At 41.1% G+C, this 63,348-nt stretch overlaps 1 protein-coding gene across 1 annotated transcript; it reads right to left on the bottom strand.

The window, feature by feature from the left end:
• Nucleotides 1-4,247: 4,247 nt before the first annotated feature.
• Nucleotides 4,248-57,030, bottom strand: MAP3K21 (mitogen-activated protein kinase kinase kinase 21). The gene is given in 11 exon segments (XM_070733969.1): nt 4,248-4,855; nt 6,483-7,238; nt 7,966-8,060; nt 10,586-10,652; nt 10,655-10,735; nt 18,657-18,779; nt 19,824-20,064; nt 21,503-21,678; nt 29,266-29,414; nt 33,945-34,122; nt 56,132-57,030. Coding segments are annotated over 11 exon segments (3,066 nt in total). The 5' UTR covers nt 56,937-57,030; the 3' UTR covers nt 4,248-4,460.
• Between the last annotated feature and the right edge of the window lie 6,318 nt (nt 57,031-63,348).

Here is a 63,348-nt window from a genome sequence, read left to right as displayed (position 1 = left end):
TTTATGACCACTGCAGGGTCACATGACTCCATTTTGTGACCTTCTGACAAGCAAGGTCAATGGGAAAACCAGTTTCCCTTAACAACCAGGTTACTAACTTAACAACTGCAATGATTCACTTAGCAACTGTGGCAAGGGAGATCATAAAATGGACCAAAATTCACTTAACAAGTGTCTCACTTAGCATAATAAATTTTGGGCTCCACTGTGCCCATGTCAAGTTACATTTATCATATTAGTGGAACAGGAACATGAAAGCTATTACTGAAATAATTCCATAATCCAGGATCATCTAAGTTTAAGGAACCAAACTTGACAATACAGTAGTACCTCTAGATACGAGTTTAATTCGTTCCAGAACTGAGCTCGTATGTCGATCAACTCGCATCTCGAACGAATGCCTTTAGACTTTGTTTTTCCCTGCCGAGATAACCAGAAGCAAGGATTCTTGCGCCACCTAGTGGAAGCTCGGCTCGTATATCGAATTTGAGCACGGGTGTCGAACAGATATTTCCCTCCCGTCGTGGCTCATAACTTGGAATACTCGCATGTGGAGCAGCTCGTATCTAGAGGTACAGTACTACTGTAGTTGTTTCTTGCTCTTCTACCACACTTTTTTTTGAATTGTTAAATCCATTTCAGATCATTATATGGATGATCTGAAATGAATGTAACAATTATAAACAATTGTATTTATTATTGTCACTGTTATTGTAATTTTATATTGTTGTGAGCCGCCCTGAATCCTTCAGGATTGGGCGGCATAGAAGTCAAATAAAATAAATAAATAAATGATGTGGTAATTACCTCATCACTTTGGAAGATCAGACAACATTTCAGTGTCTCACTGCAACTAAAAGGCTCATTGTAAAAACCAGTGTCTATATACCCTGCTCAGAGCCGGATTCCTATTACCGCTGTTACCGGTGTGCTACGTACGCAGCTTCGGTTAACTTGCATGCGTGCATACACGTCCCAATGTATTTTTGCTTCTGCACGTGCGCAGGAAGCAAAATTGTGCAAGGGGATGCATGCAGACTCAAGATTATGGCGATCTTTTTGGTTCGGTGTATGTGCAGAAGCAAAAAATTTTTGCCAAAATTATGCACGCGCACATCCGCTCATGAGATTTTGCTTCTTGCACATGGACAGAAGTAAAAACATGCTGGGACACACGTGCACACATGCAAGATAACTGAAGCTGCACATGCAGTCAGTGGTCGCTACCGGTGTGGCGTCCTTTACCGTACTGGTAGGCACCCACTACTGTTCCTGCTCACCTCAAAGGCGCATTTCCTTGTCTCCTTCTTGACTATTGCTCTGTGCCAGAAGAGTGGCTCTTGTTGCAATACTTAGCTCGGGGGTATCAAACTCACGTCATCATGGCGGCATCATGTGACAGATTGGAACTTTCTCTGTCTTTGCTAAACATGGGCATGGCCAGCGCATGATGCATCTGGGCCAGGGGCCGTGAGTTTGATAGAAGTAAAAACACACTGGGGATGTGCACACGCAAGTTCACAGTTCACTATCAGTGCGCCATCCTCTACTACAGTGATTTTCAACCTTTTTTGAGCCGCGGCACATTTTTTACATTTACAAAACCATGGGGCACATTGAGGGGGGGCGGCTAAAAAAAGTTTAGACAAAAAAATTCTCTCTCTTCCTCCCTTTCGCTCTATTTCTCTCTCCCTCTTTCTCTCCCTCTTTTTTCTCTCTCTCCATCCCTCTTTCTTTCTCTCTTCCTTCTTTCCTCTTTTTTGCTCTCTTTCTCTCTCCCTCCCTACTTCCCTCTATGTCTTTCTCTCTCCCACCTTCCCTCCCTCTCTTTCTTTCTCTTGCTTTCTCTCTCTTGTTCTCTTTCTCTCTCTCTTGCTTGCTTTCTCTTGCTTGCTTTCTCTCTTGTTTTCTTTCTCTCTCTCTTGCTTGCTTTCTCTCTCTCTTGCTCTTTCTTTCTTTCTCTCTTTCTCTCTCTTTCTTTCTCTCTCTGAGCTTCGTGGCACACCTGACCATGTCTCGCGGCACACTAGTGTGCCACGGCACACTGGTTGAAAAACACTGCTCTACTATACCGGTAGCAACCCACTACTATCACCAACCTCCTATTATTTATATTATATTATTTTATATTATTTTATTTTTATTTATTTATTTTATTTATTTTATTTATTTTATTTATTTTATTTATTTTATTTATTTTATTTTATTTATTTTATTTTCTTACTCACTCACTCACTTACTCATTCATTAATTCATTAATTCATTCGTTCATTCTACTTCTATGCCGCCCAATCCCGAAGGATTTAGGGTGGCTTACAACAATAATAAAAATACAATATAAATAGATACAAAGCAATAAAAAGAAGTCAAATATTATCTAAAACTAAAACCCTATGAAAAAGTTATTTAAAAAGGGCATACCTTTCCTTCAGGCCAGCACCACTCCAGCTCTGGGCATCTAGAGCAAACATTCCCTATATGCCAGCAGCAGGCATGATTTTCTAAACTCTGTCCCCCCAATCTGGCACCTGAAGCAGCTGCTTCATCTTCTCTCTCATCTCATTTCCTGATCTTCTCCCCCTTCCTCCCCAAACAGGAAGAAAGAGATTGATGCCTACTACACAGGATGTTATTTGTGACGGTTGTGGTTTGCAGCTGCCCCGCGTGTGCATTTATTATTGTTGTTCCTGGTTGCTTTTTACTGAGTTTTTATTCTGTGTTAAGACGTTTCATTTTATGTTAGACATTAAAATTTCATGTTAAATGGTTTCTGTAATGTAGGCAAATCCATCGGAATGGCATAAAAGAGCGATGTGTCACTCAAGAGTATATTTGAATAATGCTTCCTGTCTTAAAGTGCATTCCAGAACTCATCTAAAATGAATGCAGTAGCACGTAATTGAGCAAACTAAAATTTAAATCAAAATGTCTATGTAATCACTTCCACATGAACTTCTATCAATGAAGAAATTAAAATTTTATTATAATAGTTCTATTTTGACACAGGACAAAAAGCCAGCTTTATAAGACTTTTTAAAGCCCATAGACCAGGAGTGGGTTTCTCCAGGTTCGGACCAGATTGCCCGAACTGTTAGCGACCCACTGGTGATGTGGCGATGGCGCCACGGATCCAGTTCAGTTGGCACCGGTCTGTAGGTGCCGTCATCTTTTTTTGTGTGTGAATCTTTTTGTGATTTTTTTGGTTTTGTTTTGAAGTTTTTCCGTTTGGCTGCTTGCAAAAGAGCCCTCCTGCCCACTCCTGGGTTTAAACTGACTTTCATGCCTTCTCCTGAAGCACAGCTTATCAGCTCTTCAGCTATGTTTTGGGCTGATTCCAGCTACTGAGCTTGTGCTGAAGCCAAATTGCATGAAGGGACATGCTCGCACATATGTGGAGCATGCACGCATGCGCAAAATGGCGAGATGCGAACCAGTGGCGAAGGTAAGTGGAACCCCCCTCTGCATAGACAGAATAGGAAAAGCCAGCTATAGTAAACATGCTTTCCCTAGAAGTCTTTTTAATAACGAAAATCCTTTTAAACAGCTTTTTGTTATATTAAATCAGCCATCTCAAATTGATGTCCTCCAAGGTCCATCACACTGCCTGGAAATTGTGAGAGTTGAAATTTGACATGTCTGGAGAACTCAGTTTAGCTACCCCATAACTATTGACAGGAGTACTTCACAGACTATGATTCAGTTTCTACACCCTTCACTATAAAAATATGCAAATCAGACAAACTGAAGCATTCTTCAGTCATAGATAATAGGAATTTACTTGAAAAATCTTAAATATTTTTAATCAAACTACTGTCTTGGAAAATATATTGCTCAAAAAAATAAAGGGAACACTCAAATAACACATCCTAGATCTGAATGAATGAAATATTTTCATTGAATACTTGGAGTTATAGTCTGTTGTTTAAGTGTTCCCTTTATTTTTTGAGTAGTGTATATTTCAGTTATAAAAATTATTGCTTTCATATGATTTCAAAATTAGCATAACATTCATTTGACAAATCATCCTAAACTTGAAGTGTGCTGTTTCCAATGAATATTGGCCAAACGTAATTGGCAACTGTTGTAGTATTAAAGATAATACAATTTTACAAGTGCGTCTCAGGAAAACCACAGTTCAGGATGGAATTCTCTCTGTAGAAAAACATATTTTCAATGCCGTGGGATTTTAATGTATTGCAGTTCAAATGGTTGGAAGCTGGACATTTGGCAAAAAAAAGAATGAAAAATCAAAATTGTGAAAAACTTTATTTACGTCCACATATGTGTATTCATTCAAGACAGTGATGGTAGAATCAATTAAACTACCTATGGGTTTACAGTTGATCGTTACCTGTAATATTTCACCTATCTAGCATGATATCAATCTCTACTAATCACAACATTTAGAAAAGAGCAGCATAAAAATGTATTCTTAAACCAGGCTAAAAATTCCAAGGCACTTAAGACAAGAATTCTCTCTCCAGTTCATATATTGATGGCCGACCTGCTTTACTCTTCATCCTACACAAAGGTACCGTACAGTCACTATTCTGGCCTTCCACGTCCATATCCAATAAAGAAGGCATGTGGAATTTAGTTCTCTCCTTGGTATCAGTCAGTGACATAGCTTTTGAATCTCCGTCGGCCTCTAAATTTCCCATTTCAAAAGGGTTTGGCTTTATATTTTGAGAAATAGCCAGCCAGGGATCCAATCTGCTTCTTAAAGAAGAAGGTCGAGGTCTTGGTATAATATTGACAATTTCTTGCTTCCCTGGTGAAAGGTCGTTTTGAAAGTTTGTTTGTGGCGTAGGAGATGTGTGCAGGTTCCCAAGAGTTTCATTAGAAATTCCATTAGCTGAGTGGAAGAGAAAGACATTGAAATATAAAGCAGAGTTACAGAGCTGCTACAGTAGAAAAATAACATACGGTATATATTACCTACCACTAACATTTAATTCTACGGCAAGTAGCATGATACTGAATCATTTTAAGAGCTCCATCTCTTTGCCTCACACTGTATGGGGGGAATTGGTTCCTCTGGAACAAACTGCCCCCAGAGATTAGAATTGCCCCCACCCTCCTTGCCTTTCGTAAGCTGTTTAAAACCCACCTCTGCCGCCAGGCATGGGGGAATTGAGATACTCTTTCCCCCTAGGCCTTTACAATTTTATGCATGGTATATCTGTATGTATGTTTGGTTTTTAAAATAATGGGTTTTTAACTGTTTTTAGTATTGGATTATTATCATATGCTGTTTTATTACTGTTGTTAGCCGCCCCGAGTCTGCGGAGAGGGGCGGCATACAAATCCAATTAATAATAATAATAATAATAATAATAATAATAATAATAATAATAATAATAGTATGCTTTTTCGCTCAACTTGTCTTCTGAGAGACAACACACATTGAGAGACTGAAGCCTTTCTAATCAACTGCTAGGAACACCAATAGTACTTACACTTTTATACCACTTCACAGTGCTTTACAGCCCTCTCTAAGCACTTCGGAGTCAGTATATTGTCCCCAATAATCTGAGTCCTCGTTTTATTGACCTTGGAAGGATGGAAGTCAACCTGAATCAATCTTCAGCCAGTGAGAATCAAATTGCTGAACCATCAGCAGCCGGCAGTCAGCAAAATTAGTCTGCAATACTGCATTCTAACTATTGCACCACCACGGCTCTTAAGTTTCTACCCTGAAATACTGAAATCAAAAGAAGAATCTTGGCCCAGCTAAGCCAGACCTATGCAGATAAAATATAATAAACCACTGGTCAACTCCTTGTTGTCGTGATGTAAAGATTTATAGAGCCTCAGTGGTGCAGTGGTTAGAGTGCAGTACTGCAAGCTACTTCTGCTGATCACCAGCTGCCAGCAGTTTGGCAGATCGAATCTCAATAGGCTCAAGGCTGATTCAGCCTTCCATCCTTCCAAAGTTGGTAAAATGAGGAGACAGATTGTTGGCAGCAATATGCAGCTTACTCTCTGTAAACCGCTTAGAGAGGGCTATAAAGCACTGTGAAGTGGTATACAAGTCTAAATTGCTAGTGCTATTTATTCCTGCTACAAACCAGTGCTCAGTCCACACCGAAGCATAATAGGATAAAGCTCGATTAAAACAGCCTGCCCGGCTCTATGCTGTCTGCCAGCTGCTGTGATGTCTCTGCCATTGCCAGGAAGCTGGATCGCAAGCTTCCATCGCCTTACAGTCATTCTCCCTCCCGTCCCGTGCTCTGTGTGCTTTGCGCCCTCTGCTTTTCCTGCTCCCTCCAGGTATGTGTGTCAAGCCCTGGGTTGATGCTTGAATGAGTATGTCAGCCATGAGACAGCTATTTTTCAGTCCCAGTAATTTCCACTGTTTCTTTTCTGCCTGATGCTTATGAACTACAATATTGCTTGACTTATTCATCATTACGGAACCATCTCTTTCTCTCTCTTTCACACAAACACAAACACACACACAACCATACCATTTTACTCACTTATGGAAAGACATGCATTTCCATCTGACCTGGTCCGCCTATGACCCCACACTTTGACTTTCGGAGAAATGGCAGCGGCTGCTCCTTGAGGGCCTTGCTTCGAAGGAAGACTAGGAGATGGCAAATCAGGACGGACAGTCCGATCAACTTTGTCCAGTTGTTCTTGTTTGCCTGCCTGACTTCCAGGCAAAAAAGGTTGAAGGGGAACGTCTCCATTGCCAGGAGCTGTGCTTGTAGTTCCATCCTCATTGTCAGACTGAAGGAGGCATTTCGTAGAAATGGAAGAAATGGACAGGAGGTTCACCGTACTTGCACTCGGGGATGGTGAAGCGACAGATGCCTCTTCTCTCTTAGGCTGCAATGTCACAGGGCTTGCACTTCTCCGAAACTTCGATGCACGCTGAAACAGACTGTCGCGTTTCTTCTTTTCCTCTTTAGGCAACATCTCATCCCCACTTTGCAGTCTGTTTGGCTCCCTAATATCTAGGCCTATAGCTATAGAGGCTAGAAGGACAGCGCAACCATACAGCACAGTGTCCGTTTTCTTTTTCTGTAACGTTCTGCTGATACTATTTGTCGGAGTCATTTGTGGAGTGCTATTAGCAGAATTTGAAGAATTTCCTTCAAAGCTGTCCTGTTCTGCAGAATGTAGCTCTTGGTCATCCTTCCAAAGAGGTAGATCGATATAAGCCTGATTTGGCAATTTTAACTGCTTTGGTCGCTTAGGATCAAGGCCTTCAGGGGAAAATTTCTGTTCTGCACAAATACAAAATGTATGGATATGTATATACTATTATATTCAGAAGTTAAAAGTATTTTGAAATGAGCAAAGTGAAATTATAGATACATTGGTACCTCTACTTATGAACTTAATTCGTTCCGTGACCAGGTTCTTAAGTAGAAAAGTTTGTAAGAAGAAGCAATTTTTCCCATAGAAATCAATATAAACGCAAATAATGTGTGTGATTGGGGAAACCACTGGGAAGTTGGAGGTTTTGTTTCCTCACAGGAGATTCCTAGAGAGGCCCCATGGAGGCTTCTCCCTGCCTTTTCCGGCCCTGTTTTCTTCCAGGAGATTCCTAGAGAGGCATCACGGAGGCTTCTCCCTGCCTTTTCCAGCCCTGTTTCCTCCCAGGAGATTCCTAGAGAGGCCCCATGGAGGCTTCTCCCCGCCTTTTCTGGTCCTGTTTTCTCCCAGGAGATTCCTAGAGAGGCCCTATGGAGGCTTCCTGCCTTTTCCGGTTACAGTTTCAAAGGCTCGGGTTTGTAAGTGGAAAATGGTTTTTGAGAAGAGGCAAAAAAATCTTGAACATCTTTACATATATTTGCTGCCAAATTTTAGTACTGGATAGGAATTTTGGTAGCTCACTAAAAAAATCATGCCAATGGTATTTAGAAGTTACGATTTACAACTTATGGCCCCCTAAACATTTAAGTGCTCTTCTCTTCTAGGGCCTGAAAATAACTGTATTTCAACACCTACCTTGGTCCATGAACAAGGAAGCTAATGGGACACCTTTATGACTCTTCATCAAAAGTGCTGACCAAGGACTACCACCATCTGAGAGAGGTCTTATTCTGAAATCAGAGAAACTCCTAATTATAACAAGCATTACTCTTTTTCACACAAATATGATTCTAAAGACATAATAAATAAAATGAAGAACGTAAATGTCTTTTTCCTGCACAACAGAATATATTGAACTTTTGCTACAATATCGGACTAATTATATAAAACATTAGCTGACTATAAGCCCACCATATCTGAAGGAACACACTTTCTCCAGTATGTTTTATTTTGTGAAGTTATTTCTTTTTCCACTGCAAATTTTGTTTTGATATTCCTATCAGTTTGTATTATTTGAAGCTTGAACATATTTTTTTCCTAACTTGTAAGAAAATATAATTAGGATAAGCTTATTTCTTTTTTCAGAATCATAGTTAGTAGCTAAGCTGCAGGTCTGTAATGTAATTGATAGTTCTCAACTTCTTCTGACAATAACTTTATCCAGAAAAAGCAAACTACCGTGGGACAGCCTTAGATAATTAACTCTTCTCATCCTGTAATTTTGTGCTAGTAATTCATGTTTGCATTTAGTAACAAGTAGGGGTGGGTTTTTAAAAAAAAACAAAACCACCAGGTCTCTATCCCTACCTTCAATTTTTCCGATGTAAATTGCAATAACACAGCCATTGCTTTTTATGTCTATTATTCCCATGGAAAAAGGCAGAGGTTGCCACTAGCTTGCTTTGTTACTGAATATGGTGGTGCAAAATACCATATTTTTCTGAGTATAAGACACATCTTTTTCCTCTCTAAAAGAGGCTGAAAAATTTGGTGTGTCTTATACTCTGAATGCAGCTTTTTTGGGGGGGGGGAAGCTTTTTTCCCCATCCCTAACTAGGTGCTAACGATGTTCCCAGCTCTTACCGGCTTGCAAGCGCTTTCACTGTTACTCTCTCTGAAGAATGTTGTTCCAGCCCTAAGTCTTTGCAGGGTTTTTTTTCCATTGCTCTACTCACTCCAAATATATTTTTCTAGCCCTAATGATGTTTCCAGCTCTTACCGGCTTGCAGGCTCTTTCATTATTACTATCTCTGAATAAGGTTTTTTTTAAAAGCCCTAGTGTGCTGAAGTTGACCAGACTAAGGACACTAGCCAGATGAATACCTGTTAGGCAGATTTTGTTGTGGGTTAGTTCTGCCCTAGCTCCTGCCCCAAGGACTGAGGAGGTGGATGCGGGGGAAACATCAACATGTCATAGGCCTGTTTTGCTGCCGACAGAGTCAGACGGTGAATTGTCCTCTGCAGAAGGAAGTGACGGTGAGATGGAGGAGGGGGGCTTGGAAGATAGCCCAGGAAGAAGTCAATCATCCTTATCTTCCTTAGATTCAGATGAGGAAATAATGATAGACCCACGCATGCGTAGAGCTATGCATAGGAGTGAACAGCTTCAAAAGTATTATAGGAGATAATTGAGTCCACCTGTGGTTGGGTGGGGTTCAAGTAATTAGGGCTGCTGTTAAATTGGCAGCGTGCTGGCCTTGCAGTGTGGAGATTATCTGGTCGTACTAGTTTGGACCGTGAATTGCTGTTTCAGGACTCTGTTGATTTTTCAAGACTTGGAAACCAAGGCAGAGCAAAGTGTGTGTGTTTCAACTCGTGGAAGAAGGAGGGCTGTGACCTTTCTTCACAGCTGGTAGCTAAGTACTTAAGGACTGCTTAAGGGATTTTTACAGCCTACAAGTTTGTTTTGGGAATAGTGCTCTTTGCCATACAAAAAGGGTGCTTTGTTTCTTTTGAATTTTGTGATAAAAAACATTGTTTTTGAACTTTCAAGTGTGTGTGTGTCTGAATTTTTTTACCTTTGAATTTTCGGGAGGCTCATACCATAGAGCCTGGCTGAACAGATCCCCCCCTATTTTCCTCCCCAAAAACTAAGGTGTGTCTTATACTCTGAAAAATAAGGTGACATGCTCCCAGAACACTTCTATAAATGAGGAACTCTGCACATTCCTTTTCTCTACTAACAAAATTTCAATTCTGTTGCCCATGCCCTGAAATCACATGTAAAGAGATCCCCTAGCAATGGGAACTGGATAGTCTGTGAACAAGCAGAGGCTTGTGCAAGCTCACAGTAGACTCTGAACGTCGAGATGTAAATTGTCATGCTATCTCTAGCCAAGATTCTCTCTTCCAAACGAACAAGGAAGCAGAGGAGTTTGATATACTCTCCCCAAATCTCTGCCACATCTGTTTTGCTCCATTTTGTAGGGGATGTTCTTACGTATTTTGGATACAAGGCTGAGATAGAGATTAGGTTTAAATCTTAAATCCTCAGATTTTCAATTCAATACTTTCCCTTATTGAATCTGCATATTTTCACACAAAGAACTCATGAATATTCAGTCCAGTATATGCAATTGTACTTTTAACTTGTCCCTTCATGTAGATCCATTTCAGTGTCTTCACAGTTGTGAGACTTTTTTTTATTGTCTTCCATCCAATCCACCTACCATTAAACTTCCTAAGAAGCACAGTGTCTAGTAATTTTTCATGGATACACTGTATTGTCTGTTCTCAGGGTGCCCATCAACCATACCTCTCTTTGCAGTCTGCACGCTCTTTTGTTTGAACCGAGTTTGGTCCCCAGGTACAACCTTTCTTTTAAAGCTTCTTTTCACCTCTTCAAATTCCTCCTGGTGATAAGCTGTGCTTCTTCCCCATGTTCGGTTGCTCTCATCTGAGGTTACTGGAAAAAAGAGAAAAGATCTCAAGAAGAATTCGGCCTCTAGATTTGCACGACAGAACCACCGTAGAGACAATTACCCCTTCCAAAGAGCAAGCAAGAAGATGATCAAATGAAGCAGGCAAAGAATGAATTTACCAAGGCGAGAGAGTAAGAAAAGAAAGTCAATCAACATAGTGTTTTTTTCATGCTTTTAATTTTTCATTATTTTTAGATAAATTCAGATAACCTATTATTTCTGAATACTTTCATTAGATATAACTGAAATGATGTCTCCTACTTTATGAGAAAAGTCAAGACTCGATAGGCAAACATAATATTTCTGTTAATCTGAAATCGCTGCGATGGATATCCAAGTAAGTATTCAGCTTATCATTTTATACAAATTTATCTAAGAAATCCAACCAACCAACACCTTGTATTAGTGAACATAGGCTTGCCTTTTGTCTGAACTCCACAGGGAAGTTCATATTCATTTGTGATATCTACATCTTGCTGGTACACATATATACTGTTTCTTTGCTCGTTAGCTGTACTTGAGTCAGTTTTGGAAACCACTGAAGAAACAATTAGAGAATATGCATGAATCCACCTGGTGGTACTTTGGCTTGTTAGTAAATCAACACCAGCTTCAATTTTTTTCCTTAAATAGCTGAGTCTTAAAGTCCAATGATTGCAAGCTAAGAATGGCTCAACAAAGCCTGGCAGAAAACATCATATGAACGATTACAGGCAGCCCTTGAATTATAACCATCATTGAGTCAAAAAATTTCCATTGCTAAGCAAGACAGCTGATAAATGAGTTTTGCCCCATTTTATGATCTTCTTTGGCCACAGGGAATCAACTGCAGTTGTTAAGTGAATCATGCATTTATTAAGTGAATCTAGCTTTCCCCATTGACTTAATTTGTCAGAAGCCAGCTGGGAAGGTTACAAATGGTGATCACATGACCCCAGGGCAGTGCAACTATTATAAATACAGGCCAGATGCCAAATGTCCGAATTTTGATCAAGTGACTACCAAGATGCTGCAATGATCTCAGTCAAGTCCCTTTTTTCCAGTGCCATTGTAACTTTGAATAGTGGTTGTTAATCGAGGACTACCTCTATACAGTATTATTATGCAGGTCTAGAACTGAGGGGATTGAGGGTCTAGTCCAGCGATGGTGAATCTATAGCACAAGTGCCACAGGTGGCATGTAGAGCCATATCTGAGGGCACATGAGGCGTTGCCCTAGGCCACCTGATTTTTGCCCTTCTTATTGGCCGTTTTTCACTCTCCTCAGGGAAAGTCTCCTGAACCCTGAGGAGAACGAAAAACAGCCCAATGGGCCTACCGGAAGTCCAGAGTCTTCAGCAAGGCCTGTGTGCATGCGTGGGGGTAGTGCAGGATTGTGCGCAGTGCTGGGCTCCTATGGGTATGGTCAGATATTCAGTACCAGTAGCAAAATTTTGGTCCGGTACACAGTATCGGTAGCAAAATTTTGATTTTTTTTTTCTTTTTTTCCCTTCTGGGATCTGGGTATGTTTTTCCTATCACAGTAAATGAGGTTGAATGTGTATAATTTTAGAAGAGCTGTGCGTACATGTGTGTACTTACACTTTATATAGTAGATAATCAGGGGTGGGCTACTGCCCGCGCCGGGGGGGGGGGACAGGACACAGTGAGGTAGCAAAAATGGAGCTTCGCCCCAATTTGCACTGAAACATGTTGAAACAAAATGCATAAGTCACGCCCACAGTGTGGTAGTAAAAACTTTGGTAGCCCATCACTGATTGTGCCCCTGTGCATTGCATTATGAGTGTGGGTACATATGCGTGTACACTACGTGTGCCCTTTTGCAAAAAAAGCTTCACCACCACTGGTCTAGTCTTTCCTAAGACCTAAAAATGCACTGGGTGATTATGACCAATCATCCTGTTTAAGCCATCCTATTCCACAAGTTGTAGTAAAAAAAGTGAAAGATGGAGTACACTCTATGCTGCCTTCAAGCTCCTGGACTAAAGGCAGGGGTGAAATCCAGCAGGTTCTGACAGGTTCTGGAGAACTGGCAGCGGAAATTTTGAATAGTTTGGAGAACTAGTAGCAGAAAGTTTGAGTAGTTCGAAGTACCGGCAAATACCACCTCTGGCTGGCCCCAGATTGGAGTGGGAATGGAGATTTTGCAGTATCCTTCCCCTGGAGTGGGGTGGGAATGGAGATTTTGCAGCATCCTTCCCCTGCCACGCCCACCAAGCCACACCCACCAAGCCACACCCACAGAACCGGTAGTAAAAAAAAGTTTGGATTTCACTACTGACTAAAAAAGGCCAGATATAGCTAGTACAAATAAATGAATATATACATTTTTGGGGAACCATCAATCTTACAATTTTTAATACTTCCCTGAACACTTTGTTATTGAGTTATACAGTACTTCTCTCCATAGTTTAATTGCTATTTAATAGTTGAAATCCCCAGTGATGATTTTGGGCAGCATGTCTTAGGCATTTATTTGAGTTTAACATGTATTAAAAAAAATTCGGCATTGCTATTCAACTCCTATTATATTGCACAGAAAGGAAAACAGTTCTGAAGACAGCAAGAAGATAACAATGTATGGGTTGTCATTGTTATCTTGTTGCTGTCTTCAGAACTGTGAGAATGGCAAATTAATATATTACTGAATTTTTCTAAATATTCTGGATTATATCTTTATATCTGTAAGTACAGAGAGCACGCAATAATGAACTTATATTTCCCGTACACCAGTAGAGGGTTCTAAAACCCTTTACCACTAGGGCTTGCACATGAGCCACACGTCCAAGGCAGGTGAGCAGAGCCGGTTCTTAGAACCAGGCTGAACCAGGAACAACCCACCACTGCTACACACTCCTGAAAACAGTAAAGTTTTTACGACACTCTAGAATGGTCTAGAATGGACCATGGTAAATGGGGATATTGCCGCCCCCCCCCTCCAAAAAGTCAATGGAAGTACTTTGTGAATAGAAAGTTCCTCTTACTCTAAGAAATCTCTGTGGTTTATGCCCCTGGTTCTGATGGTTCCCTCAATTGTCGGGCATGACTTTTTCAATAAGTGTGATATAGCTAGAAAAAGTGCTATCATCATTGCCTGGGGCATCTAATAGTACTTGCTATTCATCTGCAATTATCAATGTTGAGTCCCAGTGACTAAGACACAAAGACTCCTTCCACAGGAAGCAAATGAAGAAGGGGAAAACCCTTCTCTGTGGCAGCCCCGGCCCTCTGGAACCAACTCCCCACAGAGATTAGAACTGCCCCCACCCTCCTTGCCTTTCGTAAACAACTTAAAACCCACCTCTGCCACCAGGCATGGGGGAATTGAGATCCTCTTTCCCCCTAGGCCTTTACAATTCTATGCATGGTATGTATGTATGTATGTTTGGTTTTTATATTAATGGATTTTTAATCATTTCTAATACCAAATTACTATTGTACACTGTTTTATTGTCGCTGTTAGCCGCCCCGAGTCTCCGGAGAGGGGCGGCATACAAATTCAATCAATCAATCAATAAATAAATATATATATATGACGGTGTATCCTAAAATCTTCTCAAGTTTGTAAATTCTAAAAGTCCCAGCAACAATCGAAATGCAGACAATGGTTTGAGTTAACCTAAGGGCATGTGCATTTCTGAGACTTTCAAGCAATTCTGATAAGTAGTTTCTCTTTTGAATTGAATCTGATTGGGATGAGAGTGAAACCTGCATTCTTTATTTGCCTGCTAAAAGAATTATAAACTCAGTAATTTTTTTTGCCAGCTGAATCGTTTCTGAAAGAAGGAAACCGAGGGCCCAATCTAATTTTCAAAAAATAAACATTTAATATTGATATTGACTATTTATTACACTTTTAAATTGAAATATAAGAAATCAACTGAAGCTACTTCATAGAAATTGCAAATGGACTTGGATAAAGATCAGAATTTTGAGAGAAGAAGCAAAAATCTATAGAAGAAAACAGGAGTTAGAATTTTATTCATGGTTTCGCTATAGAAGAAACCCAGGAGGAAAAAGGAGAAAAAAAATATGAAACCAGTTTATTTAATTTTGATTAAATAACAAGTTGCTTTTTCTGGCAACGCTTAATGTCTGTTTAGATTGTTTTTCTTTTGGAAATGTTTAACAGTGTAATGCCAAAGTTTATAATATATTTATTATTGTTTTTCATGACTAAGGGATTATTTCTGGTAATGTTTAATAGTTTTAAATTCTTTTTTTTCATCGTTTAATTGTTAATAATAATAATAATAATAATAAATAAATAAATAAATAAATAAATTAGATTTGTATGCCACCCCTCTCCAATAAGGAGAGACAAAAGAGGGAGACTTAAGACTAAATGGAAAAGGAGAATACATACCTTAATAGCTATTTTTGTTATTTTTTTCTGGATCTTTGCTGATTAATAAAGAGAACTTTATTTCAACTGTTTAGAGATTTAAAGATGAGTTTATAGAAAATAGGGTGAGGTAAAATTTATATTGCTCGGGATGAAACAAGTTTATTAGAATTTCTTTTTTCTTCTTCATCTTTTAGCTCCTAAATTATTTTTTCTTTTTTAAAATGTATTTTTGAACTCAGTTTTCAAATCTGCTTTACATAACCCTTAATAAAAATATGGAACTATTATGAAATATTAATTAATTTTTCATTTTTTAAAATTATTTTGCTAAAGATGAATGTGAGCCCCTTGAAATTTCCATCTATATAAAAAGTCTTGCTAAGGATTTTTTTTTAAAAAAAGATACCTATAGTTGTGTATCAACTATTTAAATCGTGTAATTGCAGTATAACTCAAAGTGGGGAAGATATGCTGCATGAATACGTTTTATCCAAATGAGTACACAGGTTTTAATGTTGGGAAGAGCTCTCCTTCAACTTTATCTATCCACTCTGAAGGAATAGAAGATAATGGGAACAAAGGATTAAGAAAATGGTGTTCAAAGTGAAGAAAATAATATTTTGTTTGCAAGACATCCAGGTTGAAAAACTGACAGACAATACCCTCTTTCAGTGCTGGGAAACAGGAGTGATAATTTATTATCCTCAAACAGAACATACTGAATAATTAACCAGCATTAATGATTGAATGCAATGGGAAAACACTGACATTTAAAGCTGAATGTAACACTCCCTTCTTGTCCTGGAAAGGACAAGTTCCATACACTGTTCACATATTGTTTCCCCAGCTGTTTTGAAGGCAAATGTAGAATTTTTAAAAACTTAAACATTAACATGTAAGCAGCATTTCAAATTCTCCAGATGTAATTCAGTTATGCTTACAAGTAATAATTTCACTTTGTTCAGTGCACATCTGGCACCGTTACTTATAGAAACTGGAAAGTGTGCTCTTCTCTTTTGTGAATAGTCAAATCCAGTCAATTAGCTTTTCATAATTAAAATAACACAGAAAGTCCACATTTGGAATCAATACAGTTCAAAGTTCAAGATGCTAAGAATGGTCAACAGAGAAGACTTTTGACAATTATATAACCTCTGGAGAGGTTGAATGTTGCATGAGCAAAAGTCTATTCGCATAACAGTATTTCTTCCTCTTCTTGCTCCCTTTAACCTGCTCTGCCTCCATTATCTGTTCTGGGGATTGAGCAATCTTCTTGAAGAGAGTTTGAGCAAACCGTGAAAAGTTGCAGGGGAACACAACCATCCTCTCCAATTCTATCAGCAGAAATCAATTCTGCTGAGGGAAACACATGCCTTTATTTACCCCTGACTGTGAAATTAAGGAAACTTCTGGCTTGCCAATTTTGGAAACAAAATGCTTGACTGATGGACCATGTCTTGATCCAACAAGACACTTGTTTATATTACAGAAATGCAAAGCACAAAACTGTATAAGTAAGCAATTTTAAAATTTCCACCTCAACAATTAACAGCTATAATTGCGTGGCCAGTTGCAAATGTGCAAATATATTGGTATCAGCAGAGTTGGTAGATGAAATGAGTTACTGCAGCAATCCCTGCCTTTGACACTGCCCTCTTGGCCGAAGGGTCTTGTGTAACATTCATAAATTCCTTCCTGGAACCTCACTTCTGTTTGGGTCCAAAGTCTCTGGTGAAGGATGAAAATACATATATCCACAATCTCACCCACACAAAGATATATTTATATTTTCACTCCTTGCACAAATTAATACATGTTCCAGGATAATGTTGCAGAACCCCAATCTGGGTTGGTCACTGAGACCAGCGGTTGACCCTTTCAGTCCTTTTCCCATTTGCATCCAATTCTAGCAAAAACACAAAGGCAAAATCTTTTTTTTTCTAGAAAATTGCCTTTTTTTAATGCTCGCCCTTTGAGTGAGATTTATTTTACACCCAGCTGAACGGATGTAAAGTAATGTTTCCCCCTTAAACTGGTAATATCCAACCACAGCTGTGAAGGGTGCAAAATCTGTTGTGCTTTGCCATCTATTATACTCAAAATGCTATCAGGTGGTTAACACTAATAGGTATTTGTTGAACATTTTAGGTTGATGTGGCCATTATGTTTTGCCTCCCTGGTTGCATCTTATCCGTTGCCATTCCCCATGGATTGTCTAAAGAGTCTGGTCCAGTAATGCTCAGTTGGCAGTGATGTTATGTGGTTTAACTATACAGCCATTACTGGTTTAGAGCAATAATGTATTAACAAAGCAGCAGAGTGGCGAATGAATCATCTTCCCTATTGCCGCCTGAACAAAAATGTAGAGGAAGCTGGAAGCCAGCATCAATTGCCTATATAAAGAAAGGATGGGAAGGAACTAAGAAAGAAATCCTAAGTAAAATTGTTGACATTCACCTTCTGTCACAACTCCCATTTTAAAACATTTTATTACATTTGGGTTACAACAAAAATAGTTTGTAGAAGAATAGACATGAGAAGAAACTTAAGAAGACAGGTCAGATCATGCTATATTTAATGGATGTTTTTCCACTTGCTGCTAGCATGCAGGAACAGGAGGACACAGGAATTACCTAATCACTTTGCCTATCAAGTGGTGAACAGGCAAAATCAAGATAGCACTATTTGGCAGGCAGTAAAAACAGATGGTAGAGTCAGCATGGGATGGGCATGGGGAATAGCCTGAATAGTTTTGTGCCAACTCAAGTGAAAATACTTTAATTCAGCAATGGGGAAAGGCCCCATTTAAGAAAAACACACACACACCTGAATTCTAATTTTTCCTCATTTTCTTCATGTTAATAGCTTAACATGTTATTCAGTCTTCCTGTATGCTGCTATTATTTGCTATGTTTTCCTGAGACAAGTTACAATGTGCACAACGTACAACCAAACTTTTATATCAATCAGAGACACTGAGACTATATTTTCCACAAGGTAAAAGAATTTAGATGAATTGACTGTATAATACTTATATAAAAGTAAACCTTAGGAATGATTAAGGGAGCATGAAAGTCTACACTCTTTTCCCACTTTATCCAAAGTGCTATATCTGATTAAGTGCCAGTTCAATTGTTGCCTCTTGGTTTGTGGGTGTGAGGGGAGATCACCATATTTAGGGATAGGAGTGAAGATCAGATGAAAGATGAACAGAATTAATTTAATTTGAAATTCAACTATCACTGTGATGGTTTATCTCAGCTTCAGGTCATAATTAATGGTTGTATCAGCACCAGCATTTACCCCATTACTACACATTTGTAGAATTATTGAAATTAACCAGCAATCACTAATTTCTTTTAATCCTTCCGTGATATTACCCAGTGCATTTTTTTTTTTGCAGAAATAGATCACAATGTGGTAAATCCAGTTTTTTTTCTAACCAAACAAGTTTAAGATTACACTTAACAATATGAAATATTTTTCAGAGTGATTAAAAAATGTTGTAAAATGTAGCAAGATCAACAGGATAGAAATAACTCATTTCTTAGACTTACGTTGTATAGCTCGAAGGCGGGGAATTATCGGAGGACTACTTGGTGGACTAGAACTATTACTTTGTAAACTTCTGCGCTTATCTATATTTGGGGAAGCTTGCACTGTGATTTTATGCTGGAAATCTGTTATAATAAAAAAAGACAGGTTAAATTGAAATGTTTCAAGATAAAAGTTCAATAACAGACTATCTGGCTGCATTGTATTAAAGCAAGGGTCCCCAAATGGCAACTTTAAGATTTGTGGACTTGCTGGCTGGAGAATTCTGGGAGTTGAAGTCCACAAGTCTTAAAGTTGCCAGGTTTGAAGTCTTCTGTATTAAAGAGATGCACATGCAATGTTGAATTTTAGCACATTCCTAAGAAAAATCCTTTACTAATAAGAGCCTAAAGACCACATTAACTTATAAACTCTTTAAGGTGAGCCATGTTTAAACCGGTTCTAGTCCTGCTTCAGGCACAAAGACTTCTTGGTGACCTTGAGCCAGTCACTCATTCTCAGCCCTAGGAAAATACTGTACGAGGACAAGCCAGTTCTGAAATCTTGCCAAGAAAACTGCAGAAATATGTCCATAAAGACAGCAATAGTCAAGACTGTCTCAAAGGCAGTTTTAAAAAATGGTTGGGGATTGCAGTGTTTCTGCATAACTGGCTTAAGAGGTACATTAATTATCCAAGAAATTTCTGATATGAGTGGAGATTGGAATGTGATTTTCAAAGTATATACTGTGGAGAACTGACATTTTTCAGTAGTTAGCTCTGCTGTGCCTCAGAGGCATTTAGGATATGAACAGAAATACATTCTTTTAAGCAGAATAGCAGGCATCTAATAGGTACAACACTCACAAACAGCTCATACCAGCCACAGCAGCTCTCAAGCCAGTCTGTTTGTTATGAAAATGCATTGTGTACAAAAGGTAAATAACAATTCTGAGAAAGATAAGCCACAACAGATAAATAGCACAGGTTATCGAAATGATGTTATTGACAGAAAAAACTAAGGACACAGAAGTGGCAACAGAAACACTACAAGGATATACTGATAAATGATGTGGAGAATTTCCCCCCCATCTTTTCAATTTTCCCTCAACTTTTTTTTCTTTTCTTCAACCTTTTTGCTTTGACGCCTTAAATAAAGCTGCTCAAGAAGGATAGGAAAAAAGAACAAACCTGAAGGCAGACTAATTCTGTTCCCGTCTTTAAGTTTTAATCGACTTTTTTTAAATTTCCCCTTTCTCTTCTTAACATTAGGTTTCTCTTGATTTAACTGGAATATCAATATATTTAATTCACGTTCCAATACATCAATCTCCCGCTCTGCGAGCTGCTGTTCTCGCCGTTTCAGCAACTCTTCTTGAGATTTCTGATGAAGAGCAGCTCTTGTTAGTTCTTCTTCTCTTGATCTCAGCTCCTAGCAATTGTAATAGAAGTAGGAGTTAGAACACTGTCTTCTGCATCATGACAAGCAAATAGGGCCATCTTGCCCAGGTGGTGGTTATGCCTCGCACTGGATCGGGCAGTAGATTGTTGCTCTGGGTCCTGTCCATGAGAAAGCATTATATGTAGCGGTACCCAGGATGGGGATGGGGCTTTTCTGCCATGGCCTTTGAAACATCATTCCCACCCACCCCCAGATCAGGTTTGTTTGTTTGTCTATTTGATTGATTGAATGATTGATTGATTTGTATGCCGCCCCTCTCCGAGGACTCGGGGCAGCTCACAACATATCAAAAACAATATATCATGTACATATCTAAAAAATCCAATTAATATAACTAAAAAACTTTTAAAAACACTAGTACAATTTAAAATCATTCATTCCATTCGCACAGCAAAACATACTACACTTGTCGGCCAGGGGGCTAAGGTCTAATGGCCCCAAGCCTGGCGGCATAAATAGGTCTTTTGTGGTATAAGATTTTTTTATTTTCTCCACCATAAAGTAAAACAGTATATAGTTATAAACACTACTATACATAACATAAATAGGTAAAACATATATATACATACACACACACACACACACACACACACACACACAAAAGTATAGGTATAAGTAAATATTAATATACAAATGTAAATATGTGTATAAAGTATGTGCAATATAATTGGAAAATATGCATGGGAACAGTGTAAACGAAAGTCAATATTCCAGGATTGAGAGAAATGTATATAAGATATTTTTAATGTGCAAAATCCAATAAACTTTATTTTAAAAAAATCAGTGATTTTTAGAATTGCCACATTTTATAACAGGCTCTAGCTACTAGCATCATAATTAAAGTAATTACTAAAACAATACTGGAACTCTAAAGCATTCAAAGAATTACTCAAGCTATTTGTTCTTTTAAAAAGTGATACTAATAACAACAAAAATAGCAGCCAGTCTTAAGAACTAAATGTCATGGCAGTAAATGAGAATGAACAAAAGCTAAAGAGCTTCAATGTTTTTTTTTTTTAAAAAAATCCCTGTCCAGTCATGAGCAACTGAAGGGGGTTATGGTCATTTCCAATTCTCTGCAGAGAGAGCCTGGGTTGTATGAGACATGTTTCCATTGTCACGTGGCCAGTATGAAAATACAAAATGCAGTAGCCTTCCTGTTGAAGTGGTACCTATTTATCTACATGCATGTTTTCAAACTGCTAGATTGGCAGAACTGGGGCAAGTAAAAGGATTTCCCCTCCTTCACATAGTGCTCAGATCTCAAACCCAGGCTGTTGACTTTCCAGCTGACAAATTCAGGTTCTTAATTGCTGAGCTATTCCCCCACCTTGGCCCCAATGATTATCCAAACTTTATTTAAATAAGTATAGTCCCACAATTTCAATATACTTCAAAATTCACTCACTTTTTCCTTGGTTCTCAGTTCATCAAATATCTGCTGGATTTCCAGCTTCCAGTCATCTTGCATAGAATGGAAAGATTCTTGAGGCATCTCAGTCTGTACAGCTCCCTCAATGGCAGTTAGCTGTTCAAGAATCATAGTAAATGATGGTCGGATATGGGGGTCCTGTGCCCAGCACTCTGAAATTCACCAATTACATTTGTCAGCAGAATAAGACCAAGCGACTCTAAGTCCACCTTGCAGAAATGCTATAACAACAACAGAAACAACAACAATAATAATATCAGATATGTTTCTCTCCCATGAAGATTCAGTTCTAAAAATATTTGACAAAAATCAACAGATTCTTGATGTGGTTCTAGTACAAATTGCAATGGAGTAACAGGTAAGAAGAGATGGTATAAACCTAGGAATGGAATATTCCAACTGGAGTATATGACTTGGATGCATGTATGCATGGAGCACCATCTTCAAAATGCCTGTGATTCTTTCACGTTCAAAAAGGGAAGCAGAAAGGCCAATAAATCATAGTTACATCATCCAACACATGTCTCTGACCAGAAAGGCAACATATAAAATAAATTAGTAATAGTAATTAGTATTAGCTCATGTGCGATGTGCAATGGGACTGATTAGACCTACTAAACCCATGTTTACGAGACTATGGAGAGGGGCGGCATACAAATCTAATAAATGAATGAATGAATGAATAAATAAATAAATACCGTATATACTCGAGTATAAGCCGAGTTTTTTAGCCCCAAAAATGGGCTGAAAAACACAGCCTCGGCTTATACTCGGGTCATTGACAAAGTCACCACACGAGGGCGCCATTGCTTGAGCCAGAGCGAGGAGGCACCAGCTTTTGTCCCCTCTCGCACGCCATAGTTCCTCTCCCTAGCTCAAGCAAAGAAGGCAGCCATTTGCAATGGTGAGTCGGATTAAAAAGGCCCCCTGCTGTCAGATTCTCCTCCCCCTCCTTTGAAAGGATTTAAACTGTTTAAAAAATGGTATTTTGTGGTAGTTGCTGTCCTTGCTTGGATAGGATCTAATAATGTGTTATGAGGCAGAGCTAGACAGGAATTCTTTTTCTATCTGTCTATCTTTCTATCTATCTATTTTTCTATCTATCTATTTTTCTATCTATCTATCTATCTATCTATCTATCTGTATCTATTTCTTTCTATCTATCTATCTATCTATCTATCTATCTATTTTTCTGTCTGTCTGTCTATCTTTCTATCTATATCTATCTGTCTATCTATCTATCTATCATCTATCTATCTATCTATCTATCTATCTATCTGTATCTATTTCTATCTATCTATTTTTCTATCTAACTATTTTTCTTTCTATCTATCTATCTATCTATCTATCTATCTATCTATCTATCTATCTGTATCTATTTCTATCTATCTATCTATCTATCTATCTATTTTTCTATCTATCTGTCTGTCTGTCTGTCTATCTTTCTATCTATATCTATCTGTCTATCTATCTATCTATCATCTATCTATCTATCTATCTGTATCTATTTCTATCTATCTATTTTTCTATCTAACTATTTTTCTTTCTATCTATCTATCTATCTATCTACAGTGATCCCTCGAGTTTCGCGAGGGTTCCGTTCCAAGACCCCTCGCGAAACTCGATTTTTCGCGATATAGCGGTGCGGAAGTAAAAACACCATCTGCGCATGTGCGGCCATTTTTTCATGGCCGCACATGCGCAGATGGTGAAGTTTGCGTGTGGGCGGTGGGGAAGACCAAGGGAAGGTTACTTCAGCCGCCCAACAGCTGATCTGCTCGGTAGCGCGGCAGCAGCGAGGAGCCGAAGATGGGGTTTCCCCTTTGCCTGGGCAACGGGGAAACCTCATCTTCGGCTCCTCGCTGCTGCCGCGCTACCGAGCAGATCAGCTGTTGGGCGGCCGAAGGAACGTTCCCTGGGTCTTCCCCGCCGCCTCGGATCCTCGCTGATGCCCGCCCGCCGTTTGCCGCTCGCCCCGTTCGGCGGCCGCACATCCCGTTCGCCCGCCGCTCGCCCCGTTCGCCCCGCCGCTCGCCCCGTTCGCCCGCCGCTCCCCTCGTTCTCCCCCCCATTCCCCTCGTTCGCCCGCCGCTCCCCTCGTTCGCCCCCCACTCCCCTCGTTCGCCCGCCGCTCGCCTCGTTCGCCCGCCGCTATCGAACTTGCTATCGAGCCTGCTAATGAAATCCAACCCGCAGCGGCCCTTTCCCTCTCCAGGCTGCGGGAGGGGTCCGGAGAACAATGCCTGGCGCCGCGCTCCCGGCTGGGCTTTTTTCCCCCATTTCCCCTCGGGTGGAATTTCAGACCCTCCGCCGGTTGGATTTCATTAGCAGGCTCGATAGCAAGTTCTTCCTCCCTTTAGAAAGCCCCGCAGCCTCCTCCGCCCGGCGAGGCCGCCAGCGAGGACCCGCAAAGCCGCCGCCGCCGCAGCGAGGCCAAGCCGCCCGCTCCCACGGCACGGGCTCCCAACACAGCGCCGCTCAGCCCGCCCTCGGCGATGCCTCCGCGGATCTGCAAACCCAGCCGAGCGATGCCTCTGGTCTGGGCGAAGGCAGTGGGCAGTCCCCCGCCGCAGCAGTCCCCGCGGGCACCGCGCGCCAAGGGCCGGCCAGGCCGCCGGCCAACAAAGGGGCTCCCTCGCCTCCCTCGGGCAGGTTTACAAAGGCAGCGCGGCAACTTGGAGCCCGGCACGCCCCGCAGCCCTCGCCTCGCCCGCCCCCGCCTGGCCGGCGCTCCGGCTACCCCCGGCTGAGGAAGAACCGAGTAGCCCCCGCCCTCCCCCGCCTGGCTCCCTTCAGCCCCCCGGGGCCAAGCGGGCGGGGGGCGGGCGGGACTTCGCCTGTCTCCGCCGCCAGCATCGCCCCTCCGGCGGGCCGGCCTCCCCCGCCCGCCTCTGCTGCAGCCGCCGCCGCCTCCCCGACTGGCACAAAAGGGCCCCGCCCGCCCCGCCCCGAACCTTACCTTGCGAGTTTTTGGCTGCGGGGGGAGAAGTAGGATTTTCCTAACTCCCTCCCCCTGCAGCCAAAAACTCAAAGCCTGTATCCTGCCGCCCGGTTTACCCAGGACACGAGCGGCGAAGTGACTTGGAGGAATGGAAAGTCCAAACCGCCCGGTTTCAGTGGGGTTTCCCCGTTGCCCAGGGATTCCTTCGCCCGAACGGAGGTGGCTGTGGTGTGTTCAGGAATCCCTGGGCAACGGGGAAACCCCACTGAAACCGGGCGGGTTAAGCCTCCTTCGGCGACTGCGGAACTGCTTGCTGTCAACTTTGCACTGGGCAAAGAACTCTTCACCTCCCGCCAGGCACGGACGAAAGGCGTGGAAGTCTATTGTAGCAGCTGCTACAGCGGAGACATTTGGGGGGGGGGGGGGAGGCAGGAGGCAGGAGATCCGGCCCTTCACTTGCCCTCCCAGCAAAAGGCAAAGCCGCGCAGCTCCCCAGCCGCCAAAGGAGGCTTAACCCCACCCCTCTGTCCCACTCATCGCCCGTGGTCGGCATAACCTCCTCCTGCCTATCCCCGCTTTTCTGCCGGCCACGGGCGATGGGTGGGACAGAGGGGTGGGGTTAAGCCTCCTTTGGCGGCTGGGGAGCTGCGCGGCTTTGCCTTTTGCTGGGAGGGCAAGTGAAGGGCCAGATCTCCTGCCTCCTGCCTCCCCCCCAAAATGTCTCCGCTGTAGCAGCTGCTACAATAGACTTCCACGCCTTTCGTCCGTGCCTGGCGGGAGGTGAAGAGTTCTTTGCCCAGTGCAAAGTTGACAGCAAGCAGTTCCGCAGTCGCCGAAGGAGGCTTAACCCGCCCGGTTTCAGTGGGGTTTCCCCGTTGCCCAGGGATTCTTTCGCCCGAACGGAGGTGGCTGTGGTGTGTTCAGGAATCCCTGGGCAACGGGGAAACCCCACTGAAACCGGGCGGGTTAAGCCTCCTTCGGCGACTGCGGAACTGCTTGCTGTCAACTTTGCACTGGGCAAAGAACTCTTCACCTCCCGCCAGGCACGGACGAAAGGCGTGGAAGTCTATTGTAGCAGCTGCTACAGCGGAGACATTGGGGGGGGGAGGCAGGAGGCAGGAGATCTGGCCCTTCACTTGCCCTCCCAGCAAAAGGCAAAGCCGCGCAGCTCCCCAGCCGCCAAAGGAGGCTTTACCCCACCCCTCTGTCCCACTCATCGCCCGTGGTCGGCATAACCTCCTCCTGCCTATCCCCGCTTTTCTGCCGGCCACGGGCGATGGGTGGGACAGAGGGGTGGGGTTAAGCCTCCTTTGGCGGCTGGGGAGCTGCGCGGCTTTGCCTTTTGCTGGGAGGGCAAGTGAAGGGCCAGATCTCCTGCCTCCTGCCTCCCCCCCAAAATGTCTCCGCTGTAGCAGCTGCTACAATAGACTTCCACGCCTTTCGTCCGTGCCTGGCGGGAGGTGAAGAGTTCTTTGCCCAGTGCAAAGTTGACAGCAAGCAGTTCCGCAGTCGCCGAAGGAGGCTTAACCCGCCCGGTTTCAGTGGGGTTTCCCCGTTGCCCAGGGATTCCTTCGCCCGAACGGAGGTGGCTGTGGTGTGTTCAGGAATCCCTGGGCAACGGGGAAACCCCACTGAAACCGGGCGGGTTAAGCCTCCTTCGGCGACTGCGGAACTGCTTGCTGTCAACTTTGCACTGGGCAAAGAACTCTTCACCTCCCGCCAGGCACGGACGAAAGGCGTGGAAGTCTATTGTAGCAGCTGCTACAGCGGAGACATTGGGGGGGGGGAGGCAGGAGGCAGGAGATCTGGCCCTTCACTTGCCCTCCCAGCAAAAGGCAAAGCCGCGCAGCTCCCCAGCCGCCAAAGGAGGCTTTACCCCACCCCTCTGTCCCACTCATCGCCCGTGGTCGGCATAACCTCCTCCTGCCTATCCCCGCTTTTCTGCCGGCCACGGGCGATGGGTGGGACAGAGGGGTGGGGTTAAGCCTCCTTTGGCGGCTGGGGAGCTGCGCGGCTTTGCCTTTTGCTGGGAGGGCAAGTGAAGGGCCAGATCTCCTGCCTCCTGCCTCCCCCCCAAAATGTCTCCGCTGTAGCAGCTGCTACAATAGACTTCCACGCCTTTCGTCCGTGCCTGGCGGGAGGTGAAGAGTTCTTTGCCCAGTGCAAAGTTGACAGCAAGCAGTTCCGCAGTCGCCGAAGGAGGCTTAACCCGCCCGGTTTCAGTGGGGTTTCCCCGTTGCCCAGGGATTCCTTCGCCCGAACGGAGGTGGCTGTGGTGTGTTCAGGAATCCCTGGGCAACGGGGGAAACCCCACTGAAACTGCAGAGCCGAAGGGTGGCCTTTTTGTCTGGGAGGGAAGATGACGCGCGGGCGGCACAGGGGGGGGGGAGGCAAAGCTCTGCGGCTCCAGCCACTTTCAGCCAAGCCTCCCCGGCCACGCAGCCAGGGAAGCCGAGCCGGGCGTGGCGGCGGCGGCGCTGCTGCTCCGGTCGCCCGATCGTCTCCTGCCTCCCGCGCCGATGTTCCACGCCCGGCTCGGCTTCCCTGGCTGCTTGGCGGGGGGGGGGAGGCTTGGCCGAAAGGGGCTGTACCCGCAGAGCTTTGCCTCCCACCCCTCGCCCCTGTGCTGCCGGCGCGTCATCTTCCCTCCCAGATTCCCCCGGCAAAGTGACGTGGAGGAATGGAAAGCTGAAACCGGGCGGTTTGAGTTTCCCATTCCTTCAAGTCACTTCGCCGCTGCTCTCCTGGCTAAACTGTGTGGCAGGAGACAGGCTTTGAGTTTTTGGCTGGGGGGGAGAAGTAGAACCTTCCTAACTCCCCCCCCCCACCAGCCAGAAGGAGCGGCGAAGTGACGTGGAGGAATGGAAAGCTGAAACTGGGCGGTTTGAGTTTCCCATTCCTCCAAGTCACTTTGCCGCTCCTCTCCTGGCTAAACCGGCGGCAGGAGACAGGGTTGGGGGGGGGGTACTGGGAAGCCCCCCAGGCCGACTGCCACCTTTTCAAACAGCCGCGCCCTTCCCAGCTGAGTCCTGAAGCCAAGCGCCAAAGGCGAACTTCTGCGCTTGGCTTCAGGACTCAGCTGGGAAGCGGCACGGGTGTTTTAAAAGGTCTCCCCCGGCATGGGGGGCTTCCTAGCACCCCCCCAAACCCGGGTTGGGGGTTCGGGGGGTGCTAGGAAGCCCCCCATGCCGGCGGGAAGACCCAGGGAAGGTTCCTTTGGCCGCCTAGCAGCTGATCTGCCCGGCGGTAATGCAAACTCCACCATCTACGCATGCGTGCAGATGGTGGTGTTACTTCCGGGTAGAAAACTCGCGATATAGCGTTTCGCGAAACTCGAGATCGCGAAACTCGAGGGATCACTGTATCTATCTATCTATCTATCTATCTGTATCTATTTCTATCTATCTATCTATCTATCTATCTATCTATCTATCTATCTATCTATCTATCTATCTATCTATCTATTTTTCTATCTGTCTGTCTGTCTGTCTATCTATCTTTCTATCTATATCTATCTATCTATCTATCTATTTCTATCTATCTATCTATATATTTTTCTGTCTGTCTGTCTGTCTGTCTATCTATCTTTCTATCTATATCTATCTATCTATCTATCTATCTATCTATCTATCTATCTATCTATCTATCTATCTATCTATCTATTTGGTTTTCTATGCTGATAACCTCACAGCAGCTAATGCTGAAGCTCTTCTTTGGATACACTTATTTGTTTGTTTGTTTGTTTATTTATTTATTTAATTGGATTTGTATGCAATCCCTCTCCAAGGACTCAGGGTGGCTCACAGCATATATAAAAACAGAACAATAATGTAAATCCAATTAATGATGAGAAGGAATCCAGTTTTGAAGGATTTTAACTCTTAGGTTTTAGCTTTGTTCCTGATCGAGCTACTTTTTTTACTTTTTAATTTATTGTTAATATTGTTAATTTGTTTACCCTCTTTTAAATTTACAGAGCTAGTTTACTGGTTTTCTTTAAAATAAATATTCTAAAACATGTCTCAATTAATGTAATTTTATTGTTTTCCATTTTTATAAGTTACCAGTAGCCACTGCATTTTCTAACCTCGGCTTATACTCGGGTCAATACGTTTTCCCAGTTTTTGTGGCAAAAATTGGTGCCTCGGCTTATACTCGGGTCGGCTTATACTCGAGTATATACGGTAAATGTTCTCCTGCTTTTAAAAAAATAAATATAAATTTCCCATTTTTTCCTCATGTGATTTGTTCCAAGGAATAACTTTTTAGTTATTTTTAAATTTTGGAATGATGAAAGTAGTGAAATTCTGATGAAGGGTGTGATTGATGTTCCTAGTTGTGTTAATCTAATGACAAGGCCTTTTGATTTCCTATAATACCAAACATAGTATACTGGCTATTGTCCTGGAAACCAATTCAAATCCTCAGTCAAGCAACTTGGGTGGAACACGGAGCAACATTTAGATAGTTCACACCCTTTTAATTGAAGCTACATCGCATGGTTCTGAGCTTCTTTGGGAAGAAAGGTAGAATATAATTGATTGAATCAATAAGCAAGCTAGTGCTTCCAAAGATGAATGCAACTTTCCAAACAAATGAACCGCCTATTTAATATACCAGTGCCAAGTATATTAAAGTATATTTAGTACAAGACTTCAGTGGAATGGAAAAAACATTTTCTGACTCTGAATAGAAGTTAGCTTAGTACTGAATGAAACCCTGATGTTAAGAGTCACATATATTATAGAGAACATGCAAGCAATCTAACATCAGCTGTCTTAATAAGCAGCACAAGTACCTTTCATTAGTTTAGCAAAAGGTTCAGGACAGGTGGATGGAATGGGTAAAGTAAGCTTATTGACAGCAACGCCGTAAGCCACAGCAAGACCATCAATGCCACGGTAAGGAACCTCTCCCGTAAGCAGTTCCCACAGCAATACGCCATAACTATAAATAAATTTTCAAACAGTTAATTGTGTTTGTGTAATGCTAAGACATGATTTCCTTAAGGTAAAGAAGAACAGCAGTCTGCCTAGAAAGTATTCTAGTAGTGGGAGAAATAACATGCAGAAAGAGGGCATCTGTTCCCCCCTATTTGGGGCCATTGGAATATGTTGGATTTCCCATAACCCCAACTTCCATGCTGCTGTTTAAAGAAAATTAAAACGCTATACAGTAGAACTTGGTCACAACCAATTTCATTCTATAACTTTGGCTGCAAACTGATTTGCTCATGACCCGAACCTAATTTTTGAAATTTTGCCCTTACAAAAAAAAAAAAATGGCAGGGAAGGGGAAATCAGCCACAGGAAAAAAAAAAGTGCATTTTTTGGTAGGAACCAAATTTGGTTGTGATCAGAAGCATTCATGACCAGAGGTTCTACTGTATATCTTACAAGCATCAAGCTGAGGAAGGATGCATTATAACAATGGCATTACAATGGTCTGTGTCCTCCCCAAAGTAGATTTGCTCCTATTCATTTTAAAATGAAACATATATTAAACCTCCAGGATGTTTGAATCCAGAAACGTTTTATGATGCCGGCATTTAAGTTATTCCTCCCCCAAGATTTTCCGCCAGAATAATATACACCAACATTTGTATTTCATTCTTGTTCTGTCAAACTTTATTTGAAGTGGATTGAAATTTAGTTATCCTCTATTTGCAAAAGGGAACAAATTATCACTTCTTTTACAGGAGGCTTGATGATCTTCTGGTGTTATTTGGGGCATTTTGTAAAGCTGGTTTCTAAAATGTTCCTGAACTTGAGGGAGGTGGGTTGATTTTTTTTCTACAATAGTGTATTTGAGCCGATCAACCCATAAAGTTTGAAAATGAAATGTCTTCAGAATTGAGATGACAGAATCTCAATCAACTCCCCACGGAAAGAATCAACTCCCCCCAGAAATTAGGATTGCCCCCACCCTCCTTGCCTTTCGTAAACTCTTAAAACCCACCTCTCTCGTCAGGCATGGGGAAACGGCCGTTTCCGTTTTATGTATGGTTTGTATGAGACAAATGATTGTTTTTACATTAAGGGGTTTTAAACTTTTTAATTATTGGATTTGTACTGTTTTTATTGTTGTGAGCCGCCCCGAATTTTTGGATAGGGGTGGCATACAAATCTAATAAATAATAATAATAAATAATAATAATAATAATAATAGTAAACATCATTAGCATTAGGAGTGATTTCAAGCAGTATACAGAACAGGGTTTCCAGGGGGAAAGCATTTTGAAATTCCTTGATATTTCCCTGACATTTCTCTGTAACTTGCGATCTAGTTAAGGCGTGGTCATAGATGACATCATACCAAATGGCTAAGCCATGGAGAAATATCGGTAGCTGAGGAAGCAAGTTGTTGCCACAGTTGTGCTCATTTTTGCTTAACTCTGCCATGCAGCACAATCTTCTTTTTTTAAAAAGATTTTCCCCTGAATTTTAAACATTTTAAGTTTGGTTTTTTTCTCTGATTTATTGCGGTTTTTTCACGAATTCCCTGATAATTCCCTGATATTTCCCGAATCACTGATTTCCCTGATAATTCCCTGATTTCCCTGTTTTCCAGGTTTGCTGGACACCCTGACAGAAAGACTAGCAATGAATGTTACACACAGCAAATGGCACCCATTTTTGCCTTGCTTTATCTGTATGTACATGGGAGGCCTCAGCATATCACTGTGTAACCATTACTCTCCTTCCTTAAGCAACAAATCAGTCTTAGTGTTTCCTTTGTTGATTTAGCAAAAAGCTTCAGGGATTATGGGAGATGTACACAGGCTTCCTCTCTATTTAAGTACTAGTAATCTATCAATTGGGGGGGGGCATATAAGACAGATCAGAACAGCGCAACCAAATTTTGCTTCATGGGCCTTACTAAGCAGAACTCAAGTTCCACCTTTGTATATCTACTTTGCATAATTACTTAAGAAATGTTAGCCAAGCCTCAAAAGAAATTCACTATCAAAGGGCATGATGATAACAGAAGGTAACTGTGGCCTGCAGTTAAAATTTTTAAGGGGAAAAAATAACAGATTATCTTCCTGCATTGTAACTATGCTGAAGCTGAGCCAATAGCAAAAACTCCTTTCTGTATGCCACTAAGGCCACAGTGCTAAGAACATTTTGATTCACCTTCAGAAATAATGAAATCATTCCTAAGCAAATGGAAATGGAGAAATTTCCTATGGTGGAATGCGTAAAAAAAAAAGTTTAGTAGGCAACAAGTTAAGAATAAACGTGGAAAAAGTTCTATGTTTAGTAGACAAGTTAAGAATAAACATGTGCGTGCAATATTTTTTCTTCTCTTTTTAAAGATCAAAGAATGCTGAAGATAAAAAATAACAGAAAAGCTTCTGCATTTTCTTGCTTCGGGGAAAATAATAATCAAGGGTGTACAGCAGAAGCAAGAGGAGCAAAGAAGCACAAAGGGAATCCAGAGTTTTTAATTATCAGCTTTCACTTTCTTTGGTTTTAAGGAAAGAAAAACTGACCCATGAGGCTTTGTAGAGGGCCTTGAAGCTGTGTAGACTCTTGTCAACAAAATAATCTCTGTGTTCTGGGTAGGCTTGATGTCTCTCGTGGCTGCTTTTAGGTGTTATACTAAATCATGGCTCAGAATTAAAAGCGTGTCCATGCAAGTATACAGTCTTCCTTCTCCTCTACTACCATAGCTGAGGGGAGTTCAGAAACATAGAAGACTGACGGCAGAAAAAGACCTCATGGTCCATATAGTCTGCCCTTATACTATTTTCTGTATTTTATCTTAGGATGGATATATGTTTATCCCAGGCATGTTTAAATTCAGTTACTGTGGATTTACCAACCACGTTTGCTGGAAGTTTGTTCCAAGGATCTACTACTCTTTCAGTAAAATAATATTTTCTCATGTTGCCTTTGATCTTTCCCCCAACTAACTTCAGATTGTGTCCCCTTGTTCTTGTGTTCACTTTCCTATTAAAAACACTTCCCTCCTGGACCTTATTTAACCCTTTAACATATTTAAATGTTTCGAACATGTCCCCCCATTTCCTTCTGTCTCCAGACTATACAGATTGAGTTCATTAAGTCTTTCCTGATACGTTTTATGCTTAAGACCTTCCACCATTCTTGTAGCCCGTCTTTGGACCCGTTCAATTTTGTCAATCTCTTTTTGTAGGTGAGGTCTCCAGAACTGAACCCAGTATTTCAAATGTGGTCTCACCAGCACTCTATATAGCGGGATCATAATCTCCCTCTTCCTGCTTGTTATACCTCTAGCTATGCAGCCAAGCATCCTACTTGCTTTCCCTACCGCCTGACTGCACTGTTCACCCATTTTGAGACTGTCAGAAATCACGACCCCTAAATCCTTCTCTTCTGGAGTTTTTGCTAACACAGAACTGCCAATACAATACTCAGATTGAGGATTCCTTTTCCCCAAGTGCATTATTTTACATTTGGAAACATTAAACTGCAGTTTCCATTGCTTTGCTTTTATTTCAACTTAGTCAGTCAGAGTGCTATGAATTTTCAAAGCTTTAAACTTTAGTGGGAACAAATTTAGTTTTGTGAAGTGGAATGCATACTTTGCAAGGCCACGGGATAGGATTTGCTTGCTTTTGCATTAACTGGATGAGCCGCTAGGGGGGGGGGTCAGTGAGGAAACTGCTGCTTGAAGCCACAGGGTTTGTGCATTCCTGGTGGAACTCCTTGCTGATTGTTGTGCTCCAATTCACATAGGGTAGGATAAGATCAGGTGTAAAAGTGAATGAGGAATTGGTCAAATAAGACAGTGTATGTAAAAAAACCCCCCACGATTATACAAACAATATTTTTACCTCCCCCCCCCCCCCCCAATTAGCTTATTTCCATTAAGCACTTGGTTTGGATAACATGGCAAGTAGATTAATATATGTATACTAGAAGATAAATCCTTAGGTGGCCTCATTGCAATTGCATTACAAGAATATATAAACCCTTTATTTCTTTTGCTTTTTTCATGCGTTTGACACTGTCCCTGATCCAGTTTATAAAACCTGAAAAACGGAAGTACTGTAATGTATCCAAACCAGGAAGCCAAGACAGAAAAACTGCTCAAACCAGAAAACTTGACAAAGCGGCTTACTCTCCATAATTAAATTTGGTAGCATTGTCTCTTGGCATAAAATGTAACTTTTTTATGTCGGAATTCATATCGTCTTGTCCAGAGGCGGATTGCCATTACTTCCGCTTCTGGTATGCTGCGCATGCAGCTTTGGTTCTCTTGTGTGTGCGTGTGCATCCCAGTGTGTTTTTGCTTCTGCACATGCACAGGAATGAATGCAATTACTGCTTAAATATGAAAATTAAGCATCTCCTATTTTTTAAAAAAACCTTGCCAATAAAAATGTAGAACCTATTAAGGTTATTTTGCATGCACACTAGGAAAAAACCATTAAGCATAAAGTTGACTCAAATTTTATTTAGTTATATAGAAGTCATTTAAACACTTTACCTCCAAAGGTCACTTCCTTTCGAAAACATGGACGATTTGATGACCTCAGGAGCCATCCATGCATAGGTGCCTGCAGTACTCATTTTGGTTGTTCTGTGCCACTCTCTCGCCAAGCCAAAATCTGTGATTTTCAGAGTTTTGTTGTGAATATCATTTTCTACCTTCTCAAGCAACAGTACTGTAAAAGATATAAATGTTTTCATTGTCAGTTGTACTAAAAAAGGACTATGTAAGCATAATCAAACTCTGCTTAATTGAAAACTCAATAAATAATTTAGATTTAAAATGTATTTATTTGTCACTACACTGACATTATTTTTAGATTATTTCTCCAGCTACTGCTGCTGCTGCTGCTGCTGCTGCTGCTGCTGCTGCTGCTGCTACTACTACTACTATTATTATTATTATTATTATTATTATTATTATTATTATTATTATTTATTAGATTTGTATGCCTCCCCTCTCCGGCTCACAAGAAAACAGTACAAATCCAATGCTAGTTAAAAACAATTTAAAAGCCATTAATATAAAAAACAGATCATACATCTCAGACAAACCATACATAAAACGGAAATGGCCCAGGGGAATCAATTTCCCCATGCCTGAAGGCAGAGGTGGGTTTTAAGGAGCTTACGAAAGGCAAGGAGGGTGGGGGCAATCCTAATCTCCAGGGGGAGTTGATTCCAAAGGGTCGGGGCTGCCAAAGAGAAGGCTGTTCCCCTGGGCCCCGCCAGACGACATTGTTTCGTCGACGGGACCCAAAGAAGGCCAACTCTATGGGACCTAACCGGTCACTGGAATTTGTGCGGCAGAAGGCGGTCCCGGAGATATTCTGGTCCGATGCCACGAAGGGCTTTATAGGTCATAGCCAGCACTTTGAATTGTGACCGGAAACTGATCGGCAACCAATGCAGACTGTGGAGTGTTGGTGTAACATGGGCATACCTGGGAAAGCCCATTATTGCTCTCGCAGCTGCATTCTGCACAATCTGAAGTTTCCGAACACTCTTCAAAGGTAGCCCCACTATGCTATTTCTACTGCCATAAGCCTTCAATTATAGAGCCAAGTAAACACAGTGGCATTGTTCAGTCAGAAGTTAGAGAAAAAATACATGAGTTGCCTTATATTGTTTTTTCCCTGGTGATTTGAGATAGAGATCATTGAAACTTATTCACAAAACGGGAAACCAGGTTTATAGAATGAGGGGGGGGGGAGTCAAAAGGTGGCATATTATTCTCATACGCATTTTGCATTTAGTTTATATATCTTTGCTAATGGTAGCAACTGTGTTCAAGAACACTTGATAGATACAGGTCAAAGTCTGGTTTACAGATAGTAAATTGAGATTAAGGTGTTTTCTTCGGGGTAATCTATACAGCAACACGCTATTAACCAGTAACTACTTAAGAGTAGCTATGGCCATGAAATGGATTCAAGTGAAAGGCTAACGCCCTCTCATATTTCTAACTGTGGGGTATGTTTAATATTTTACTATTTCTGAAAAAGTGATACATATTATCAACCCATTCTGCAGCACAAATCGAATACCAAAGACAGTTTAAGGAAATTCAGTGCTCAGGCTGGCAATAATTAGTCCCAAGAGCATGCCGTAAAACTAATGGTTTGAATATGATGGCCTTTGTACTTTTAATGAAAGAGGTTTTGTTCTAAATTCCACACATGCAAAGTGGAATTCCACAAATTCCATGTCAGTCAGGCAGTCTAACCGAAACCAAACACAATCTGATTTGGAAAGGTGATAATTCGCAGTCAGCCAGTCCTCTACTTTCTTTTTTCCCCCCACTAAGAAAGGAGAGATAAAAAGAGCAGGGGTAGAACCATTTATCTACCTCAAACACAATGGAGAATTACAACTGCTACAGACATGCTACGTTTCCCCCACCACCTTACCTTCGTTTGTCATACTGGGTGGTGGAGTGCTTGACATAAACAAACTAAACAGGCGACAGGGCCTTGTGAGTGAACAAATTCTTGTGGTCTGTTGCTTAGCAACCTGGACTAGGCCATCCCTCTTGCATGTCTACAGATATTTGCTTCCCATTAGCTTCATATCAAAACAAGTGACCTTTACAACTTGGACCTATTCTGTGCACTCAACCATGCGTAGCTGAAAACATACACAGAATCTGAAAGTTACTTTAGCCATAAATCATGAAATAAAAACAATTCTACAAGTGACTGATGCCACGCAGGGCAACTGGGTGAAACCCCAGTTTGTTTGAAAAATATTCATTCCGATTTGAAGACATATAAACGTTCTTTTTCAGAACTAAAATTAGAGTTTATTTATTTATTATTTATTTATTTATTATTTAGATTTGTATGCCGCCCCTCTCCGCGAACTCGGGGCGGCTCACAACAAAAAAATATAAACAATCGTACAAATCCAAATAAATTCAATAAATTTAAGTATTTAAAATAGTTTTAAAAAGAACCCCACTATATTAACAAGCACACACACAAACATACCATACATAAATTGTACGTGGCCGGGGGAGGTGTTTCAGTTCCCCCATGCCTGACGACAAAGGTGGGTTTTAAGAGCTTTACGGAAGGCAGGGAGAGTAGGGGCAGTTCTAATCTCCGGGGGGAGTTGGTTCCAGAGGGCCGGGGCCGCCACAGAGAAGGCTCTTCCCCTGGGGCCCGCCAACCGACATTGTTTAGTTGACGGGACCCGGAGAAGGCCCACTCTGTGGGACCTAATCGGTCGCTGGGATTCGTGCGGCAGAAGGCGGTCTCGGAGATATTCTGGTCCGATGCCATGAAGGGCTTTAAAGGTCATAACCAACACTTTGAATTGTGACCGGAAATTGATCGGCAGCCAATGCAGACTGCGGAGTGATGGTGAAACATGGGCATACCTAGGTAAGCCCATGACTGCTCTCGCAGCTGCATTCTGCACGATCTGAAGTTTCCGAGCACTTTTCAAAGGTAGCCCCATGTAGAGAGCGTTACAGTAGTCGAATCTCGAGGTGATGAGGGCGTGAGTGACTGTGAGCAATGAATCCCGGTCCAGATAGGGCCGCAACTGGTGCACCAGGCGAACCTGGGCAAACGCCCCCCTCGCCACAGCTGAGAGATGGTTTTCTAATGTGAGCTGTGGATCGAGGAGGACGCCCAAGTTGCGGACCCTCTCTGAGGGGGTCAATAATTCCCCCCCCCCCCAGGGTAATGGACGGACAGATGGAATTGTCCTTGGGAGGCAAAACCCACAGCCACTCCGTCTTATCCGGGTTGAGCTTGAGTCTGTTGACACCCATCCAGGTCCCAACAGCCTCCAGGCACCGGCACATCACTTCCACCGCTTCGTTGACTGGGCATGGGGTGGAGATGTAAAGCTGGGTATCATCGGCATATTGATGATACCTCACCCCATGTCCTTGGATGATCTCACCCAGCGGTTTCATGTAGATGTTAAATAGCAAGGGGGAGAGGACCGACCCCTGAGGCACCCCACAAGGGAGAGACCTCGGAGCCGACCTCTGACCCCCCACTAACACCGACTGCGACCGGCCAGAGAGGTAGGAGGAGAACCACTGAAGAACAGTGCCTCCCACCCCCAGCCCCTCCAACCGGTGCAGAAGGATACCATGGTCGATGGTATCGAAAGCCGCTGAGAGATCGAGGAGCACCAGGACAGAGGATAAACCCCTGTCCCGGGCCCGCCAGAGATCATCCATCAAAGCGACCAAAGCGGTTTCCGTGCTGTAACCGGGCCTGAAACCCGACTGCTGGGGACCTAGATAATCAGCTTCTTCCAAGGACCACTGGAGCTGGAGCGCCACCACCTTCTCGACAACCTTCCCCATAAAGGGAAGGTTGGAGACTGGACGATAGTTGTTAAGTACGGCTGGGTCCAGGGAGGGCTTCTTGAGGAGGGGGCGCACAAGCGCTTCTTTATAGAGTGATGGAAAAACTCCCCTCCCCAAGGAAGCGTTGGTAATCTCCTGGGCCCAGCTCCGTGTCACCTCCCTGCTGGCCGAGACCAACCAGGAGGGACACGGATCCAGTAGACAGGTGGCAGAACTCACAGCTCCAATGGCCTTGTCCACTTCATCAGGTGTCACCAGATCAAACTCTTCCCAGACAGGTGGACAAGTACGTGCCCCAGTCACCTCAACTGACTCGTTGTCAGTCGACTCTGTTTTACAATTGGAGTCGAGGTCGGCCCGGATCTGAGCGACTTTATCAGCGAAAAACGTGTTAAACTCCTCGGCACTACTCTGCAAGGGCTCCCCAACTCCCCCCTGGTTAAGAAGGGAGCGGGTCACCCTAAACAGAGCGGCCGGGCGGGATTCCGCTGATGCAATCAAGGCGGCATGGTACGCGCATCTTGCCGCCTTGAGCGTCACTTTGTAAGTCTTAATAAAAGCTCTTACAAGTGTTCGATCAGATTCAGACCTACTCTTCCTCCATCGCTTCTCTAGACGTCTCTTTTGGCGTTTCAACTCCCGGAGCTCCTCGTTGAACCATGGGGCTCTACGGGGTCTAGCGCCACGGAGAGGTCGCAAAGGCGCAATCCGGTCAAGAGCCTCCGCAGCAGCCGTATTCCAGGCCTCCGCAAGAGACTCCGCCGAACTGTGGATGAGTGCCTCTGGAATAACCCCAAGCGCCGTCTGAAAGCCCTCTGGGTCCATCAGGCGTCTGGGGCGGAACATCTTCATTGGTTCCGCCTCCCTGCGGGGAAGGATTGGAGCCAGGAAGTCAAGCCGTAGTAGGAAATGGTCTGACCATGACAAAGGCAATGCTTCTAAGCCCCTTAGTCTCAGACCATTACTCAATTGCTCGGAAAGGAATACCATGTCAGGTGCGTGCCCTCCCTCGTGAGTCGGACCCTGTACTACTTGAGTCAGGTCCATGGCTGTCATGGTGGCCATGAACTCCTGTGCCAACCCAGAGGTTTCGCCGAGTGACGGCAGGTTGAAGTCCCCCAGGACAATGAGTCCGGGGAACTCCACCGCCAACTCGGCTACCTCCTCGAGTAGCACAGGCAGGGCTTTTGACACGCAGCTGGGAGGCAGGTACGTGAGAAATAAGCCCACCTGAACCCCTAAGTCCAACTTCAGCAAGAGAGACTCGCAACCCGCAATTTCCGGAGCAATGAGCCTACGCAGGCAAAGGCTCTCCCTGGCTATAATAGCCACTCCTCCCCCCCTTCCCTGGGGTCGAGGTTGATGCCATATCTGAAACCCGGCTGGGCAAATTTCAGAGAGAGGAACACCTCCCTCCGGGCCCAGCCAGGTTTCAGTAATACAAGCCAGGTCGGCCTCCTCATCCAGGATCAGGTCCCAGATGAGGAGAGCTTTATTTACCACCGACCTGGCATTAAGAGTTGAATTCAATCGGTCAGTTCATGGGATGGGGTCAAGAAAAAAAGCAAGCTTCCATTTCCTCTGCAGTCTCCAGGCATCTTAATGTCTGTTCTAAGGTAGAGCCCTCAGATATATATGCTAGTCGTTCCCGACTCTAGGGGGCAGTACACATCCCCATTTCAAAGCCAAAGAGCCAGTGCTGTCTGATGATGATTCTGTGATCATATATATATATATACCAGGGTGATCCGACATAAAAAACAAACAAACAAAACAAAAACACACACACACACACACAAGCCTTCCCTTAACACTTTAAACCTCTAAATTGCAATTTTCCATTCCCTTAGCAACCATTCAGATTATTACTCACCATGTTTATTTATTAAAGTTTATTAAAAAAATATTTATTAAAGGCAGACAAAAGTTTGGTCATGACATATGACGTCATCGGGTGGGAAAAACCGTGGTATAGGGAAAAAACCCGCAAAGTATTTTTTAATTAATATTTTTGAAAAACCGTGGTATATATGTGTGTGTGTGTGTGTATGTGTGTGTGTTTTTGTAGATTTTATATATATATTATATATATAAATATATAATATATAATATATATAATATATAATATATATTATTTATATATTATTTATTTATTTATTTATTTATTTATTTATTTATTTATTTTATTCGATTTTTATGCCGCCCTTCTCCTTAGACTCAGGGCGGCTTGCCACATGTTAGCAACAGCACTTTTTAACAGAGCCAGCATATTGCCCCCACAATCCGAGTCCTCATTTTACTCACCTCGAAAGGATGGAAGGCTGAGTCAACCTTGAGCCGGTGATGAGATTTGAACCGCTGACCTACAGATCTACAGTCAGCTTCAGTGGCCTGCAATACAGCACTCTACCTGCTGCACCACCCCGGTGCATATGGCCGGCATGACTAAACACCAAAGGAGCATGGAACACTACTTCAGCTTCAACCACAACAACACAAGAGCACACAACAGATTTAAACGTAATATTAACTACTCCAAACCTGACTGTAAAAAATACGACTTCAGTAACTGAGTTGTCGAAGCATTGAACTCATTACCAGACTCCATGGTGTCATCCCCAAACCCCCAACACTTTATTTATTTATTTTATTTTAGTTATTATTTAGATTTGTATGCCGCCCCTCTCCGAAGACTTTACCCTTAGATTATCCACGGTTGACCTATCCAGATTCCTAAGAGGTCAGTAAGGGGTGTGGATAAGTGCACTAGAGTGCCTTCCGTCCCCTGTCCTATTGCTCTCCTATACTGTATCTCCTATACCTTTCTTCTATTCCTATATCTCTTCTTCTGTTCTTTCATTGGTATGTTTTATTCCTATATCTTCTCTTCTATTCTATATTTTACTATGAGTATATCCTCTATAACCTTCATTATGTATTTTACTGTGTATACCCACTAAAACCCTCATTGTGTATTGGACAAAATAAATTAAATAAATAATTCCCAGATGTTTCCCGAACTGCCGATTTCCCTGATAATTTCTTTTTTCCCTGTTTTCCAGGTTTGCTGGACACCCTGAAGGAAGGAGGCATCATTTCAAAAAGTGCTGTGGTTTGATCATAATTCAACCTTACATCAAGCTTATTAACCTTTTAGATATTTAAATTTGTAAAATCAGCATAAATATATATTTAGGCTGTACCTATGTAAGCTCCATTGAACTCAATGAGTTTAAAATCTATTTAACACCTGAGTGTGTGACAAGTTACACTGCACCTTTCTAAATATTACAAGTTTGAAATCTTACCCGTTTTAAATTCTACCAGTTTTACATCTTGACATGATGATTGGTTTATCCAAAGAGGAGAAGACAATAGATGACTGAAGATACATATTACTCCTAGAGATTCATTTCAGGCAAATGACTTGTTATCCAACAATACAATGGTAGGTAATCGCCATCCTCAGTACTAAAAATACAGCATACAAAGTACAAAATCCAAATGATATACTCACTGTGGAAGTAAATATCTTTAATCTGATTATCTGCATTGAAACTGGCCTTGGGGAGGTAGCTTATTGGGACACAGAGGAGGATGCAAGATAATACTATATCACTGATAAGGTTAGAATGCTTCCTTCGCAATTATCAAGGATTTCAATTCTTTTTTCCCTATATTCAGAATCCTGAAGCCAACTTAATTCCACTGCTCTTGGCACAAAGAGCAGACATGTTAATCTATTATGTCGAAATTAACAGTATGTCCTCTGGCACTTTTTATTTAAAAAATCAAATTTTCTGTGGTTTTGGATTAGACTTGATGTGTTTCATTTTATATTTGTAGTCCACCCAACCCTGCAACAAACCTAAAAGTCTCCCTGTGCCACAAGAATAATGTCTAAATATTAATTAAATGCAATTCAATTTGGCCTCTTAAAAAGACAAGAGGCTTTTAACATTTAGAATCTGAGCCATTTCCTTCCTGTCCAATTTGAAAGGGGATAAAATGGCTCCAGAAAATTATCAATGCTTCAGGAAGAGGTGCTGCCAGCAACTTTAAAATAGGCTGTGGTATATCTCCACTTTCACAGGCCCTATCTAACCCAGAAGTAACTATAACTCTGTCTCTAAACTTTTGTTTTCAGGATAAAGGTTATGGAAATTCTGGTCACTGACAGCCATGGAGAAGTCTAGAGATAGGAGGCTATCTGAAACTGTTTCAGTCAAAGTTCAGGTTGTTTTATGAATAAAAATGGCAAATGCTTCCTCAGCTCTCAGTGGCTTTTAGCACCATCAACCATGATATCCCTTTGGGACCAGCTAAGAGAAGTCTAGTACTGTATTACAATTATTCCACTCTTTCCTTAGCTGGCATTTCCACTTGATATAAGGGAAGGAGACAACTACTCCTTTGGGGGAGGTGGGAACAGGACTTGGTATTTTTTCTGTTGCTTTTAATATCAACATGAAGCTCCTGCTCCAGGTTATTCACTAGTCCAGAGTGTGATATCATTGGGATTTTTTTTCCTTTATTCCTTATCGGCCCATTTTTCATCATTCATCCATGCACAATCTTATATCTATAAGCAAAATGTTCTTCACTCACAAGGTACATCCGATCTTCAATCTACTATATAAACACGGCCAAACATCTGTCTACCAAGCATCTACTACTCTTTCAGTAAAATAATATTTTCTCACATTGCTTCTGATCTTTCCCCCAACTAACCTCAGAAAGTCATCAGTATCACATCGTTATTGCTACCAGAAAATGCTGCATGTGACATGGGTAAGTCTGATAACCTAATTACCTTTTCCCATTTTATAATAAAGTATTACTGTCAGAATTCAGGAAGATTTTGTATTTCAACTCAGTCAATCATTTGGCTTATTTCATTTATTGATGTATAAATATATTTATTTAGAATGAAATGGAGTGGACTTGGGGGATGTGCACGAATAAAAACAAATCTGTACAATCAATAAAATTCAAACCTTGAGTCAGTAGACATGAATAAACCATCAAAATCCATGTATCTTTGGGGACAGGGTCCCAACAAGCCCACCCTCAAATGACAGTACTGATGGGCAAATTCATTTATGACATATCCCATTGCTGTAAAGAGATATAATCATAATGAGCAGCACTTGGGCTTGGAAGACTACTGGCAACAATAGAATGGTTTTAGGATTATTGTTCATCATCAAAAAGAGCCAAACTATTAATCCCAATTAAATGTCTATTAATATCTATGCACAAATGCCAAAGTATATGACAAAGAATCACACTGTTAGCAATACATAATATTGTTTATCTTTTTCAAATTATCAAGTACAGCCTACATTACATTTAAAACCTTTCAATACACAAACCACTATTTAATTTAACTGTTTAACTTTTCTTGGTTATGCTAAGTAGGATTTTCCTATTTCTGCTGATGGAGAACATTGGATTCCACTCCTTCCATATCATAAATAATAATTGAGGAGGAAACATAAAAGATAAACAGTTTACAAAAGAGAAGTAAGGTATAGAGTGCTTGAATACCATTTAAAATATTGTAAGTACTGTATTAGAAATATTTTTAACATAGTAGGTACATGACTAATGTAAATCTTCAGAAGGGACAATGTAGAAAACATGTTTGGTATTGTCCTTCCTTCAAACCTATATTTTGTTCCAGGTCAGGTTGACATCTGGACTTCACAAAAATTGTCAATAATTTCTACCCAAATATTTACCTATGGCTTACACTTAAGGCTACTCCTCACTGAAGGCATGTTTACCACCATTTAAAATCTACAACTCTCAAATAAAGCTAATCCTATTTTAAAAGCATGTGCCAATTAAAGGTAGGGTGTGTTTAACCACTACTCACATCACAGTCTAATAACTCTTCTAGGACATGCCTAGTCATATTTTTAGAAATCTATCTAATCTTCATTAAGGTTGATTATGGAACATCAGGTAGGTGTGGGTTAGAAATATTCAAAGCAAGTTGTTAAAATTTTAAAAATACCTTAATTTGGTTGGATTCATGACATAAAACAATGGATTTTGGATAAATCAAAGTCTTTGACTATTAGATCTCAGAAAGAAAAGCATCTATTTGTCTCTGTTTTTAAATAATCTCTTGCTCATAATACATGAGATTTTTCTGCTTTGCAGAAAAAGCATCCAGATTTACTAATTTAGCATACTTCTTAGGAAAGTATGAGTTACAACTAACACATGTCCCACTGGTCAAGATCAGCTGACATACTTTAAGGGTGGCACTCCTATTTTATGCCTTTGATTAAAGAAAGGCCTGGTGACCCTGTTATAAATTCACTCCCTGAAAAGTTAGGTTATTAACAATAGCCTTATACAGAATGTTTCCAAGTTGTTTCATTTCTTGAATAACAAGTTACAGAACTGCTGCAATGTTTTGGAGGAAGCAAAGAGAGGGCTAGCTTATCAGGCTTGAGTTAAAAGCACACCTGCAAAAACAAACATTTCATTAGCAGTGAAAAGAACAAAGCAAAGCTGTTCTGCCAATATTGGCACGTCTGCCATTGAATGGGAGCTCCCAAATTAGCTAAGGAAAGAGCCCCTTACCTATGCACTTTGGAGCTCTGTTATCACAATATGTGTATGATTTCCCAGCAATTTCCCAGGCTTATAAAAAGACAGAAAAAAATAATTCTAAAAAGAAGCATTATTTAAATTAACATTTATTTTGCCAGGTATTTATGTTTGGAACGTAAACACCGTATTGCAGAAAGAAATCAGTTACGGAGCTTCCTTCCTTCCCCTCCCCCCCCCCATTCCTTAAATTTATTGGTTCTCCCCATCTTATCCTCATAGGCTCCCCCCCATCTTACCATCTTATTGAGGAGCTTAAAGTAATAAAAATACATCTATGCATATACAATTATTTTATTAATTAGATTTGTATGCCGCCCCTCTCCGAGGACTTGGAGCGGCATAACATAATTAAACATAACTAACATAATGAAAATAAAACATTAAAATCTAAGGACACGTGGTAAGGACAGGGGAAGAGTGGGGGAAGTGGGATCTGTTGTTACTCAATCAACCACCTCCACTGTGCTATTTCCCCACTGGAGGACCAGGCCAACTGACAGAGTCAGATCTTTAGGCCTTTATGAAAGGATAGAAGGGTTGTGGCCAACCTCACATTGGAAGATACGGTGTTCCAGAGGGTAGGAGCAACAGCAGAGAACACCCTGCTCCTGCACCCTGCCAGCCAGAATAATCGGGCAGATGGAACCTGTGGGATGCCTCTTTGGTCAGGACTGGGGGGAGATGGACTAATCCCAGTGGAATGAGATGGTCCCTCAAGTATCCTAGCCCCTCAAAATTGCTTCTGCCACCACACTCTGCACCAGCAGTATTTTCCACATGCTTTTCCAAGGCACTTTATTATTTTAAAATAAATAAATAAAATAAATCCAACAATAAACTTATTTTCCTCTTTTGGACAGCTTAGAGAATATTTAGAATGAGATAGTTGTCAACTTTTTTATTTTGAAAGTGTAAAATGACAGATATGTACAATACGTGTTTGTCCACCACTAACCCATTTTAGATCAATAGCGATGAATCTGTTAATATTGTTTTGGACATGGTGGGGTGGTATTTAAAGATATCGGCATAGAGTTGAATTATATACCAGGAACTGGGGATTTACCAATGCATGAAAAACTTTGATTTATCAAGCAAGGAATACAGAAAAACAAAAACAGCCTATTATGATTCAGTCTTGTACTGAAGTCACTGCTTATGAATTGTCCGCTTGTCAATGTAATAGAAAGACTCCTCAACATGATTCCATGTTTTGTCTCATTTATTAATTAATTTATTCATTAAATTTATATGCCCATTTCACTTTGGAAAGTGCCTCTGCGGAGCTTTGCTGTTATTATTTTCTGCAATTTAAGTCAATTTTAACTATTGAAAAATTGCCTCGACTAGACCCTGCAGTTTTGTTGGCAACATTATAGATGTTATTTGCCCTTGTCTACATTTTAGTGATGAGAGACAATGACTGGCCCAAGGTTATCCTGCTGGCCTTGTGCCTAAACTCACAATCTCCCATTTTCTAGCCCGGTATCTTAACAATTAAACTAAATTGGTTGGCTTATTACTCCATGTGGTCTATGTTTAATGTTGCATTTAAATCAGGGTTGCTTTCTGTATATCTGTATGTACATTTTCCCCCCTTTGATTTCTGTTTCTCTTACTGTTTGTTTCAGTTTCTTGTATACAATCATATCTTGCTACTAGACTATTTTGAAACTCATTGAATTTTGATGAGAAAATTTTATCCAGGTACTCGTCATTTGTTTGGTACTCAACACGCAGGCTAGAACTTGTCAGTGTCAGTTTCCTCGTGATTGTCCGCCCTTTCTAGCCAAGACCAATGGTCACGTTAGTTATGTGGTTTCTGTGTGTACAAATCCCTTCTTCAGCTGCTTAGCATTTGTTGTCATTTTGTGTTTTTTTGCACATTTTTTCTCCTCAGTATAGGTAAAGTTAAGTTTTTATTTTATTTACCATATTTTTCCATGTATAAGATAATACTTTTTTAAAAAAAATATTTACCTAAAAATGGAGGGGCATCTTATACACGGGGGCCCGAGAGGAGAACCGTAGGCTTTCTATACATGGGGACATCTTATAGATGGAAAAATATGGTAATCTAAGTATTTGTTAATTTTTAGGTTTATTTCTCCTGTAAAGTAATGATGTACAATCCTATCTTTTTACATATTACCTTAAAATGTGCATTGTTTTTTGTTTGGGAATGCATTAAATTTATTTATATTATTCCTTATGGAAAAAATGTATTCGCTATTCATCGCGCCCCCTGGAACCAATTAATGCTGAGTACAGAGGTATCACTGTATTTTCTTTTTTTTACATTTTTGTCTCTTAAAGTCAGTGAAAAGTCAAATATCGAAGATGTCAGTGAAAAACTCACACAAAAGAATCTACGTACTATTTATGCAGCCTAGGGAAATCTGGGAATAACTGTTGTAATTAGTCCTACTCTGCACATCAGGCACAGAATCCATACATCACCAGGACCTTAATGCTTATCCTTAAAAATGCAGAGATAAAAAATATTAAGTTTTGGACTTGTGTATGAGGTATGAGAGTCTAGAGAGGGCCAGGTGTACAAAGTGAAATGAAAAGTAAGCACATTCATTCATTCTCAGCAAATGTATCTAGAATGACTACCACGAAGAAACAAACCTGTCATTGCTGCAAACTATGAAAGAGATCTTACCCAAGAATAGTTTAATAAAGTTCCCGTTGTTGTACGACAAGCCTGTACATAAAATAGCAAATGGCGCTAAAGAAATAAAAAGCCTGGTTGCTTGAATAAAGCAGCAACATGAAAATTGCTGCTTTTTTGGAGATACAGAAGATGGCGTGCCTCTGCTTGTAGCATATCCAGGTTATTAAATATTCTAGCCATGCTGTTTTAAAGAAATACACGTTCCCTTATGTGTAACATTTGGATGTGCATCTCTTAACTTTTTGAATAAAAGTTTGGTTGATGCGCTACTGAAATTGATTGATTGATTGATTGGATTTATATGCTGCTCTTCTCCGAAGATTCAGGGTGGCTCACAACATATAAAATAATACAAACGACAATTCTGAAGCCCAATTATAAAACGTTATAAAATTTAAAACCAATCTAAAAACCCAGATCATAAAATCATGAAACCACATTCATTCACATCTCAATCATATTGAGGGCCGGAGCAAATGTTAAAACTCAACGACCCCATGAATGAAATGAATTTTCATTTTAATAGTTAAAATAAAACAAGTCAATAGATTTTACAGTTTCCCTTTTGTCGGTGCATCTGATAATGACATGTAAAAAAAAAGAGTAAAATGTATCATTGACTTTTATACGGAAGTACAAGTTGTCCTTGACTTACAATCACAAGGGAGTCCCAAGTTTTCCTTTGCTAAGCAAGGCAGTTGTCAAGTGAGCATTGTTCCATTTTATGATCATTTTTGCCATTTTTGTTAAGGAAACAGCTGCAGTTGAATCATGCAGTTGTTAAGTGAATGTGACTTCCCCCATGGACCTTGCTTTCTGGGAAGCTTACAAATGGTGATCACATGACACAGGGACAGTGCAAATGTCACAAATACACACCAGTTGCCTTGTGATTTTGATCATGTGGCCACTGGGGTGCTGCAACGATCGTAAGTGTGAAAATCAGTCAAACTTCAATTTTTTGCGTGCTTTTTTTTTTGGTAGCTTCAGATAATCACTAAACAAAATGGTTGCAGTTCAAGGGATACACATACCTACCTAAGATCCAGAGGATAAATACCTTTATTGTTACAGCAGTACCTCTTCTGCAATATTCAGAGTCTTTTTTTTTTCCTTCATAGTAATTCATTTTAAATTGAAACTTTATTCTTTTGGCTTTTGTCCTGCTTTAAAGCTGGCATAAGTGGCATGCATTCCAATTTAATAACAATTACTTGGAAAAGCAGGGGAACTTGTATTTCATGTCCATAGAAAATTAAAAGAACATCATGTTCTTCTGTATAAACCACCCAACAGTTAAAATCCTAAAGGTTGACTTCACTGAAATTGCCAATTTAATTTTTATTTCTAAGTAACTTTTTATACTATGTCTATCCCACCCTCTATTGCTTTGCATCAATCAGGCTGGCTTATACTTGACAATTGAGAAGACATGGTCTGTCCTGTTTTGGTTTAGTTTGGGTTGTTTGTTAAGCAAAGGCTAACCAGAACAGACAAGTTATATTCACACAGTTTAAAATCCTGTTTGGTGATTGCGGTGATGATTGTCCTAGCACATCATGACAGAAATGTTTTCTGACATCCACAATTAATTGAATTGGAACTGGTTCACCTCTTAATGATTTAACAACTACGTATTTGTTTCGTTACTAAATAAAATGACTTGCCACACAATTGTTTAATGAACTCTGATGTGAAAAAAGAAATGAGAATTATAACGTTGGCATGTATAGTCTAGAAACTAAACCTATATCTCTGAGATGTGATTACGGTGTACAAAGACTACTTAGAAAATATGTGAATTCTTTTTCTGAAAATAATAATTTAAACAAATCTTTCTGGCAATAATTTAAATTATTGAATTTGAGACTTCCTGACAATGGTTTGAAATGAGAAATTAGCAAAATATCAATATAGCTCATTTTTCTTGAACAGTATCTCAGTTCACATGAAATCGAAAACATAAATCTGAAGTAGACATCTTTTATCAAGCTTTCTCCTAATCTTGTGCCCTTTGAAGGCATCAAATTGTGAAGGATGCATTATTCATCATTAACTCTTTTTAGTTAATCAGCTATACTAGAGGTCTTTAAATTTGACAATTTTAAGACATGTGGACTTCAGCTTCCAGAACTCTGTGAGTTGAAGTCCATAAGTCTTAAAGTTGCCAAGTTTGAGAACCCCCAAACAAAGTATACAAATACAAGAGCATTCAGGCTCAAACACCAAGGACCTAGCACTGATAACACATAAGAATTTGACAGCTTCTTCCCTAATTTTTAAATTAAAGCTCACTGTGACATAATAAACAGATGATCATTGCAATAATTTTTATCCAGTTCTGACAGAAACTGAAATACTTTCTTCTTTATAAAAAAATGCAGTAAAATAGTAGAACATTATAAATTCATAATATATATGAATAGTATTTGTGGTAACTGGACAGCATTAAAACCTTTTCCCAGTGGTACCACAGGAAAAACGGAGGTTAATTTTGCCAACAAAGAATTCTTCTATATGTTGGCATTCAACAGAGAATTTAAAAAAAAAAACCTAACTGAGAAACAGGTATGAACAAGACAAAAGACTAGTTTCACTAATGTTCCCTATTATATTCTATTAATTTTGAGTTTGGATCTTGCATACTCTGATCTCTATCCAATTGCATGAATTCCTTTCTCTCCCCTGTAATCTGAAAGATCTCAAGAGAGTTTAGAACAGCAATGGACTGGAGCAACTTTAAGATGTGTTGATTTCAACTTCCAGAATTCTCCAGTCAACAACACATATTTAGGTTGCTGAGTTTGAGAACCGTTGATTTACGTAACATTCAAATATTTTCGTCCCACAACAAAAGTGCTGTGATGTAGATTGGGCTCAAAAAGAGCAGCCAAACTAAAGCTACATAATATGTTCCAGGGCTGAGTGGTAGGATTTGAACCTTTACCTCCCACACTTGCTATGGTGGCAGACTTTGCACCATGAAATTTAACACCTGACGTTGAATAATGTCAGAATAAAGGGAAGCATCATGGGGAAATAGCAGGAGGGGATATGCTTTGAGATCCTATTCATGCTTTATTTATGGAGCAACTGAGGATACAGCACACAATCCTCTTTTCCAATTATTATTATTGTTGTTGTTGTTGTTGTTGTTGTTGTTGTTGTATGCTGCCCCTCTCCGAAGACTTGGAGTGGCTCACAGGATACAATATAAAACAGTGAATACAAAAACAAATCTAATTAATTAAAAAAAACCTACGTAAGCTAAAAAAAACCAATATAGAGAAGCAATAGAGAAGCATCTGCATTCTCTACACACCAATTTAAGTACCACAGAGGCTGCAGGTTTGATTTCATTATAAAACTTTTTGGAGTGAAGTTTAAGACAAACCGTATAGGCTTTGACTAAACTTTTAGCAGATTGGGAGTGCTACAGTACATTTCATTGAATATATTCCATTCCCATAATTGCATTACATTTAGACATACAGTGGTACCTCTACTTACGAACTTAATTCATTCCGTGACCAGGTTCTTAAGCAGAAAAGTTTGTAAGAAGAAGCAATTTTTCCCATAGGAATCAATGTAAAAGCAAATAATGCATGCGATTGGGGAAACCACAGGGAGGGTGGAGGCCCTGTTTCCTCCCAGGAGATTCCTAGAGAAGCCCCATGGAGGCTTCTCTCTGCCTTTTCTGACTCTGTTTCCTTTCAGGAGATTCCTAGAGAGTCCCCACAGAGGCTTCTCCCCGCCTTTTCCGGCCCTGTTTCCTCCCAGGAGATTCCTAGAGAGGCCCCACGGAGGTCTTTTCCGGTTACAGTTTCGAAGGCTTGGATAAGTGGAAAATGGTTCTTGAGAAGAGGCAAAAAAATCTTATCTAGAAAAGTTCGTAAGTAGAGCCGTTTGTAGGTAAAGGTACCACTGTATTTCACTCATGGCCTATGGCAGGGATGGTAGTCAAGTTGAAGATACACAGCATAGTATGTATTTGTTAGATTTATATCCTGCCTTTTCTCCAGGAGTTCAAGGTGAAGTATACTCTATTTCCTCCTATTCAGCAATATCCTTAGGAAACCAATTGACAAGTGACATCATCATGCCGCAGCTTACATACTTGTGTCAGATGCCAGGTTTCAAGTTGCATTCAAAGGTCTGACAAAGGTATGTAAGTCATGTCGTACAAACAGAGCTAAATACTAATTCTAAGCACCTTACAATGTGGATTTTAACCACTTTAAAGTTTTTACAGAACCAGAATACAATGTTTTCTACTTTACTAAAATTGGGACTATAACATCTAATAAACAAGAGAGTTTTGTATTTATAGCTATGAATTGCATCCAGTGATCTGCTCTAAGATAAAATGCAGTTTAATTTTCATTTACTATGTTATAGAAGGCTAATCAACTATGTTTTATATAAGACTGAATCTAAATTTGAATTCAACTCAGTACAGTATAAACATAAAATCCCAATTTTTCATATTGGCTGATCAACAATATAGATTTTGTTCATCAATACATTTTGCTTTTCTGTCTGCTTTATATCTGTCAAAATCTGTCTCCTTTAGAGAAGATTCAACAGGTGTGAGATTAACTAATGAACAGTAAATTGCCCAGAATTACTTAGTAAAATGGGCTTTGCCTTGATCAGGATTATGCCATTCACTCATAGTTCAATTCAATTCAATTCAATTTATTAGATTTGTATGCCACCCCTCTCTGTAGACTCGGGGCGGCTCACAACAATAATAACACAATATAAAACAAATCTAATAATTAAAAATCATTTTAAAAACCCTTTATTAAAAAGAAAACATACACACAAGCATACCATGCATAAACTGTATAGGCCCAGGGGAGATGTCTTAGTTTCCCCATGCCTGGTGGCAGAGGTGGGTTTTAAGAAGTTTAAGAAAGACAAGGAGGGTGGGGGCAATTCTAATCTCCGGGGGGGAGCTGGTTCCAGAGGGTCGGGGCCACCACAGAGAAGGCTCTTCCTCTGGGTCCTGCCAGATGACATTGTTTAGTTGACGGGACCCGGAGAAGGCCAACTCTGTGGAACCTAACTGGTCACTGGGATTCGTGCAGCAAAAGGCGGTCCTGGAGATATTCTGGTCCGATGCCATCCACTCATAGTTGTGATTGTTTTAATGCTAACACCTGCAAGATTTTTATCCTTTTTATGGCTGGGCAGGCAGTAGAACCTAGATGATTGTCTAATGCTGGAAACTAAATAAATCCAGGCTCATAGTCACCAGGAATTCTATGGCTCCTGGCTAAGGAAGGAAGGAAGTTGGAAAAACAAAGGAGCAAGCAAATGGCACACGACTTCCAACATGCCAACAAAATAACCACAAGGAAACACTCACTAGACACTGATCTTGACTAAAGAGTAAAGTACCTTTTATTTTTAATCCAAATTACAGATTAGGAATAAAACAGCAGTTTCAATAACTTATTGCAAAGGAAGTGCATATTTGTTTTCTTTCTTTCCTATATCCTATTATTGGCTTCATTTCTGCACTTTGCATTCATTTATGTAAGAAATCAGCTATGAGGTAGGTTAGTGATGGTGAACCTTTTTTTGCTCGAGCGCCAAAAGAGTCTGACATGCACAAAAGCGCATGTGCTCACACCTATAATGCAATTCAATTTCAATTCAATTCAATTTATTAGATTTGTATGCCGCCCCTCTCCGAAGACTCGGGGCGGCTCACAACAATAATAAAAACAATATTCCAGCGAAAAGAAATCTAATATTAAAAAGCACATAAAACCCTATCATATTTTAAAAAGCAAACAACATATACGTACATACCCAAACATAAATATACAAAAACCTGGGGGAAAGGTGTCTCAACTCCCCCATGCCTGGCGGTATAGATGGGTCTTGAGCAATTTACGAAAGACAATGCTCTCTCCCCCCGCGCGTGTGCACACAACCCTCACTGCATTGCCCCACTGTTCATGTGCACAGGCCTCACTGAAGCCTCTGGACTACCAGCAGACCTCTTAGGCCATTTTTCACTCTCCTCAGACTTCAGAAAAGTCTCCGGAGCTTGTGGATGGCGAAAAACAGGCCAACCAGAAGTTTATTTCTGAACTTCTAATAGGCCCATTTGGCCATTTTCTGCCTTCTCCAGGCTTCATGAGGGTTCCTGAAGCCTGGGAGGAGAAAAACAGCCTCCCTTGCCCTCCCGAAGGCCAAAAATTAGATGGAGCTGACATAGGGAAGCGTCTCACATGCCCTCAGATATAGGTTTGCCATCACATATGTTTTTTCTGTCTCTTGTGGAAACATGAGTTGAACTTCACCTATGGAACTGGTACACATACAATAACATTTATTAAAACATTGAAATGTATATACAGTAATACAAAACCAAAAATGGCAGTACAGTATATAATTTTAGGTGTATTTTGAGATCATGGATATAAAAATTATTATATGTTCTAAAGAAATTTGTGTTGGACTAGGGCAGAGATAGGCAAAGTTGTCTCTCCTATGACTTGTGGACTTCAACTCCCAGAATTCCTGAGCCAATCATGCTAGCTTAGGAATTCTGGGAGTTGAAGTCCACATGTCATAGAAGAGCCAACTTTGTCTACCCCTCAATTAGGGTGTGGCTTTAAAATGAAAACAATTCATTTAAAGTTCAAGGAGTTCCATTACAGAAACTGAAGGACAATCAATGTTTTTTAAAAAAAACTTTCTATAGCATCTCAAACTAAGTAGTACTTTAGGCCACTCTCCTTCATTGCCTTGGAGGTGGTCTTTCAAACTGTTTCATCACTGAAACAAAAATGATTCTAAACAATATCTGTTGGAGAATGTGCTAAAATAAACTTCCTTTTATGTATTATTTTCTGATGTCAAGAAATAGGATCTTCTTCACAGAGAACACCCTAGGTCCGTGATGGCGGACCTATGGCATGTGTGCAACAGGTGGCATGTAAAACCCCTCTGTAGGTATGCATGCTGTTGCCAACTGCTCTTTCGGGTTCCGTCGTGTGCATAAGTACTGGATAGCTGGTCTGATGCACATGCATTCAATCCGGCTGTTCTCTTTCAGGTTGCATGTGCACACCGGAACATGGAAGAGAGTAGCTGTTTGGCGCGCAGGGTTGTGATGGAATCTGGAAGAGCAGCTCACACCCACACTCATGCACATGCCAGCTGCTCTCTTCTGGGTTCTGGTACTCTGGTGCACCCACATGCACACTCAGTGCTGAAATGGTTAGCCGTATCTGCTTGAGTTGTTGCTAACATATTGCATCAAATCAGTAATTCTAATGATCACCCTATCGATTTTATTTTAAATTTGTTATGCTTAAAAATTGGATCAAATGTTACAGTGAAAAAGATGAAAAGACTGCATAGTAAACTATCGTTGCTTTCTTCTAAAAAGATGAAATAAAAATACCAATCTGCTGAGTTAGACAACATCATTACTTTATCCCAGTGTTTCCCAACCTTGGCAACTTGAAGATATTTGGACTTCAACTCCCACAATTTCCCAGCCAGCAAATGCTGGCTGGGGAATTCTGGGAGTTGAAGTCCAGATATCTTCAAGTTGCCAAGGTTGGGAAACACTGATCCAGCTTATAATTACAACTCAAGCAACACATTTAAAATTACATAACAGCATTACAGTCTGATACTATGTATGATTACTCAAAATTATATGCTCTTGAAACTGGCTCCTTAAGGTTTGATATTTAATAACTTATAAGAAAAGCCAAGATTTCACAGAAGAGACAGATCTTCCTGTTGCATACAAGTCATGAGAAGACTTCCATTTTTCCAAGAAACAAAACATAACTAAGTACTGTATAACTATTGTTACCAAAGAGGAGAAAATACTTAATTCAATTTGGTGGAATGAATTTATCCTCCAAAGTCTGTGTCTGTCATGTTGGGTCTAGTTTGGTTCTGCAACCCAACAAGACAGACACAGACTTCAGAGGATAATTACAACTGCAGAAAAAACAACTACTGCCAACCTGCCTTCCATTGAGGACCTGTATACTGCACGAGTCAAAAAGGGGGCTGTGAAAATATTTAGACACCTTACATCCTGGACACAAACTGCTTCAACTCCTACCCTCAAAACGACACTATAGAGCACCGGACACCAGAATAACTAGAAAAAAGACACAAGGACAGTTTTTTCCCTAACACCATCACTCTGCTAAACAAATAATTTCCTCAGCACTGTCAAACTATTTACTACGTTTGCACTACTATTAATCTTCTCAACTTTCCCATCACCAATCTCCTCCCACAAATGACTGTATGACTGTAACTTTGTTGCTTGTATCCTTACAATTTATACTGTAATTGCGCTGAAATGGATATGATGACAAGACGGTTAAAAGACCAAGTAGAATCAGAATTTTATGTAGTATGGAATAAAGTGTATATATGGATAAACAAGAAAAAGAAGAATGTATGACTTATATTTTGTGTTTTACCTAGGTTATAAACGAAAGTTTTTGTATACAAGATTAAATATAGTTTCTTTTCATTTAAAGTATTAAGTTGATTTAAAGTATTAAAAAGGTATTCTTTTTTTGTATGGAAATTTAACTTCTAAAATAAGTAGGGGTATCGCAACCCCAAATTTGTGTTAAATGTATGTTTGTTGGTTTTGTCTTTTTATGAAAATTTCAATAAAGTTTATTAAAAACAACAACAATTTATACTGTAAACCATGTGATTTGATTGGTTATTTGTACCCGGGCTATCATTAAGTGTTGTGCCTTATGATTCTCGATGAACCTATCTTTTCTTTTATATACACTGAGCGCATATGCACCAAGACCAATTCCTTATGCGTCCAATCACATTAGCCAATAAAATTCTATTCTACATATCTGATAACTGAAAAAATCAATTCTTAAAAGTATAAAATGACAAGCATCTTAAACAACACTTTTGCAATGCAAAGTTTATAAATAAAACTTTTCATGGTACTGTTCATTACTGAAATATAGAAAATTGTCCTTTTAAAAAATACTATTCAAAATATACTTACTGTTACTTGACTTGAGGTCTCTGTGAAGGATGGGGACGATGGCCTCTTCGTGTAAGTAAAGCATCCCTCGAGCAATCTGTACTGCCCAGTTGACTAATATATGAGGAGGAATGCGACGGCCCCAATGGCTCCCACTAGCGGTAGGGAAAGTACCTGACAAAGCTCTGTTGAGGGGGCCTCCCCTGGCAAATTCCATAACTAGACAGAGGTTGGGCTCCTGCAAACTTACACCATGAAGCTCAATGATGTTTGGATGTTTCAACATGGAAAATAACTTTGCTTCCTGCCTCACACTCTCTGCTGCGGCCATGATGTCTTCATCCGGATCTTGCCGAGCTGCTTTCACGGCAACTTCTTGGCCTTTCCATATAGCTCTATAAACTTTACCAAAGCCTCCCACGCCAATAACTTCTTGCAGTTCCAGATGCTGGAAATCAATCTCTGCTAGGGAACCCATAGGGTCTTCGTGATCTACAGGGGGCCCATCACCCGTGGTCAGGTTTGGGGTTTGATGCCCAGTCTTCTCCAACAATCCTAACTGGGGGTGTTGGTAACAGCCCGGCTGGTAAGTCACATAGTTTGCTGGGAAGATGCCAAGACGGTGATGGATTTTACCTGCCCACCACCCATCATCTCCAGACACCGCTGCGTCTTTAGACAAAACTTCCACCATTTCCCCTCGACGCAAACTCAGCTCATCTTCTCCAGTGGCTTCGTAGTCATACAACACGGTCCACAGTGGGCAAGAGTTGCTACTGGTGGCCAAGCTCCCTTCAGCTGCTCCCTCAGAGCTCAGCAAAGCCATGGTCAAGACAGAGATACTAACCACATCAGCTTCCACCTCAGCATTTGAGAACGATTAATGGAGTTGTCTTTTTCATGAGGCAACTCTTGAAAGTTTCTGGTTTTTCTTCAAAGACGTTTCGATTCTCATCCAAGAAGCTTCTTCGGCTCTTCATTAACGTCGTTGCTATTGAAGCCAACTCTTCCTTATCTCAGGTAGGCATAAAAAGTGCTAGGAAAGGAGTGAAACAAAGCATAAAAAAGAAAAGGGGGTGCCCGGTTAGACAAGGGAGGTGGGATTGAAGCCTGAGATGAGTGAGGAGTAGAAATCACAGTATTTGGATCAGGCATCTGGAGCGCAGGCGGGAACGTGAGTTATGAAAGTGATGAGAGAGAGAGGCAGGATAACATCAGGTGAGAATGAGGGAAAAAGTGAAGGAGTCAGAGAAAGAAAGAAGGAAGGAACAAGAAAGAAAGAAAGAAAGAAAGAAAGATGAAAAGAAGGAAGGAAAAAAGAAGAGGGGAGGGAGGGAGGAAAGAAAGAAGAAAGAAATATGGAAAGAAGGAAGGAAAGAACAAGAAAGAAAGAAAGAAAGAAAGAAAGAAAGAAGGAAGGAAAGAAAAAAGAGGGAGGGAAGGAATGAAGGAAGGAAAGAAAGAACAAGAAAGAAAGAGGGAAGGAAAGGAGGAAGGGAGGGAGTAATGAAGAAAGAAAGAGAAAGAAAGAAAAAGAAAGAAAGAACGAAAGAAAGAACGAACGAAAGAAAGAACAAAAGAAAGAAAGAAAGAAAGAAAGAAAGAAAGAAAACAATCCAGATGTATATTAGAGGTCAGGGAAAACAAAGCAGGAAGTGAAAAAGCCTTCGGGAATAAATGGGATCGAGGCAAAGAAAGTTTGCGCGGAGTGATATATACGGAGCCAAGAAGTGGGGGAGGACGGGACATACAGGAGCCACACGGCCCGAAAGAAGCGAGAAAATGGGGAGGGGGGATGAGGGAAGCGGGGTGAGGAGGGGGAGAGAGAGCGGAGGAGGAAACCACAAGAAAAGCGGGGGAATGCAATGGGGGGCGGGCGGGCACAGGTGAGAGAGACCGCAGCCACGCAAGGAACGAAAAGAGGCAGGCGGGCGATGGGAGAACCCGCAGGTAAAGCGCTCGCGGGAACCAAGAAGGCGGGGGGGGGGGGAGAGAGAGAGAGACGGAGACCGCGGGAGATCCGAGGCGGCCTCAGCAACGCCGCCGCCGCCACAGCCGCTCGAGCGCTTCTCACGGGTCTTCTCAGCAAACTCTCCTGCCGCACCGACAGCAGCTCCCGAACAAACTTTACTGGCCGGTCAGGATTGGACGGCCTGGAGCACGTGACGTTCGGGGCCAGGCTCCCGGGTGCGGGTCAAAGAGTGAAGTCGTGCAGGTGCGTGTCTGGCTGTGGTGGGTCGTGTGATGTTGCTTCCCCCACACACACACCCTCCGTCACGGATGGCGCCAGTGCCAAGCCCCGAACTCCCGGGCGCCCTCGGGGGGGGAAGGAAAAGGGGGTTGTCGGCAGAGAAGACGCGGCAAGGCGGAAGGGGCGGTGGCACATCGCTATTGCAACTTGTTGCGCGCTCTTCTCCCAAAGGGAAGGCCGGGTGGCGGTGAATGTGGGACGGCGGGGCTTTGCTTGAGAAAGCCGTGGGAATACCGTCGTGTTCTTAGTGTCTTGTTTTAAAGCCTTGAGCCAATGCCAGGTTTTATTTTATTTTATTTTTTATTTTACTTTACTTATTTTATATTTTATTTATTGTATTTTATTGTTTGTTAGTTAGTTAGTTAGTTAGTTAGTTAGTTAGTTAGTTAGTTAGTTAGTTAGTTAGTTAGTTAGTTAGTTAGTTAGTGCAGTGTTTCCCAACCTTGGCCACTTGAAGACTCAGGACTTCAACTCCCAGAATTCCTGGGAGTTGAAGTCCAGATATCTTCAAGTGGCCAAGGTTGGGAAACACTGAGTTAGTGAGTCCAAAAAACATAATGAAGGTTACAGAGTATATGCTCATGGTAAAATATAACAATGAAAGGGTAGAATATAAGATATAGGTATAAGATATATCAATGAAAGAGTAGAAAGTAGGATATAGGAATGGAAGAGAGAGATGTATATAGTAATATAGGAGAGATAATTGGACAGGGGACGGGAGGCACTCTGCTGCACTTATGTACGCCCGTTACTGACCTCTTAGGAATATTTATTATTATTTATTTTATTGTATTTGTCAAACAAGTATAGAGTTACAGTTTCCATAAGCAAAACATAAGTAGTAAATAATGATAAAAGAAGACAGTAGGACAGGGATGGTAGGCACAATGGTGCGCTTATGCACACCCCTTACAGACCTCTTAGAAAAGGGGAGAGGTCAACAGGAGATAATTTATGAAGATTTTGGGGTTAGGTGAAGAAACAACAGAGTCAGGTAGTGAGTTCCAGGCATTGATCATTCTGTTGCTGAAGTCATATTTTCTGCAGTCAAGTTTGGAGCGATTTACATTTAGTTTGTTATCTAGTACGTGCTCTTGTGTTGTTGTTGTGGAAGGTGAAGTAGTCACTAACAGGAAAGACATTATGTAGTCACTAACAGGAAGGACATGATCTTATGTTAAGTCAGTTCGGAGGCGACGTATATCACATATTATAAATATATTTGTTATATCAGCTACTAGGCACTCTGAACGACGATGATTCATACTAGCCGCCCAGTGTCCTCAGGGAGTGGGACAGCATATAAATCCAAATAATAAATAAATTCTGTAATTCTTGTTACGCTTGCGTCTGCTCTTCCCCAAATGCATATAAAAATGCCATTTAATAAAAGGCTTAAGCACACTCAACGTGCCTGCCCTTAAAGTCTCCATGTATCTCGTAAAATATCATGTATTCAAACCATGTATCTCATAAAATATGTACTCAAACCATACTTGTACTTTTTATATATTCATGTTCATGTTTATACCTTATAAATACCGGTACTATAAAATATTCTGAATATAATGAAATATTTGTTATTATTATATAATACGAGGGTTGCCCAGAAAGTAGTGCACCACATTTTTCTCTTCGACAATTATTTATTGAACACAATGAAATTTACCCACAAGAAAGAATGATGTTTCTTCTACACTCCCTATTTTTCCACATAATCTCTGTCCCGTTCTATGGCCTTCCTCCAGCAAGACACAAGGGCATGTATGCCCTGTCGGTACCACTCCTTGTTCTGGTCATTGTTCTGCCTGGCGCTATGGTAAGAGTCTCCCGAAAATTCAAGGGTACAAATTTCAGACACACACGCTTGAAAGTTCAAAAACAATGTTCTTTATCACAAAAATTCAAAAGAAACAAAGCACCCTTTTTGTATTGCAAAAAGCACTCGTCCCAAAACAACCTGGTAGTCTGTACAATCCCCTTAATCAGTCTTTAAGTACTTAGCTAGCAGCGGTGAAGAACCATCACAGCCCTTCTTCTTCCACGAAGTGAAACACACACATATTTTACTCTGCTTTGGTTTCAAGATCTTGAAAAATCAACAAACAGCAAGGCACAGTCCTGAAGAACAAGGATCAGATAATCTTCCACAACGGCCAAACCAACACACTGCTATTTATATCAGCAGCTCTAATTACTGGAGCCCCACCCAAACACAGGTGGCCTCTCTTATCTCCTGTAATATTTCTGCAATTGGTCTCTTCTATGCATAATTCTGCGCCTGCGTGGGTCTAATCCTTCCTCATCCGAATCGACAGAAGATAATGGAGATTGGCTTCCTGGGCTGTGTGCCAAGCCCCCCTCTTCCAAGTCACCCCCACCTTCTTCGTCTGAGGAAACTGCATTACCTGCCTCTGTCGGCAATAAAACAGGCCTATGACATGTTGATGTTTCCCCTGCATCCACCTCCACATTCCTTGGGGCAGGAGCTGGGCCAGAGCCAACCACAACAGTCATGAAGCCATTTCTGCACTGAACCCTCTTCTAATGGCCTCACCTTCTGTGCCCAGCGACTAACCGTACTTCTGTCGACTGGAGATTCTCCATAAACTGTACACAAATGTTTGTGAATGTTCCCAACAGTTTCTTTCTCTGCAGTGAGAAATTCAATGACGACACACTGCTTGTAATGTACATCACTTACAGACACTATTTCGAAACACTGCTGCAGCCACCTTATCTGTCTGAAGAAACACAAAATTTACACACACACACTCCTGACAATTCAAGTAGACCAGAATATCTCCGGGACCGCCTTCTGCCGCATGAATCCCAGCGACCGGTTAGGTCCCACAGAGTTGGTCTTCTCTGGGTCCCGTCGACTAAACAATGTCGTTTGGCGGGACCCAGGGGAAGAGCCTTCTCTGTTGCGGCCCCGACCCTCTGGAACCAGCTCCCCCGGAGATTAGAACTGCCCCCACCCTCCTAGCCTTTCGTAAACTCCTTAAAACCCACCTCTGCCGTCAGGCATGGGGGAATTGAGACATCCCCCCGGGCCTATACAGTTTATGCATGGTATCTTTGTGTGTATGTTTGCTTTTAATAATGAAGTTTTTAGTCTTTTAAAATTATTAGATTTGTTGTAAATTGTTTTATTGTTGCTGTGAGCCGCCCCGAGTCTACGGAGAGGGGCGGCATACAAATCTAATAAATAAATAAATAATTTGCTAGGACTGTCATCTGGAAGAAACTATATAATCTCTTTCCTTCCTGTTTATGTGGCCATTTAAATGTTAGTAACCACTTTGTTAGGCAGTTTGTATTCTTTGAAGGCCAGATTTCATCCAGGGGAAATATATTGGCAAAGAAAACTAAATAGTGTGAGGTTTTACCTGCAGCTCTGTGCGATTTTGCTACCTCCACAGGTGCAGCCGCAAAATCGCACTGGTCCCGCAAGAACTTACAAGCCACGCGGCAGCAAGCACAATTCAGCATTCTGGCTCGTACCACACCGCTGGTCATAAGAATAGCTTCCAAGATTGCCCTTTGTGCCTTTTTAAATCTGTCTTTTCTTATCATTCTTTTCATTCCTTTGTAATTTTAAACTTATTATCAAATATTTTCTGTGTAGATTCTCAGTCATCCTGGTCATGGTTGTTCCAAAGTTGATTTTTCAAAAAGCAACTGGATTTTATTTTTTATTTTTGAATACATTTTGTTTCTCATCTGAAGAAACTTCTTGGATGAGAAGTGAAACATCTTCAGGGAAAAATAAAGGAAAGCCAGTTGCCTTTGGCAAAAGTACCTTTGGGTACTTTAAAAAAATAATAATGATAAAATGTAAACATATTTAGAAGCCTTTTCAGTTAATGTGGTTTATTAAACATGCTTAAAGGAATATACATGCAAAGTCTAATCTTTATAATAGGAGTTATCTTGCATGCCTATTACATTGACTTACAGATGTTTCCTTTTAGCTCCTTGGAAAAGTTCTCCAAAATTAGTTGCTTTGGTAATGAAAAGTAGCCACATGACATCTTAGCTTAATAATGACTGAATTACAGATATGAAAGCAGGCTAATTCGAGCACACACGCCGAGCAGCTGACTTCCCTTTGCCTTTTCAGTGATTTATAAAAGGAAGAAACTGGTGGTAATTTCTAAAAAAAAAACCTTGACAAATTGAAAAACACACCACCCTTTTCTGAATGGCCAAAAAAAAAAAAATCAAGATCGAAAGAGGAGCTCATATTACAAATATTTTAAATGAATTTGTGGGGGATTGTTATACAAAATGATTCAGTTGAAACCTGGCTTCCCCTTCTATGTGCAGTCAGTGCAGTCAGGCGGTAGGGAAAGCAAGTAGGATGTTTGGCTGCATAGCTAGAGGTATAACAAGCAGGAAGAGGGAGATTATGATCCCGCTATATAGAGTGCTGCTGAGACCACATTTGGAATACTGTGTTCAGTTCTGGAGACCTCACCTACAAAAAGAGATTGACAAAATTGAACGGGTCCAAAGACGGGCTACAAGAATGGTGGAAGGTCTTAAGCATAAAACGTATCAGGAAAGACTTCATGAACTCAATCTGTATAGTCTGGAGGACAGAAGGAAAAGTGGGGACATGATCGAAACGTTTAAATATGTTAAAGGGTTAAATAAGGTCCAGGAGGGAAGTGTTTTTAATAGGAAAGTGAACACAAGAACAAGGGGACACAATCTGAAGTTAGTTGGAGGAAAGATCAAAAGCAACATGAGAAAATATTATTTTACTGAAAGAGTAGTAAATCCTTGGAACAAACTTCCAGCAGACGTGGTTGATAAATCCACAGTAACTGAATTTAAACATGCTTGGGATAAACATATATCCATCCTAAGATAAAATACAGAAAATACAGTAGTATAAGGGCAGACTAGATGGATCATGAGGTCTTTTTCTGCCGTCAGTCTTCTATGTTTCTATGTTTCTATATTGTAGTGTATT

This window comes from Erythrolamprus reginae, chromosome 1 (genome assembly GCF_031021105.1).
Source record: "Erythrolamprus reginae isolate rEryReg1 chromosome 1, rEryReg1.hap1, whole genome shotgun sequence".
NCBI lineage: Eukaryota > Metazoa > Chordata > Lepidosauria > Squamata > Dipsadidae > Erythrolamprus > Erythrolamprus reginae.
The sequence above is the reverse complement of the archived record's forward strand: the minus strand, read 5'-3'. Positions and strand labels throughout refer to the sequence as shown.